Source organism: Chamaea fasciata, unplaced genomic scaffold (genome assembly GCF_029207755.1).
Source record: "Chamaea fasciata isolate MVZ Bird 193981 ecotype frontalis unplaced genomic scaffold, bChaFas1.0.hap1 SCAF_2, whole genome shotgun sequence".
NCBI lineage: Eukaryota > Metazoa > Chordata > Aves > Passeriformes > Sylviidae > Chamaea > Chamaea fasciata.
In genome coordinates this window covers 29,904,924-29,972,967 of record NW_027094087.1, presented here as the reverse complement: position 1 = coordinate 29,972,967, position 68,044 = coordinate 29,904,924, and the positions used below count along the sequence as shown (strand labels likewise).

General features: G+C 45.4%; 1 protein-coding gene across 3 annotated transcripts; it reads right to left on the bottom strand.

Annotated features, from left to right (window-relative positions):
• Positions 1-12,913: 12,913 nt before the first annotated feature.
• On the bottom strand, positions 12,914-28,912 carry TSKU (tsukushi, small leucine rich proteoglycan). 3 transcript variants are annotated; one of them, XM_066175557.1, is made up of 3 exons: positions 27,368-28,912; positions 26,725-26,806; positions 12,914-13,997 (listed from the first exon to the last, which is right to left on the bottom strand). In XM_066175557.1, the coding sequence occupies exon 3, from the start codon at positions 13,988-13,990 to the stop codon at positions 12,932-12,934; it is 1,059 nt and encodes a 352-aa protein (XP_066031654.1). In that variant the 5' UTR covers positions 13,991-13,997; positions 26,725-26,806; positions 27,368-28,912; the 3' UTR covers positions 12,914-12,931. The 3 variants fall into 3 exon arrangements, with proteins under 3 accessions (XP_066031654.1, XP_066031653.1, XP_066031655.1); XM_066175556.1 differs by lacking the exon at positions 27,368-28,912 and adding an exon at positions 27,191-27,208; XM_066175558.1 differs by lacking the exons at positions 26,725-26,806; positions 27,368-28,912 and adding an exon at positions 21,166-21,184.
• Between the last annotated feature and the right edge of the window lie 39,132 nt (positions 28,913-68,044).

Genomic DNA, 68,044 nt, shown 5'->3' with positions numbered 1-68,044 from the left:
GGTGAAGAGGGGCCTCTGCACCACCAGTGCCCAGGGCTGTCTCAGAGACCTGAACTAAAATTGGATTTTGTGCTTCACTGACTGATATCAAAAAGATGAAAAAAAAAAATCCTTCTGTTTGAAGCAAGAGGGGTCTTCCAAGGGGGTTTTGGTGATATGATTTAAAAATCTACCAAATAATGGAAACCACTGAAAGTGACTTCATTGTGGCTTAATGCTTGGTATTTACTTTCTGTCCATAATCAAACATTTGGCTTTAATTTGCACTGTTTAGCATGTCTTATCTTTATCTCCTCCCCCACCCCCCTCCATTTTTATTTTATTTTTTTTTTTTAATTTTTAATTTTCCTCTCTGAAATATATCATTAAAAGAAACAAACAAAAAAAGGGGAAAATGCCTGTCTGGATTTCTGGCTACCACACTTCATCTGTGACTATGAAACTGGGGTTTTTAAGGATCCTCTTCAGTCAGACAGTGTAGACAACCACACAGCAATCCGATTTTGCAGGCATTTTCACTCTCTCTGAAATTTTTTTGCCTTAGAAAAATATCTGTCTTCTCTGACTGCTTCAGTCTGGGCCTCCTCTGCCTCTTTGGGGTTCATCTCACCTGACTTCCAACATCTCACATATTAATGTCACCCTGTGTGGCAAGCACTCCTGACTCCCTTCAAAATTAGCCAGAAGAAACATGCACACTTTGAGGAGTTCCTTCCTCTGCCACACTTTGCCACAGAGTTGTTGGAGAACTATGTTTGGATGCTGGCCCTCACAAGTAACAGGTGAGTCCTTTCTTGCTCATATCCTCAGCAAGATTTTAAATTTTGTTGAGGTAGAGGACCCTTTCGTAATTATCAATTCAGCACAGTCAGACTGCATCTCTTTGTTGCTGTTACAATATATATACCAGGCAAAACCATCCCATTCTGGATAGTTCTGCAATTCATATGAGATTTGAAGAAATGTGGGGAGGCTTTTCTGTCTTCCAGTAGGATAATGGGAAAAGAGCCAGGAATTTCTGAGCTCTCTTCCCAGCATTGGCTGTATGCTCTTGGCTTTATGTGCTGGGATCTCAGCCTGTGTTATGTATTTCCCCTTGATTGGCCTGACACATCATGTACCAGATGAAGATGCCTCCTTAAACAGGGGAATTTATGCTTCCTGAATTCACAGACTGCACTGTCAAAAGGCACCACAAGGATCATCTTATCTGACCTTATGTATACAGAAAATAGACTTTTCCCAGAAAATGGATTAGAGCATCTCCTATTGTAGATATCTAATCTTTATTTCAGCATAGGAAGCCCTGGTGACTTGGCAGCCTCCCTGATAAGGTTTTCCAATATTTAATTACCTTCATAGCAGTGAGTTGGTGTCCACTTCAAAGACTAATTAATCTAGTTCTATCTTCTACCTATCATGTCTTGTTCCCATTATCAGCACGGCTGAAGAACCTCCCCTTCTCTGCCTCACTATCAGACAGCTTTTCCCTAAGTAAATATCCATACGTAGTGATCCCTTTCAGCTTTCTCTTTGATGAATAAGGTTATGTTCCTAAACCTTTATGTTGACGTGTGCAGCTAATCTCTGGCCCTCTGTGACTTCCCCAGCCTCTGGTGTGTGGCCAGCAGAACTGACCCTTCTCCTCCCAGCAGCCCTTGCCTGCTGTCTACTAAGGCAAGAAGGAGTCCTTTCTGTGAGACCTTTCTTTGTTTTGGATGCCCCAAGATCTTTGTCACCCTCTTTGGCGAGTCGGCTTGGCTGGCACTCATCCATCCCCAACTCGCTGCAGTTCAAGGCAGCCTCTTGCTCTTCAGGGGTGAAATAACTTCTGTCAGGGTATTTGTCTTCCAGGTTGACACTCCTTTCACTCTCTCTCCTTCCCTGGTTGTACCTATATGTCAGCCCAGTACATTTCCCATCCCACAGACCTTTGAACTGCTCCTGCAAACTCAGTCTGCTTCTTAGTCCCCTTAAAGTCCTTCTGCACCCCCTTCCCATGCCTCCTTCCCAGCCCATCTTCCTGAGCCTGCCTCTGGGCTTTGAATCCTTTAATCTTCCATGCCTGGACTTGCTTCTGTCTGCTTCTCCATGGCTGTCCACAGTTAGCCTTCTCTATAAAGAAAAGGTTTACAACCCCATCCCCTTACAAACACGTTTCAAGATCTGTCAAGGGGCCAGTTCTGACACCATTTAATGCATGTTTTGTTAATCTTATCTAAAGCAGTTTAGAAGAGAAAATGAGAATACCTTGGAGGAATAGCACGGTATGACATTGCCACAGCTGCCTTTATCAGCAGAGGCTCAGGGGCTGAAGTGTGATGAATGCTGATGAAGGTTTCTTGCTCTGCCATCTGACTGTTTATAGACATATGTCCAGGTTGCAGGCTTCTTGATGAAATCCCAAACTAACCACGCTATTTTGCTAAGAACTGATGGTGCTTACCATTCTGGTTGTCCCCTTCTACTCTGCCAATGCTGCCATGACCTAAGCCCTGTGCCAGCCCTTTCCTTTTCCCTGTGGTTCCCCAAAGCTTGTTAGATTCCATGTTGATGGCTCTTTGGGTCATCTCTTGATGGCTCCTGGCAGTGAGCTATCCAGGCCTATTGATCTGACAGATGCCATTACAGCAGACACTTCCCCGTTGCTGCAGATTGTTAGCTCTCACCTCCATCCACCTTGTCATGCTGCCTTCTTCAAAACGGACTAGAGAGGTCTGTCAGGGATTTCCAAGTGACTGCCTGTGATCTGGCTGAGGGTACCCAGTGATCAGCCTAATCCTGACCTTATGCTCCCTCAGTATGTATGAAAGGTTTAAAAAGATGCTTCTGGACCTCAGGCCTGGAGTTTTCAGAGCCTGAGCTGGACAGTCTTGCCCCATCAAGGATCTACTGAATGAGCTTGGGTTTAAAGCAATTTACACCCATGCTCACCTAAGCTTTTCTGCCAGAAAGAAGTTAACCTGAGGCAAAGGCTGAATCTTCATTGCAATCATTCCCTGTCCCCAGCAAAGTCAGTCCTCCTTGGACTGGTAGATCAGAAGGAAAGGGCTTTTGCCTGTTGTTGAGGTGGAAAGGGAGTGGATGATCCCCTTCATTTCCCAGTGCCACTGACTTTAGCTCTGATAGGTATGTTCTTCTCTGGTGCAGTGCCATATCTTTGCATAGATGAATTTGGTGATTGTACTAGTTCTCTGGAGGTCTGCCTGACTCATGTCCATACAGATATTGAAGGAAATTGACAGGCACTGCCTGGCCAAGTGATATGCAAATACTCATATGAGACCTCCAGGCTTTTGCTCTGGGAATGCCCAGAGATTTGCCATGCTTTGTATTTTGCAATGACTTGCATCCCTGCTGATGCTAACATTGCACCCTCCTCCTGGCAGCAAATGAGGATGTGCAGTGTCATGGTTTCCTAACAGTCATCTTAAGGACAGAAGAAGTCTCACTTTTTACGAAAAGAAGTGATATCTAATAATTTCTTTTCCTCCTTAAATGCATGCAACTTCTGAGCAAACAGTGGCAACTTGTGTTACCCTGACGTCCCTCTTAGCAGTTCATGGAGTGGCAGCACCACTTCTGCTGTGAAGGGAATCAATCCAGATGCTGCCACCCTAACCAGACTCTAATTCCCTCCAGAATCTCACTTCTGCTTGTCCCAGTACAGGGAGATCAGCAGAAGCTCTGTCTCTTGCCAGCACAATTTACCTGGTGATGGGGCTACTTGTGACCTAGGTCACCATCATGGAGCAATTTCTGTTCTTATCTCTTCCCAACAGAACATCCCCTTTCTTTTCTGTGCATGCTGTCTGCTCCATGTTTTACCTGCATCATGTAGCAGGTGCCTGGGAGAAGAGCAGATCCCCCAGTTAATTTCTGCAAAGCTGATAAAAAATGCTATCTGCTGCATCCCAGGCTGTGCCTGGTGCTGGAAGGTGGTTAATGAGGGAACCAGCCTTCAGCAGGGGCTCAGCAGTTCACACATAGCTGAAACTCAGCATCGTTCCATGTCAGTCATTAATTTTGTGACCTTGTTACCACATCTGCAGGGGTACAGGTGAGGAGTTGCCTGCTCAGGCTGAGGCTAGGGAAGATTCAGATTAGAGGCTGGGGAGTAGATTTAGTTTAGACATAGGGAAACTTTTTTTTTGTTATAAGGGTGTTGAGGTGCCCAGAGAAGCTGTGGATGCCCCATCCCTGGCAGTGTTCAAGGTCAGGCTGGATGGGGCTCTGAGCAACCTGGTCTAGTGAGAGGTGTCCCTGCCCATGGTAGGGGGGTTGAAACTAGATGATCTCTAAAGTCCATTCTAGACCATTCTATCATACTATGATTCAGCTTTGAGTGTAGAGTTTCATGATCATCAGGGAAGATCTAGTATGTAGTGGATCTCCAGAGTCTGTCAGCTTCAGGGATTTTGACCTTTCTTCCAACTAACTGCTTCTGAGATTACCTCAATCCCTGGGAAGAGCCATGCAGCTTTTATTTAGGCTTTCAATCGTATCTTGAGAGTTTGAAGGAGGGAAGATAAGCGATAACAGCAAATATAACAAATTCATCCCTGCTTGTGCCCCGTATCACCCTTGTAAGATGGAGGGAAAATCTCTGTTCTTGAAAAAGCAAATATTTTCCTCTGAAGTGTTGGAACCTCAGGGATCTTTGGATATACAAGAGGTTTGGAGTCTGAACAGCATCTCTAATCCCAAGTCTGTAGCCATCCCCATTGCTCAGGTGGCCAGGAACACGGTCTTGTACTTCCCAAGCTGAACCAAGAGCGTAGGGAGGTGTGATGAGGAGAGATCCAAGCTTGTGGGACAGAAGCCAGGAGAGTCCAGCTGCAGCCAGAATGCCTTGGCTGGGTGTCAGAGGAGCTCAGTGCCAAGGCTAATAAGCCTGCCAGGAGCCAGGACTTCCTTGCTTGGCTGAAAAACTAGGCTAATGGTGCTTGGCTGACTCCAGAGCTCTGCTGGAAGCTGCATAGCTGCTCTGCCATGTGAAACTGCTGCTTCAGACTGGGCTACTAATTTCTTCTCTGCAGCAGGTAATACAGGAGTCTGTGGCACTGAAATGGACACAAGGACACAAGGATTGTGTCCTGGAGACTTCCTTCTCTGCTGTGGCTTGCAGAGAGAAAAGAAAGAAATTGCCACTTCATTTCCATTATGCTGTTCCATTGGGGCTGTTACTGTAATTTCCATATCACTTTGGTGACTCTCGGATGGGATCCCTGCCAGCTGTGGGGCTTCCACTCTGCTTTGGGATACTGGAAAAATGCATACTTTATAGCTCTGACTTTTAGCTTCAGGGAGCGGGAAGATGTAAGGGTGTGAGGTACTGGCACAGGTTGCCCTGAGAAGTTGTGGACATCTCTTGGAAATGTTCAGAACCAGCCTGGATGGGGCTCTGAGTACCCTGCTCTAATGGAAGTTGTCTCTGCCCATGGCAGGGGAGTTGGAATTAGTTGATCTTTAAGGGCCTTCCAACTCTAACCATTCTATGATTTTAAGACTCTACCACTGCTTTTCTGGGGTGCTGAAACCCAGCAAACTGTATTTGCAGAGTCACCTCAGAAAAGTACTATTTTTCCCACAAAACAATGAACCCCAAACCCATTGTGAGCTTGGTAGTGTTCTGTTCCAGAACAGCATCTCTGTCCCTGGCATCACTAAGTGTCTGCACTTTTTCTGTGGAGCAGGGATTTGCATGTGAATGTAGATTCCTACGTGCTGAGGAGCTGAGGAGCAGAAGTAGAGACAAGAATATTCTTATGGGGAATGTTTTAGGCTGAAAACCTGTCTCACTGGGGAATTCAAACCCAGCTGGGAAATAAATTCCTAAGGCAGAAGCACTTGTCAAAAGGCTTGGCACACCATTAGGGCAGTCTTAAGGCATGTAGATATGGACCTGATGGAATCATTGTGGGTTCCTAAAATGACCAAGGGAAATGTACAACACTGTGTTGAGTTTTGGGGAAAACTAACTGAAACACAGTATTAATAGTCTCATATTTTCTGTGACAATATCCTTTTTGGGTATTGTTTGCAAGATCCCTGGGGCAGGATCCTTTCCAATTTAGACTTGGTGTAGCATTTGCCTTGGGAGGTTGAGGATGCTGCCACAGGACATTTAACAAACTGCGATAGAAATAGCATTGTGACATGATTGCCACCATGGATTATCCAGGCATTTTTCATGGGATATCATAGGTATATGTTCCATGCCCTCCCCCTTTCATGTTTATTCAAGGGAATTTTCACCTCTGCAGTCTCTGGCATGCAGGTCCCAGATGGCACTCTGACAAACAGGCAGCTGTTGGGTGGGGGGTGGGTTTTGAAGGCAAACAATCACTTCATTAAAAATTTAAATGAGAAAAATGCCATGGATGAATATTTCTGGGGAAAATGAAGAGTTTTCACACTAGTGGTTAGGATTAGGAGCAAAATAGGGGAAAACCTTGCCCTTGTGTTCCTGCGAAGGAGGCTGCAGGTGAGCATCAAACCAGAAGCTGTTTTCTGCAGTGAATCTCACAGGAAAAGCTATGCCCTTTTCAAAAGTTTCTTACTTTTGATGCAGACAGCAGATAAACAGGTCTGAGAATTACCACAGGCCTAAGGATGACCCCTGTGGTCAGTGGAGAGCTACCAGTGCAGGTGACAAGTCTGGTGACGCAGAGCTTGTCTTTCAGGACAGTCCAACAGCTCACAGTCCTACACACATTTATCTTCACAGCAGACCAGCCAGGGCCAAGTTTTAGGTTATAAGTAGGCAAGATGCTGAGAGGTACTTGGGAGCCTTCGGAACACCTGTTTTGAACCTAAGATGGGTGCAGCCATCACTCTTTGAGTCCAGTTACTATTGGGAAGAGTGACTATTGGGAAGAGGGAAGAGTACTCATTTTGCAGACAACCATCCTCTTCTGGCTGTGCATTTTTTTAGTGACTGCATGGTCTGATGGGATTAATTCACTGATCTGCCTGGAAACTGGTGGACTTTGATCTTTTTTTGATACTTTGAAGGGCTACACAAATTCTAGCTTTTGTGTAATGTAGAGGAAGGTCAGGACAACCTCTTTCTACTGCCCTGCAGTCACAGGGTAACTTAAACCACCCGTTCAAACACACCTCATAAAAATTGTCATTTGTGTATCCACGCCCATCCAGAAAGCCCAGCATGACAGAGGGGCTTGAACCTAGTTTCTGGATGAGCAACCCATAACCTGTAGCCTTTCCTAGGTTCTCCACTGGCTCTATGTCATGTCAGGACAGAGATGTCACATACTTCTGCCAGTCCCTTGCTCACCTCTGGACCATTTCTTTGTGCTTAATCCCCTCTGAATTCAAGGGGCAGCTTGATTGCCCCCAAATGTGTCATCACATGCCACTTAGCAGCACCATGCTACCAACATTATTTCTGGTAAAAACCCACCAGTTCTGATGTGCCAAGCTCTCATCAAAAGAGGCTGTGAGAGGAATAAGCCGTGTGTTTCCTTTAACCTACAATAAAGCAAAGCAGTTCAAAGAGCTGGAAAAAGAGGTTAACAATCTCTTTGAAATGTAGGTTCAAATTCCCAGCACTACCCCAGTCAATTATCAGTAAGTGCTGTGACACTTCTACTGCTAACGAGGAAGAGGGAGGGAGGGGAGTGTGTGGCGCAGAGGTCCAGACAGGCAGCAGCAGGGGTTAAAGAACATCACCAGGGTGGTGGGAAAGTTACCAGGATTTTTTTCAGGCTGATTAACCCTTCTGCGGTGCACCCAGAGTACAGTCCAGACCACTGGAATGGGTGGAGCTGGGCAGGGTGGCAGCACATTCCCCTGCCCAAACCCCTCAGTGTCTGGCAGGGCTTTTTCAAGGGATGCACAGTGCCTGGCGCAGCGGGCTGCTGCTTTCTCCGGGGTGTTCCTCTGTGGCAGCATGAACCATTTTTATTTTAATCTCATTAATGAAAGGCGGTGAGTGCAGGGGTGGGGATGGGGCAGGAGGGGGTGGGTTTGTTTTGGCAGTGAGGATGGGTTCACACAGGCATACAAATGCTGGGAGACAAAGGCTGTGATTAAGGGCTGGTACTCCAACTCCCTGCTTATTACAGGAAAAGATTTATCTGATGGCCTAGTTTAAGCTCCAATTTTCCACCTTTTAATCGGGTTCCCGGGTCTGCTTGTCCACTCATAAAGGAAAGGAAGAGGAAATCTCAGGGTGATGAAGCAGGAATAATACTCTATAAACATGCATGGGTCAGAGGGTTTCTCTGCCCCAAAACTTTCCTAGGAGGCAGATCCCAGGACAGGTAGAAGGATTATGCCCAGCCATGCAGCATTATTTTCTGGCACAGCAGGAGTGCATCCGTGCTTTCCCGCCTGACCAAGCCAGGGTTGTGTGAAACAAACGTGCTGGAAATAAAAACCTTCTGCAAAATGGAAAATGTACAGAAGAGCAGCTATTTTAAAAAGGGACAGCACCTACTGCTGTTATGAAGTCAGCCACATAATCAGTCAACAAGGGACTTCTGTGGGCTGACAGCTGACTGCCAGGAGAAATGGTTCCAGCAGACTGATGAGAAGAAAATGTGAGGTTTTGGGTACTGAGAGGTGCATGTTCTCTAATAAAGAGAAGAATTTCTCCTGTGCTGCCCTGGGCACAAGGCAGATGGGAGGAGGTGACCCTCACAGTCTTTCCCCACATGCTGGAAAGGAGGGATGAGATGCTAATAACTCTCCAGCAGACAGAACACCACAAGCAAATGCAAGCTCACTCACTTCTTCCTCCTCTCTTACACAGCCTAGCCTTATTGCCGAGCCTCTGCTGAGGTTTTCCTGCTTCTAAAAATGTTGAGCCTGTAATTAAAACGCCCATCTTGCTTGCCAGGGCAAACATATCTGGCTGCAGAGCTGAGCTGGTTGTGGATTCAGCCAAAGCTTGCAGCTAACCAACCTGGCTGGCCTTACAGGCAGGGTTGGTTTTCCTGACATGGATGGATTTTCTGGCATGGGTGGCTTTCCTGGCATGGGTGGCTGTTGGTGCCTGACACCAGGTATCCATCACACCGTGGTATCAAGCTGACAGGAAGCTTGGATGAGGGCCTCCTCAACTCATCCAAGCCTGAAGCCCCGATGTGCCCTGCCTTCTCTGTGGCGACATCAGAGCTGTTTCAGGTGGCTTTGTCCTGCCGGTGCAGAGGAGGCATACCTGGGCAATGTGGGGGCTCATGTTGCTGGTAAAAGGTTTGCCTGTTCCTTCCCATTCAGGGGACTTTGGAAAGGCTATTTAAATAAGAAGTAATAATTGAAGAGATATTTTAATTAACGATAATTAAAATAATAAATTGTCATTAATTAAATAATGAATAAAAAGCAGTTGCAACATAAGATGTTAGGGCAAGGGGGCACAGGAATACAGGGAGGGACAAGATCTAACACGCTGCTGGAGCATCACATATGTGAGGCATTCACAAGGTCCCAGGAGGTTGTCCTTCCCATGGAGAGGAGGACATTCTCCACCACTTTGACTGAGCCCACACCCCAGGGCAGAAGTGACTCCACCCCAAAGGCGTGTGGTGGTGTAACCTCATGGTCACAACCTTGTGGTGGATACCAGAGGAACAGGCATGTCCAATGGTTGGTGGTGGTCCTTCAGGCCCTAACAGATCTATGAGCAAGATTTGGCCTTGCCTGGTGATGTCATACCCCAGGCTGTCATCTCACCACCTTGTACACCAGCCTGAAGGACAGGGCATTTTGGGAAAATGATGAAGAACCAACAGCCTCTTCCAGGCAGCCTGCAAGTCTGCCTGCCTGGGTGGAAGATGCAGTTGTTCCTTTAGGCTTGGGAGGAGCCGGAACATTGCAACTTCCCGGAGGCAGTTTCCTCAGTGGGTCTCTGCACCCCTTTTATACACAGCACCAAGAAGACTTTAAAATTAAATTTTCTATTTAAGAGCAGGAAGACTGCTCCAGAGAGGTTTCTACTTATTCTTTAGGTGCAATGGCTCTGCACGGTCTTAGCCCTCTGTGCAGCAGCCCCAGTTCTGCAGAGGAGGGTGCTGAGACTGGATTACGTGAAGCTCTGTGGTCTGGCAGTGTTCAGCTTTCTGTGCTGTGGCATCTTCTACACCCCTTTGCTCCCTTCCACCCTCACAGAATCAAAGAACACTTAGCGATGGAAAAGACCTCTAAGATCATCAAGTTTAACCCTTAACCCAGCACTGCCAAGTCCACCCTTAAACCGTCTCCCTAAGCACCACATCTACGTGCTCTTGAACACTTCCATGGTCTTGTGGTGTCTCTCCACATCATCTTCTGCAAATCCAGTCTAGCAAACCATGCCCCAGATTGGTCAAATCCATGAAGAGATCTCCACTTGCTCCACAAGCTTTGGAGCAGGTCTTTAGCAGGGAATTTGCACCACGTGCTCTCTGCTTCTTCACAGCCATGTGTTCCTAATTTCCTTCAAGTAAACCAGAGAAGCTCTCAAGCTTTTCCATCACTGAAGAGCACAGTGAGCCAAGCACTGTGGGACAAATCCTGCCCCAAGCTTGGAGATGCAACACCCACGAGGGTGGTGGGGATCAGCAGAGCAAGGAGAGAGGCTATGTTGCACTTCAGACCCAGTGACAGCTGCCACCCGCTCAACACTAAAGCAATAAATCTGGGGGATCTGGGTTTATTCTCCTCCAAATCATTTTATTATATTGTGAGTAATCACAAAGCCTTACAATGCTGCAGAGGTTCTTTAAAAAAACAGACTAACACAGCAACAGTATTTGCCAGCTTTTGCTAAGACTAGTTTAGCTAGCAGCTAGCGTGAGATTACACAAGGAAATCTTGCAGTCTTCAATTGGATTGTCACATTGGGTTTTAAATTTACCACAGTGCTGCAGACAGTAACTTTGACAGTAGGTGATAACCGTAATGTTTCATCTATGTATAGGCTTAAAAAAGTAAACAGCTTTCTTTAAAAAATAATACATTTTCTGCCAGCAGAAAATAATTCTCTTAAAAAGGCAAGATCCAGTAAAACCCCCATGCCTTTCCTCACAAACTGCCCCTGTCTTGCACTGCAGTTTGTTTCTGTTCCCCTCCAAATTTCTGCCCATAGGCAGCCCCATTGCCTTTTTAAGAAAATCAGTGTGTTTCCTGTGATTGTGAAGGCCAGTCAAACATCACAAAGGCTCAGTAGAGGGGAAAATCCCCAAAACTGAAGGAAGGGGTAAAAATCCCACCCTAAGCTACCCAAACAAATTATTGAAATGGAGATAGATGGAAATGTGGGAGTATTTCAGTACCAAATTTCAGTATCCAAAGTTAGGTGTTGTCTCTGACTTTTATGGAGTCAGTGGATTTGGGCAATGGGGTTCAGGGTTTCCACTTTCCAAGACTTCTGGGGGTATGAGGACAAAACCTGAGCTTCTTCCATCATTCCCATGGACAGCTGTGAGATGAGTTTATATCTGCATCACCTTTACATGGATCTCCCTAACTCAAACATTGAAAGTGGCCCTGATGTAGGGCTGGGTTTAGAGACTGAACCACAGATCAGCTTGGGCAGGACCCCCCATCCACAACATCCCATCCCCCCAGACAGAGCATGCCAGATGTGGACCAGACCTCAGCAGTCACCTCCATTGCTCCTATAAGCAAGTTGAAAGCTTCACACACGGCATTGAGTCATGTTGTGCTGCCTTCTCCTACTTCCTCCTACACTGGAGAAAAAGAGGGTCCATAGGAGTTCCCCTTTGCCAGCATTTCAGAAGTGGAGGGGAAAAAAAAATGAGTAAAATGTTGAAGACTAGGCTTTTCATCAGATTTCAGTTTATCAGATTCACTTGGCAACCAAGGAGCTGTGTGAGAGAAAGAAAAGCCACAACTCTGGAAAAAAACCCAAAGATCTTTTCTCCGATAAGCAAAGTGCTCCAGGGCCACAGGCACCAGTGTTAATTCTTCCCCTGGCATGTTCTCAGAAGTGTTTTGGCACTGCAAGTTGCCTCCCATATGCCCAGATAAGCTGCAGATGTTGTGTTCAGATGGGGAATGTCAGCCTGGAAACAACTTACTCTCATATCCTCTAGGACTGCATCTTGGTTTGATAAGGTCATCAAGAAAGAATCCCTGTCAAAGTTTCCTTTTGCAGCCTCCTTCACTGAAGGCTAGTTCCTGGGTGGGGTGTGGCTGTTAGCAGACCCCTCTGCTTCCCTTCCTCTGCTGCACACCATCTCTGGCCAATGGCTCACTGAGGTTAAAAAGACTGGAGGTTGCCAAAGCTGGACCTAAGTTAATTAGACATGGAAAGGATCAGGGTGGGAAAAGAAGGAGGAATTGGTGGGAAAATGTCTCAACTTACTCAGTGTTTGTTGCACACCTATGCAAATAACATGTAAAACCCAGCACATTAGGTGCACCCTGTATTCAGGTTTGTCTGGAAATATTTCTTCAAGACTGAAAGTGCATGGCAGAAAACAGGGTGCTGCTAATGAAGGCAACATCCAGAAGGCACATTTTGGGGAGTAATAATTAAAAGAAGGATGATGCATGGGTTTGTAAGCAAGCAGCTACAGAGCTGGTACATTTTGGTGTGTGCTCTCCAGAGATGTAGCTTTGCTCCTACAAACGTGTCTGAGACATGAAGGGTTTGAACTGACTGTTCTGCCCTGGGACCTGCAGAGCAACTTGTCCCCGAATCATCCAGCATCCCTGCTCTTGAGCCAACAGGATGAGGGAGGACCTCAATGCACCAGAGAAAATCTGGAGCCTGCAGATAATGCAGGCTGAGATTTGAGAGTTTATAAAATCCACAATCAACTATTGGCAAATACAAATATATAAATTATTGACAGTTTTACAAAAGGCACACTGCAAGCCATCTCAGTCCGACACCTGTACAAGTCCCATGGCCCCCCACCCTCCCTGCCCCACCCCTTCTTCTCCCCAGCTTTCATCATGAGACATAAGGTGCTGCTGCTACGGATCCATGGCTGTCGTGGCAACTGAGGACTTCTTTTTTGGTCAGCCCAATTTGTCGGTGGTACTGTCCTTCTTTGATGGTCTTAAGACACTGTATGTCCTTCCCTAAGGTGATGCTTTTGATGGAAGGCAGGTATTTCAGCACAGTCTTTGGCAAGGATGATATGCCTGTCCCAGAGAGATTGAGTTCTTGTAGGGAGTTCAGACCAAAGATAACTTCAGCAGTCAGTGACTTCAAGTTGGGATTGTTGGATAAATCCAGAACCTGGAGGGCTTGGAGTTCCTTGAAGCTGTGAGGAGATAACTCTGTAAAGCCTTGCAGGCCACTGAGGGATAAATGAATCAAGTCTTTCAGTCCCGTGAAGCCTCTTTTCTCAACCTTAACCAGAGGGTTTCCATCAAGATTTAAATATCGGAGAGGAATGCCTTGAAGGTTTGGTACAAATGTTAGCCTGTTTCCAGAAAGATTTAAATTCTGGATGTTGGGAATGCTCTTTTCATGGTGCCTTGTAATTGTGCTGAGCATATTATTGGATAGATCCACATTCAAGGATTTGCCTTGTCCTTTTGAAGCAAAAATGTCTATAGCTATATCCAAAAGTCTGTTATTGCTCAAATCTATGTCACTTAGAGGAGAACTGGAGAAACAGTCCTCTGGAAGGACTTCCAGAGAGTTATGACTCAGATCCAAGGACTCCAGGTACCGAAGTCTGGAGAATGTTGTGGAGGAAATCTTGGAAATTTTGTTGTAGCTCAGGTCAAGACTCACCAGGGTTGTGTACCCAGGGCCAGTAAGCATCGATTCATTTATTGTTTCCAGTTTGTTTGATGATAGATCCAAGTAGGAGGTATCCAGAGGGATTGGGACAGGAACAATGTGTGAGCCTATTCCACTGCAGTCCACCTTGGTCAAGCTAAAGCTGTCAAAGAGACCAAAGGTTTCCACTTCGCAGTGGCAGCCAGGGAAGCAGGTTTTTGTGGTGCCAAAACAAGGAAGGAGAAGCAGCAAACTGAACCAGGCCAGGAAATGCATTGTTCTCCTAGAAAACAAGACAATAGAAAAGCAGATTTAATTGCTGTAGAAATTACTTTATAAAGAATGTGTAACTATTTGACTTATAAAGTCTTGTCCTTTCTCTTTACAAAGGAAGAGATACCCTTAAATACCATTGGTATCCCAAAGACTTTTCTCTTGTTATGAACCCCAGTGGGAATTTATTGGTGAAAAAAAATTGGGTCGGCAGTTTTTACACACATAACCAAATTAAGACAAAATTGGAAATGATATGTTAGAACAGTAGGCTGTCTTAAAGCGTGATATGTCAAACACATATGTTTTTGACTGGACCATGGAAGAAGCTAAGTGACAGCTCACTGAGTCATTTTGCAACCTGGCAAACTTCAGTACACAGAGATCCTTCATGTCAGGGCATCCCTGTGAGATTTTGGAGCACTGACTTCAAGACCCTGCACTGACAGGTTGCAGAAATCATTGAGGCTGGGGAACCTTAGGTGTCTAAAGGCCTTATTGGATGACAAGAAACTAAAATTCCATTCAGATTTCCTACAGGCAACGGCATCCTCAAAACAACATCCAGGATTAACAGCTGAAAAGGCCAGCTCCTTACTGCCCAAATGGACATCACATCTCCCTTTCTTGGACTTCAGATGCAAATTTTAAAAGTTTGGATTTGTATCAGGTGGCTAAAAACAATCCTCCTTGGCCTGGTGGCAGCTCCTACCAGAGCACAGGAACCAAGGCTTGTTCAGTCTAACCGAGCCTTTGATGTGGTGGGCCCAGCCCCCTGCACAGTGGAGAGAGACAATTTGCTTCATATAGAGTCTTTAGGGAGCCTCAAATTAAGTATTCTCTCTGATTAACAATGCCAGTAAGCAAGGAGTTCTCTCTACTGCTTTGGTTTTGACCCTTCTCCCTCCAAGACATTTCTGTCTCTCCATCATCTCACACAAGAGAGGCAGAGAACTGATCTGCACCTTCCAGCTTAGCTGAACCTCTTCAGATGACATCCTAACACCTCACCCACACAACAGAGGGCAACAACAACTGCACGATTTCAAGGGAAACCCAAAAGAACCTTTAGCTCTGCATCTCTGGAGAGGTTTCATAGGAGCATGTCAGCATCCTGCAGGTCAGCAGAGGCAGAAAGGACTGTCCTCACTGGTTCCTATTGCAGTCATGGGTGATGACTCCTCATGCCTTACAAACAAGGTCTCCAGAAGGCTGGAAGCAAAAAGTCTCACCAAACCAGACAAGTGGATCTATCAGCACTGGTCTTTGGCTATGCTGCTGGCCATAAACAGACACTGACGTGCCAACTGCTCATTTAACAAGAAGAAAGTAAAAGAAATCCCTTTAAATGAGTGTTCCCATCCCCACCTCAGCTTTCCTGGTCTCTTACCTTTCCCATCACTGTTTAAAAGTAATTCATTTATTTCCTTGCAGTATCATCTTTCCCACACACCCTTTGATCTGGCTAAGATTCCTTCCTCACAGCCCTTGCTCCTTCTCAAGACCATTTCTTAGAAATTCACACTTCATCTCCCCTCACCCACCCTTTGTCATCAGTTTCTCTCACTTTTCAGCATGGTCTTCTTGGCCCTGCTCTCATTCCCAGGAGACTGACTGGGGACCACTTGCTGAAGTACAAAAAAGCGCAAAGGGGGAAAAATGTTGTAAAAACACTGTCCTGATCACTGATATGAGTTGTATGGCAGTGTCTCCCAGACCTCCTGCAAATAAAGAACAGAGATTGGGACTCTGGCCAAGGTGCCTGCAGGTTAACTATTGCTAAAGGCTGGCTTGTAATCCTTTGGGGTCCATTATTCTATAGAAACAACAACAAAAAAATTGGTATGATGACCCCTAGCCTCATCCCATCTCAACTGTTTCTTGAGAAAACACATTTGTGTGCAGAGGGGACATAGGGAGTTGGGCTCTTCTCTTCAGGCACTTTTCCAGATATCCCTTTCCTAATGACATCAAGGCTGATCCCCTCTGGTTCTGTGCAGACAGACATAGCTTGCTGCCTTCTGCAGTCCCTCCTAAAATAAATACTACTATTTTTATTTTTTTCGTGAATCTGCATTTGGATTGCACTGAAATTTTTTATTACCAGGGGAAGCTGGAGCAGTGGGGAACTCCTTGTAAACTAAAACTGCAAACCCTCAAATGTTAAATATCTCACGTACAGGGAAGTACCTACATGGGTCTCATCCCAACCTACTGGTATTTCTTCTCCTAAATTCCACCCAATGGCTATTCCCACTTGGTGTCTCTATATACGAAGAACCTCCCAACTTCTCCTTCAAAAGTGCAGCTAGTTTCCTCACAGAATTGTCTTCGCTCTGGTGGGAGCTGGATCATACACCAGGAAGTCCAAGGACACACAGTGTGAAATTTTTGCTTTCTGAGCACTGCTAAAACCTTCATTGGCTCCTTCTGGGGCAGCTGAACAAAAGTAAGAGGTCAAAGTTCAAAGCCCTAATTTAACTGGGAAGAGACTTTTAATGGGACCTGAAGTGGTAGGACAGACAAGCGGTAATGGTTTTAAACTAAAACATGGGGGATTCAGACTAGATGTAAGGAAGAATTCTTCTATGATGAAGGTGGTAAAACACCAGCAAAGGTTGCCCTGAGAGGTGGTAGATGCCCTATCCTTGGAAACATTCAAGTCCAAGTCACATGGGGCTCTGAGCAATCTGGACTAGTTGAAGATACTCCTGATTATTGTGGGGAGTTTGACTGGGTGGCCTTTAGAGGGTCTATTCCAACCCAAGCTATTCTATGATTCTATGACTTGAGAGGAGATTGAAAACTGGTGCTGGGCTTTGATTTGCAGCTGCTCAAACCCTTTCAACATGGGAATTTCCCTCCTGATCAACCTCAAAAATGATTGCCAGAAGTGGGTAGATACAGTGACTCTCACAGCAACATCCATCACTTCAGCCAGCAGTAAAGACAAAACATTACGCTGCTGAAATGCAGTACACAAAGCTCAGCTGAAGTATTTGCACATCATCTATTGCCTCTTCCGCCCTCACAGCACTGCCACAAATTCTCCCTTACTGGCTCTGCAATTGCTTTGCAGATGCGATAACAATCCATTAGCACCAGTTAGAAACTCCCTTATCAAGCAGCATGGAGCATCATAGGCTAACATGCCACTTGGTTAATAGCTCTGATAAAAGATGGGAGAAATAACGTTACCAGTCACCTTCCAGTCCAAGAAAGAGACTCCTGCATTGCCAGATAATCAGCAAAGAGCTTAGTTAGGTCCAGGCATGTTTTATCATTGTGTGGAACAAGCGATAGCTCTTTGAAATGGGGAAAGAAACACACCGCAGGCATTTACAGTTCTGTGTACAGTGTGTGTTTGATACTGCACCAAAATGCCTTTGGATCGCAGCCCACAAGCTGCTTTGTTGATAAAGGCAGGAAGCCAAGGTATCCTCTTGTAAAAGGAAGAGGAGTTATTCTCTTGCAGCACTGGGGAATTTCACCTAGGGAAACACCATGGACAAGAAGCCACTGGCACCATCATCTAGGATAGTGAGGGGAAAGTCACCAGGAGAAAGCAGCCCACCCTGAGGCTGGTTTAGCCATATCCTCTTCATTTCTATGGCTATTGAGGAATGGAGAGATCCCAGTGATAAGTTTTGGTCATCTGGCTGTTCTAGGGCATCTTTTTATACCCTCTGATTACAATAGGAGCTGCAATTGTAATTTGGGGGTGCAGTATCTTCTCCCATATTTCAGGTGCCTGTAGTGACTCCAGGACTCTGGTCTTTTTATCTTGCTCATACTTTCTGCAGGGCAAATATTCTGAGACAACCCTAAGGAGAGCCTGGGGTGGTTAATGGACCCAGTGTTGGACCAAGCTCCTAGCAGGATGCCAGCCTTCTCCTCAGATCTCACATCTCTCCTTCAGCCTTAATCCTTATGCCTTCTCCCCGCCATGCTTATCCATTGCAATGCTGTGTGGCAGGACTCACACAGAAAACTCACACTGATATTTCCCAGCCAAAAAGCCCCAACATTAAAAGCAGATTGCAGAGGAATGCCAGGCCTCAGATGATGGTCAGGGAGTGAGGTGGGAGAGAGGAAAGCTTTTTTATGGTGTTGTTGCAAATTCACACTTCTCACTGCACTTGATTTCCTCCTTCTCCACTCCCTTAAAGGCTTTTCTCATTAGGGAGATCAGCTGACACATCCCTCCCTGGATGAAAGCCCATTGCCTGGGGACTGGTCCCCCTCTTTGGGAATGCGGATATTAAGAGGATGCTACCTAGGCTACCTCCAGTTGCCCTGACAACCACCAAGCTGGAATTCCCCATAGCAAAAAATCAATGACTAATTAAAGAAATAATACAAGGGGAGGTGTTTTAAAGTTTGCTGTTTGATGGAGTCAGGAAACAGCTGCCCCATTCTTCATTCTTCATACCCTCAGCCTCCCTCAACGTGCCTCTGAACAAAGCATTGCCTGAAATGCAGCTGCGATTGGGGCTAAAGGCCCAAATTCACCCAAGGAAGCTTGACGTACATGGGTAAGAAGTGCAAAAAACCTCCCGAAACACCAGGTTGTCTCTACAGTGGGGTGAAGAGAAAGAAATTGCTTCAGAAGGGGATGAAACCAACCTAAGACCATACACATGCCTGGAGATGTCCCCCTCTCCCTCATCCATCATGGAGTAGGATGCCCAGTCTCCCTGGTTACTGCTTCCCACCCCATTCTTGGCTGCATCTTCAAAACCCTAGTCCCTCCCAATAACCAGGTGCACTTGGATAAACTGGTTTGGCACACTGATCTAATAAAAACCCCTCTGATCTTCCTCTTTCCTGAGCGAGTTCTCCAACAAATTCAGGTGACCATCCACAGGATTACCAGCTCTCACGCAGGAGTGGGGAAAACAGAATCTGTCTTTTCCACAGCAGCCCACAAGACCTGATCAGATATGAATGAATCTGTAAGGCATGGTGGAGAGATCCTGGTAATTTCCATGTTTCTTGACAATCTTAATTCTGGATTAGTAGCAAATAGAGCAAGTTTCAAAGAAAAAAAGGCAAAAAGAAAGAGCTGAGAGTCCACCTGTCCCAAATAGAGTTGTTGTTCTAGCAAAGGACAGAGGAGGTGGATTAGCCACAATATTTCAGGAGGAAAATTTTGCGATTGTCTTCTGCCTCTTATATCAGCCAAGTAAAGAAACAAACAAAGTCTTCATAGCAAAGCTCACCAGGCCCACTTGGCTGCCAGCACTAATTGGGGTCAGGGGAAAAGGAACGTTATTGGAAAGTCAAACAAGTGCATAGGTTATGATAGAGGCCATAAATCCTCCAGACTGCAAACTGAAGGGGGAAAAAAAAAAAAAAAAAAAAAAAAAAAAAAAAGAAAAGAAAAAAAAAAAAAAGAGTTGGCTCTGGCTCTTTTTCTTTTTAAATATCTTGGAGGCTAAGTGACAGCTGGGACAGCAGCTCCAGAGCACCAGAATGCTCCAGAGCTGCTTCTTGACAACAAAATTGCATGAGAGACCTTTCCCCCTCCTCTCCACCCATTAATTACTCTGTAAAATTAGAATAATTACCGACTAAAGTGCAGCACTAGCAGCAGCTACACTTTTCCAGTGTGGACTCTCCTGGCTGAGCCCAAATGACGCCACAGATGCAATCGCGGTCAGGTCTCCAGATCCCATATGCCAATTTGAGCAGGCAGCAAAACTAGCTCAAACCAGCCTACAGCCAGAGACCATTAAACCCTTGCTGCAGACACCCACCCCTCCCATGATAAAGAGACTGCTGCTGACAAGGTTACTCTTTTTTTTTTTTTTTTTTTTTGTGTGTGTGTGTGTGAATCTATTGAAAGTAAAGGTCGTTCAGGCTTTTGCTTCGCCTGCTTCAGACTGGCTCTCCCTGCAGAAGGGTTCCTCACACAAATGCTGCAAAGAGCTCTCAATAAATATTATTAAACCTCACAAAAAATGTTGTTGCAAATTGGAACAGTGTTTTCTGACCCGCTTGTTGCATTTTGTTGTTTGCTGGTTTGGGAAGCACTTTGCAAACAGTCCTGGTTTTATACTCAGTGTTTGAGGCTTCTGGGGTTTAGTGAGAGGAGATCTAATGGAAATCCAAGAAATATCTGGTTTTTATGCTTGATCCTACATTTGTTAGATGGGTTTGAGAGAGTTCAGTGGAGTTACTCTAGGTGTCAGTGACAGCAGGATGAGAATCAGTCCGTTGGGTCTTCCAAATGGCACTTGATTTCATGGAGGCCTACATCAGGTGACATTGCACAAGTCACTTTTAGGAGATTTGTTATCACCCTTCACTTCACACTGATGGTTTTATCTGTGGGACTGCAAAGCTGCTTAGAACAGCAGAACTATCCCAAATTTTCCAATAGGATATAAAGACTGGGATCTGCAACCCTATTTCCTTCACCAGTGCATGCAAGCGTTAGGGTGACAGGAAGCTCAGCCACTGCGTGATGACTTCAGCCCTTATGGTTTAATATAAAGAGACACCAAGGGCTTGAGCAGGAGTAAAAATCCATCCTGCAGGTGCCTGAGCTTTTTTTGCTCCATGCTCCTGCTCCCTGGGAAAAATCAGAATGAAATGCAAGGAATGCAAAAAGAAAAAAAGAAGAGATTTTGCTATGAATTCCTTTATGCTTTAATTATTTTGCCTGGCAACATCATGGAGCAGATCCTCATGGAAACTTTGCTAAGGCACACAGAAAATAAGGAGGTGGTTGGTGATAGCCAGCATGACCTCACTAAGGGCACATCCTGCTGGACAAATTTCATGGCTTTCTATGACACAGTTACAGTGTCAGTAGATAAGGGCAGAGCGACTAACATTATCTACCTGGACTTGTGCAAAGCATTTGACACTGATCCACACAACATCCTAATCTCTATGGAGAAACATGGATTTGATGGTTGGATGACTCAGTGGATAAGGAATTAGCTGGACAGTCACAATCAGTGAGTTAAAGTCAGCAGCTTGATGTTGAAATGGAAACCAGTGAGGACTGGAGAAACTGCATAAACAGAGACAAGATACCACTTCCTGATCTGGACAACAACCCCACTACTCTGCATCAAGTCTGTCTTTGCAAGACTTGAATCTCACCAAACCCCATGGAATAAAGCTTGTGGACAGCCAGAATGGGCAAAGAACAAAAAACAAGATACCATTCCACATTTTTCCATCTTGGTTATTTCCATTTGCTTTTCTCCTCTCTGGACAGAAATTGCTGAGCCAAAACCACAATGACTTTCCGGCATGCAACCATGTTTTCCGTCCTTTAGGGAGATTTTTGTAGATGTTACAGGGGATGGGATAGATAAGATTAGCAAAGGCAAAGCTAAATTAAGCATCAAAAACATCAAAAGCATTTCACGACCCCAAAGGCAAAGCCAAACAGCTCCTCAACCCACCACGCAGGCTGCACAGAAGACGTGTGGGATTGATCTAGAGGGAACCCAGCACCTCCAAATTGTACAGCTCCACACTATGGATCTGTTTTCAAATATAGAACCTTTTAGGTTGGGAAAGACCTTGAATATCATTGAATCCAGCTGTTAACCCAGCACTGCCAAACCCACCACTAAACCATGTCCCCAAGTGCCACATCTGCACATCTTTTAAATATCTCCAGGGATGGTGACTCAAGCACTTCTCTGGGCAGCCTGTTCCAATGTTTGACAACCCTTTCGGGGAAGAAATTTTCCCTAATTTGCAATATAAACAACCCCTAGTGCAACTTGAAGCTGTTTCCTCTTGCCCTATTCCTTGTTACTTGGGAAAAGACACTGAAATGCTTGCTTGGCTGAAAGTCTAAGCTCTACTTTTTTAATGTAAAAAGAAAATCTTTTTTTTTAATAAAGAAATGGAAAGACCTATTAAAATAAACTTTGTTACAGCTGTTAATGTCACAATTCCCATCTGCTTTGCAAGAGACCACAGATAATTTACCATCCTAGTGCTTAAACAGCTAGTAGTTTATACCACTTGTGCAATATTCCCCCTCAGGCATCCCTCATTCCCCCTGGAGGAGGATATCAAGGTGCAGGGTGGTGTATTTTGGGATCTGGCAAAAGGAAAACATGTGCAGGCAGGTCTGGCAGCCCATACAGTAACATCCAGCACATTTACATTCGTGGCTGAAATACAATTTCTGCTACACTAAAAGCTTTGTGCCTTGAAAAGGTGCATTTTGTTGGGGAAGAGCAGAACAACTCCAGGGAATTTTTCCTCAAGTGGGAAAATGTTGGTGCCACATCCAGCACAGGAAAATTTGGAATTAAATCACCATGCATCGGGATTTGCACAAAATTCCCGCTTCTCTGCTCAGCCTAGAAAGCTGTCAGCTTAATAGCAGTTTATTTCCAGGTGGAGGAATTAGTCTCCTGTGGCTTTTGAAAGCAATTTTGTTCTCCAGCCTCAAGGCAAACTGTGCTTGTGCCCAGAGGGGGCATTCCCAAAGGAAATTGTTTGCCAGGCCTCCTGAGTGGCTGGGGGCAGGGGAAGGCAGGTGTTCGAGTGGTGCAGCACCAGGAGGGATTCACAGGGTTTTCTGGGAGCGGACAGGATGTGAGAATCCCAGCCCCACCATTGCCTCCTGGCTATTCCAGCTGCAGAACCACTCAAACTGGGAGTTTTGACAGCCACAACTGGTTCCCAGCAGCCCAGGATACGTGGAATCAGTCAAACAGGTGCCTGCATGGGATGTAAGAGCTCAGGATTTTCTCCTGCTCTAGAATCACTTCCAGCATGACCACCCTGAATTCTTTTACCCCTAACAACTCCTATTTCTCATCCTCCCTGCTCTGCTTATTAACTGTGTGCATTTCCAGGAGCAGGAGGCCTCACTATCCTGGCACTCACTGAGTATAAGAGAGACTTCATCTCTGCCAGGAACACAAATATTTTCTTAACCATCTCAAACTCAGCCCGAACAAAATTTTTATCATAGCGACATGTCCCAGGACAGGAGATCTCCGTTATTTTGGCACAAACTCGGGAACAGACCAGCCCTTCAACATAGTGCTTCATAGACAAAGGAGAGGTTTACACAGAGTTTTATGCCAGTCCTAGTGCATTTTTCTGTAGAAAGACCTCGTGAAGCTACCTGTCCCATCATCTCCTGTGCCCAAGAACCCACTGTGAGGCACAAAGGGAGCCTGTGGGTACCCAGGCTTTACCCAAATCACAGCCCCTTGAGAGGATTAAACTCCCCTTCTTCTCTAACTAGTCAACTATTGAAAGCAAAAATGATCCCAGCCAGCTTCTCTGGGAGCCTCAACCCTTGGCAATGCACACCTGACAGCCAACCCCAGACAGATCCTGCGCTGGCTCCTGCTATGATGATACTTTTTCACTGCACTCCAGCTCTCAGAGACATGATATAATTCCAGAGGAATGCACTCCAGGATGAACACCATATGCCAACAAGGAATGTTAAGAGGTGCAGCATGGGGAGAGGAAACCTCCTACCCACAATGGATACTTCTTGGTTTTAACTGTTAGAACAGCTGATCAGCCATGTCACTGTGCCCAGCTGGGAAATGCCACATGCCATGCACATCCCTGGGATGGCATGTATAATGTCCCATGCCAGGGAAGTGCAGGTTGCAGGGACGGACCAGCAGCTCTCTGGTCAATGAGGGAAAGGTATGATGCCTATGGATGTACCCCACATCCCTGATCTAGATTGCTTCCAATCACCCGAGAGGGCTGGCCTGAGCTGCAGAGAGAGCATGTTGCGTGGGTAGGCATGGATGGGTTCCCCCAGAAAAGATGAGCTAGGCAGGGGGAAAGAAACAAGAGAGAGAAGGGAGGAGAAGGTGATACATCCCAGGGTGGTGCCTCCTCTTCCTGGTGAGACACATCCCACTAAAAGCAAACAACGCATCACAGCCTCATCACCCTGTATCTCTAATGGCTTTCCATCTCTTTCTCCTTGAATCATAGAATCATTAAGGTTGAAAAAGACGTCTAGGAGAATTGAAACCATTACAACAGGAGAGGCTGCAGATCAGGTCCACGTACTGCCTCCAACAGCATACCTTTGTCATGGTGCAGCCAGCACTGGAAAAAATCATGAGAAAGCAGAGAGAAAAGAAATTCAACCTGGCTGGGCAACACCTTCAGCCCTGGCAGAAGGATTTTAAGAGGACCTCATGCAGCTTTAGCTCTCTGAAAGGCAGCAGCTGCCAATCTCCCTTCTAAGAGCCCTGCGGGGCTGCTGACTTCAGTGAGGAAGGGCAAAAAGAGGAGACTGGGAGTTAAGCTGGGTGCCCGCTGGCACTGATCCAGCTGGCCCAGGGATTCTTTGTGGGCTTTTTATTTATTTTTGTGGTTGGGCTTTTTTCCATGCACAATAGTCTCCAGGCCCCTTTGCTGTCTGTGGCTCTCAGCATGCAGCTGCGGACCCTCCACTGAGGAGATAATAAATACAATCCTGTCCATTATTGTTGCAAACAGCACAGCTGGAGGCTCCCATCTCATTCCCCTCATGGCCTTTCTTTGCTTGCCCTCTCCAATAATTCTTGCAACGTGATGCTGCAAACAATGAATGCCAGTGAAACTGCTTGGTAGGGCATCAGCTGGGACTTCAGGAGCTGCCCCCACCCCACTGAAGCATGCGAGACATTTACTAGACCCAGTGGGTCTCCTACAAGGTTTGGAAACCGGGGATTTGGGGAGGGGAAGAGGTGTAGGTACAGCTGATAAAGGGTTTACAAGTAGTGTGTCATCCCCACCATGATTCCCACTGCAGATGATGCTTAATTGCCCCCATGATGTGCAGTATTTCCTCGGCTCTTTTCCTCCCCTCCTTGGCCTGGGATTCTCCAGTCCCTTTTGGCTGTGGAGGATTTTGGAGAAAGATCATCTGTAGTAGGTTGGAAGAGCCATATCCCCAGAAGGACCAATTTCTCACCACTGATGCTACCCTGAGTCCCTATTTAAGTGCCTTTTTTTCCCTCTTGACACTTTAAGGATAGCTAGCACTAGGTCCAAGAGGTGTTCACTCCTGTGTGGGGATGGGGGTACCACGCCCAGGTTTAATTCCCACCAGTCTAACAAGGAGGGAAGCACAAGGCCTGTGGGTCTCACCCCATACAGAAGTCCCCAGCCAACACTGCCACTGTCGTAAACTGGTCCGGCCAAATGTTACCACTGTCCTTGGGCACCATGTCCAGATCCTGCCTTCTTGGACACTCTTGGGAGATCAACCCTGCTTCGCCCTCTGCAAAATGGGCAGCCAGGCCAGGAGAGAGGGAAGGGGATGGATGAGACAGGTCCAGTTACCCTGTGATCCTGTAATTCTTTGAATTGGAGATTGCTCGCAAGAGGTTGCAATGCTTTGGTCCTGGACAGATACAAACTGAACTTTTGCAGTAGGATTAAAGTGTTTTGGAGAAATGATCTCTCCTGTCCTGCTCTGTGAAGTTTGGCCTCACCATGCCAACTGCTGCAGACATATTGTTCTCAAGGATGGGAGGAAAACAGGCACCTTTGGCATCAGGGACATGTCCGTCCCCACTTGAAGACAGGTGACACAAGCCCCATTGCGCATGTGTCACCTCACACACGATGTGGTTGAGGAATCACATCTGGTTTGACCCATCAGTCATAATAGGAGTTTGAGACTCAATTTTTCCAGAGGAAGACTATCTTATTTGAAGGAAAAAATAAAAAACAAACTTCCTTGAAAATATAGTCCCCATCCCTGAAAATGTTCAAGGCCAGGTTGGATGGGGCTTTAAATAAGCTGGTCTAGTGGAAGGTGTCCCTGCCCACAGCCAGGGTGTTGAAACTGGATGATCTTTAAGGTCCAACCCAAACCACTCTGTGATTTCTCTCCCCACCCCTGGGTTTGAGCTGCTGGCAAGAAGCAGGGAAAAAGGAGAAGAGTCACCATCACAGAGACAGAGACTGTTAAAAAGAATCAGGAAGGGAGAAAGGGGAAGGAAAAGAAACCCTGCAGACACTGGCACCGAGACATTACACACAGCACATGGCCCTCTGTCTGCTATGGTGAAGATAAAGTGCTTTTTTCCAGTTTGCTGCTGCTCTGACAGGAGATTTCCAGCCTGGTTAATGCAACTCAGGAATGTCCCATGCTAAGGCAGCCAGAATGGTTTAATCTCTTGCAATGTCTGCAAGAAGAAGGGAAGGCTGGGGTGATTCCCAGAGCACATATTTCCTTCCCCCCTGCTGCACACCATGAATACGATAGAAAGTCCCAGGAAATTAAAAAAAAACCCCAAAAAACAAAACCAAAAAAAAAAAACAAACAAAAAAACCCCAAAAAACAAACCCCCAAATTTTATAAAAACTGCAATAAAAATTTAAACCTCAAGATTTCTTTGTAATGAATGGCTGAGCCATTCATATATTTGCTTCGATATGTCCAGATGCCAAGTTCTAAGACAAGAAACAGCTTGCTCAAGCCAGCCTTTATCTCTTCCCAGCCCTCAGCATGTCTGTGTTGGGAAGTTTCTTTTGATAGCCTGCCAAGGTGGCCAGTGCTTCGGCTACCGTGCAGAGCCCGGGGGTGCCAGGGGTCAGAAGGGCTGCCGGACAAGGATGCCTTGTCTCATCCCACCCTCCAGCTTCTCCCCACCAACCAGCTAACAAAAAAGGAGAAGGAGGAGGAGGAAAGACGAGAGACTGAAAGAGGATTAAAAAAAGCAGTTAGGGATGGAGGGAAAACTCTAAATCTCCGTAAGACGGTGGCTCACCTTTTATTCCCAGCTCGGTCTTGCGCAGGGATGACACGCACTGCTGTTCACTGTGTGGCTGGGGGAGCACAGGATGCTTTTCCTTATATAAAAAACAAAAATCCATTAAAAACCCTAAAAACTTTTGCATGTTCTTTTTTACTTTTCTCCCAATTTCCTCTTCTCCAGTCAACGCTGGTGTATTCCTTGCACTTAGTTGTAAAGAATAAGGGTGCAGGAGACCCTCAACCCAACCCTGCGGCCTTTCCTGCCAGTCCAGCTTGTAATCAGAAATTAATGTCCCCTGGGATGTCTGTTACGTCCTCGTTCCCTCCAGGCATCTTGTTACTGCCTCTGACAGCAGCTGCTCAAATTCATTCACAAACCAGCAACGTCTGCCTGCCCTGCTCCAGGATGCCGCAAGGGAAAATCCGTCTGAGTGCTGCCACCCAGCCTCCTGCCTACCCCACTATCAAGCACCGCTCACCCCGCGCATCCACCGCCTCCGGAGGAGGGAAGCGGCAGCTCCTCCTCGGGCCATTTATAACCCGCGTGTGAGCAGGCACCTCCCACGCCCTCCCCAGGACAGGGGCTGGGTCTGGCTCCCCTGGATCACGATGGGACGGGAGCCATGCCCGGCACCAGGGCGATGGCACACACTGACCCGCTTTGCCTGTGAGCGCCTGGCCGCCGACAGCGAGCCGCCAGCCAAGTTTAGCCTGCAAATCCTCAAAGGGACGTGCCAGCTTCCTCCGGTCCTTTCAGCAGCTAACGCATCCAGCGTGCTTCTTATTCCCGGAGAGATCGGCGAGGGATGATCCAACCCTGCCTTTCCCCGGCGCCTTCTCTCCCGGTGTTCGCCCTGCTCCTCGCCGCTGCAGTAGCCCGGTGCTGCCGGCCGGGCTTTGGAGCGGCAGTCAATGCGATATTGCAGCGCAACGCCGGCTACCGGCACCGGCTGCTCTCCGCAGAGCAATGGCACGGTGTCCGCCCAGACAAGTTTCCTACTGTAACTTCAGTGAATGCTGTTATTCAGGCGAACGGCAGCTGATTTATCATGGCAGGCACACAGGGAAAGCTTTCCATTCGGGAGACCGGGGGCTGCTCGTCCCGCTGCCGCGACGAGCGCCGTGAGCTCAGCAGGGTTCGCTGTGCTTTCCTTGCAGCCGTGCTCCAATGTCTCCGCTGCCACGGAATTGTATTCACGGACCGTGCTGGCGAGCGCCGGGTAACGGAGGCGATGCCACTTCCCCGCGACAAAAACCACCAGCTCCGTCCCCACCGCTCTCCTCCCAGCCTTCCCAAATCCCAAGCGAGAAGAGTAAAGTTGACAGACCCTTTTGTTTCCAGAGAGCTTGGCACGTGTTGTGGTTTACTGAGCTAATAAATCTGCCGTGGGCTGCGCCTTTTTATGACTGCAGCATTAATAACAAGTTTCCTGGGAACTGCTTAAAAGTTTACAGGGTGTGTGCATTATCACGGGAACCCTGGACTTTCTGACCTCCTGCTTCAGAAGTCACACCCAGCAGCTTATTTCATTCTTTCTTTCTTCCTTTTTTTTTTTTTTTTTTTTTTTTTTTTTTTTTTTTTTTTTTTCCCAATGAGAGTATGAATAAATCTTGCTCGGTTTCCTCTCCCCCTTTCCCAAACACACCTTCCCCCGTCAGCTTTCACAGATGATCCATTCACAGATGGGAAATTCCCAGGCAGGAATGCCTTTGCCATGCCTTTATCAATGCAACCCGGGGGGAAAGGACTCCCCCTCTGCGCCTTCTAGCTTCTTCACCCCGTCCAGCCGACCCCCCTAAGCTTTCCTTTCCTTGTCCTTTCTCTCCTTACCTTTAGTAAACTGCAAAACCCTGCGAGCTTCCCAGCACCAGAAACCCACCAAAAAGCCTCTTTTCGCTCCCGAGAATTGAGGGGAGGCCCCGGAGAGGAGGAGGAGGAGAAGGAGGAGGGAGAGGAGGGGAGACAGGGAGCCCTGTGTGAAATCAAAGCCCCGAAGCCAGGCACGGGAGGCGGTGCGGAGCCTCCAGCTGCTGCTCGGATTACTCTGCAGCCGTGGCAATCCCGAGACCTCCAGAAACCACCATTCCACTGGGGGAAGGAGAAGAGACAGGATTCCAGCTGGAGACTTCATCCCGGGAGGGGAGCGGGGCTGGGGGCTCGTACGCACCCACCTCATCCCAAAATTCCCTCTCTGGAAAAACCAGAGGTGGGGAGAAAAGTAGTTTGCCCCCACCCGAGACCTCTGTCCTTCCCCCCACTCGAGACCTCTGTCCTTCCCCCTGCCCTGCACTCCTGGCCGCTGAACCCCCTCGAGAGGAAAAACTCATCACACCCAAAAAAGTTTCCGCACTCTGAGGCTGGGGAGGGCTCCGCAGCAGCGACCCCCGGGGCTGGCCCCGCGCATCCCCGGGGAGGAGGCAGGGAGGGCTCGGCCCATCACGGAACGGCTTCCCCCCTCCCCAAAAACGAGCCCCACGGTTCTGCACACCCGGGGAAGTTTGGAGGGGGGTGCAGAGAGGGTACGCAGGGGCCAGGGAGGGGATGGAGGGCGCAAGGAAGGGATGGAGGTCAGGGAGGGGATGCGGGGGTCAGAGAGGAGGTGGGGGCACGGGGAGGGGCTCACCGGGCCGGGGTCGGTTCCCACGGCGGGGCGGCCGCGCAGCGCCGGTTCCCACGGGCGCCGCCGGGAGCCGGCAGGAGCAGGGCTTGGGGCCGGCTGTCCCCTTCTTCTCTCCTCCTTCTGCCTCCTCCTTCCCGTGCAAGGCGTGCAGCTGGCCGGGCAAGCTGGCTGCCCCCTTCCCCGCAGGAGGAGGGAGGAGGGAGCTCAACAGATGGCTGCACACAAGGGAACATCTGGGAGGAGGAGGAGAAGGAGGAGGAGGAAGGAGGCAGGAGGCAGGACTTGCGCTAGACTGTGCCACTCCTGAGCTGGCAGACCCCCCTTAACAGGGGAAAAAGCGGGGGGAGGTGTCGAGCCGGCTTTGCACATACACAGAGTCCCCCTTCCTGCTGCTTTGCATCCCCCGTGGCTAAAATTCCTTGTCGTTCCTTTGCTTTCTTGGGGATCACACCAGAGTTGCCCTTTCAGTATAACCTTGTTTCCAGCCCTGACCTCTGCAGAGCTGTATTTGCAGACCTGATTTCTATTCCTGAGCACTGCCTTAATTTAGTTTCCAGGCGTTTAGTGCCAAGGTCAGCTCCGGCACCCCAAGGTGCAGGTAGGACAAGGCAGCACCAACGTTTGAGCAGTGCCAGCAGGCTTACAAAGCCCCCCAGACTGGGGCTTACAAAATGTATAGTGCAGCCCTTGAAAGAGAATAAAGAAAAAAAAACACCAAAAAAAACCCCAAACAAAACCAGATATTAATCCACAGTGTGGGGAACAGAGATTCTGAACCCCATCACTGGAGGATAGGCAGTGCCTGGGGCTGTGAATGAGCAGCCCTGGATCAGAATTTCTTGGCTAGTAGATGTAGCGGCCTGGTGGTGGCTTTAGGCATGATGATGGTACTGGAAAGATAATCAGAAGTCACAGATTCACAGAATATTCTGAGTTGGAAGGAGCTCACAGCAGTCTTCAAGTCCAGCTCTAAGGTGAATTGCCCATACAGGGATTGAACTCACAACCTTGGCATTTTTAGCACCAGGTTCAAACCAACTGAGCTTATCGCAGGGTGTCAAGTGCCTCATGTCATAATGCCATGACCTTGGAAAAGGAAAAAGGGATTGCAAGGGTCCATGAGTCACAGAGGACATATCCCATGACTGGCTGCAGCTTCTCATATTCAGCACCTTGCATCCCTTGTGTATTACTGGCCTGTGCCAGGTCTCAAGGTGTGTCATTGCTTGTTTCTTAAAAAGTTTAGGTTAAGAAAGTACAGTCAGGCTTCCTGTTGTTTACTTTTAGTAGCACCAAAATACCCCACTTGCCCCATATCAATGATCAGGGTTTGCTCACACCACAACCTTCAAGCAAGTCTGGTGCTGAGATTTGTATTTAGTATCTCTTTGTGATGAAAAAGTGGTGAAAAGGCTTTGGTTTGTTTTTGTTCTGCTCAGCTGCTTTCTCCAAGAACATCACTGCATGAAGGTTTGCTGGGTGACCTCCCTGCCCAGCAAACACAGCTCTGGTCAGAGGGGCTGAGGCTCGAGGCGGGAGGTACTGGGGGCACCAGGAAGATGTCATAGTTGTTCCTCTCCACCCTCTGCATTTTCGAGTGTGGATTATCCAGGATGTGTGCTCACTCTCCCCTGTCTCAGGGGATGATTTTCGGGAATCACCATCTGACTGTGAGAGCTCTGCCAAGGAGCAGCCCCAGGGAGCCACGAAGAGGAAATGTTTGCTCAGGACTCAGCTGAGCTAAACGCTTTTTGGGGAAAACCATGGGAAAACCCCCTAGACTGGACCATGATTTTCCATGTAAATGTCATGGTGATATCTCCAGACATGAACAGTGTCTTGCAAGGATCCATTCAATAGGGTCATTACACTGTTCAGTTTTTATAGCTCAGAGTAGGGGAAGTTGTCAAGCTGGAAACTCTTGTTTAATTTTCCATTTTTTTCGTTTTTTCCATACCTCATTCTAGGCCTTTGCCATGTCAAAGTTTGCCTTAGTAAAGCAAAATGCCAGTTCAAAGGTGAAGAAATTGGGAATTAACTCCTTTGGTTGTGATCCAGCTACTATATAATATCTATGTATTATATATATGTAGATATATTACACTTATGTATACACTTTATATATATATATATATGTACATAAATTGCCCAGTTTGATGTAGTTGACCAAAGTCACGACAAGGAGAGGGCTGGCAGTACTGGGTGATCTGGGGATAGGGATTAGAGCTGATGTGATGCTAACACAAAATTAGTTATACATCCATCTGATTCTTAGCTTCTTCAAACAACTGTACCAGGGTCTTGCCACCCTCACAACAATTTCTTCCTAAATTCTAATCTAAACATGCCCCCTGTCAGACAGTTTGAAGGCATTCCCCCTTGTCCTATTACTGCAAGTCCTTGTCAAAAGTCCCTCTCCAACTGTCTTGTAGCCCCTTTCTGCACTGGGAAGTGCTCTAAGGTCTACTTGTAATCTTCTCCAGGTTGAGCAAGCCGTGCTCCCTCAGCCTGTCTCCACAGCAGAGGTGCTCCAGCCCTCTGAGCATCTTTGTGGTCCTCCAGCACTCTCCAGCAGACCAAAGAGTTAACTACCATGATAACACCATTTTTAGAGGACGTTTAGTCTTAAGGTCATATTTTCCACCATCACTATTTCTATTTCTTTGCCACATGAGAGTATATTTTTCTAAAGATAAAACAAGGTTTCCCCAGAATTGTGTAGCCCCATGGAGTGAACCTTCCCACGCAAAGCCAGCCATACTGTGTTTGGACAATTTTCCCATCTGTCTCAAACAGTTCACTGCCTGGGCCACCAGGGGAGGGTGAAGGATGGAAATGGAACTTCAGCTTTCTCTCTCCAAATAGCCCTCCTGTATTGCTGGTGCAGAAACCCTAGCAGGTCTGGGAACCATAGGACATCTTCTCCCAGTTAGGTTCTTCCAGGGTCATGCTGAGCTTTCCTCAGATCTTCTGTTCTCAGAAGACACCAGCTCAGTTCTTTGTTTCTCAGTGTCTGATAACATCAGGGTTGGTTGGACTTGTTAAAATCCAGAGAATTCTTAAGCTAAAGGAAAGATGTCTGAGTCACTCTGACTTTCTCCTGAATGAATCCTAATAGATGTTTCAGGGAAAATAAGTTAAAATGAGAATGAGAATAAGGATGACGTAAACTGGATTAGTAAGAAGAGCTAGAGTTGGAGTTTTGCCCTATGATCTCTGAGCCCCTCCCTGAGACCTCATTTCCCTTCCTCTATGCAATCCCAGGAAGGGAGGTTTTTCATGCACCAAACTGTTGGGAAAAGCCACACAGCCAGATCAGTGGCTGGCAATCCCCAACTCTGATCTTCTCCCCCACAGGAGAGTGCTCCTGCAGAGGAGGAAGACTTTCCTTGCTGCTGTGCAAGGGATTACCCATGAACTCTCTCCTTTGTGGTGGAGATGGAAGAAATGGCTTGGGAGGCTGTCCAAGCTCGATTGCCATTGGTGGGATTTCTCAGAAGGAAGAACTCACAGCATCAGCCAGCAGGATTATTTGTGAAAGAGTTCAGTTATTGCAAGTTTAAACAAAACACTGACAACAACAGCAGCAAACAATATCACCAGTTCCCAGTGGGAAAATATGAATCAGGCAGGTCTACCTCTCTGCTCTGGGAATGTTTCCCATCCTTGTAGGTGTCTTGTAGTAACTCAGAATTAGAAGCAAAGATTTTTTTTTTTTAACTCCTGTAACAAGTACTACTTAAACAAACAACCATTTGCAGCTGTGGTTTTTATTTCATTCAGAGGAGCATGGCAATCTTGGATACACATTACACTCAAGTGTATACACCCTTGGACAAAAATATAGGTTTTTCTGTAAGTCCATCCTCCCCCTTAGCCACTGGACCATATCCTGTGGATGTGAGCCCCTCATCAGTGATTAACTGCAGTCACCTTGCTTGGTCTGTATTGACCAATGGACTGGTATGGAAAACAGTCACCTCTTTGCTCACCACATTGATTATATCTGTATTGAATGAGATCCAGTAGGAAAAATACACATATTTGGGAAAAGAGACAGAAGCCAGCTCCTCTTGGAGGAAGCTCCATGGCTTTTGGCAAGTGTCAAGGTTCCTCTTACTCATTCTTCCTGCCTGGACTCATGAATTTTGCTCCCCTTAGTGCCTGGTGACTCAGCTTGACCAAGATGTACAGAAGAGACCCTCTTCCTCTCTATTTATCCCAGAAGAGACCCTCTTCCTCTCTATTTATCCCTTGTCCCCTCACCCCAGTTGCTCCATAGGCCTGGTGTATTTGACTGTTTTGCCTAGTGGGGTCTATGGATTTCAACTCCCTTGAGCTGAGGAGACCTTCTTTTATGCATTTTCATTGAAATTCAGCATCAGAAGGGCAGATCAGCCCTCTCCCTCTCCCTAAACACTTTCAGGCATGGGACAGTTACAGATTCTCTGGGCAAACTGTGCCACTTCCTCACCATAGTAAAGATTTTCTTCCTAATATCTACTCTAAACCAACCCTCTCTCAGTTTAAAACCATTCCCTCCCGTCCTGTCACTGCATGCCCTTGTACTAGATTTCTTTCTCCTTGGACAGTGGAGGAGGCTTGGGCCCTTATGATAGTTTTATTCCCACACGGGGTCAAGCATCTTCTTTTCAGGTATTGTGGAGCCTAAATAGCCCACCCAAGAGAAGTGTGGGCTTTTGTCCATCTGCTTGTATTAGCTGCTCCTGGAAGTGGGTGGTTGTTTCCTAGCAAGCTGCTCACTGGAATTTTTGTTTCTTTTTTATAAGTGTTGAGACGCTCATTGCAGATATGTACTTCACTTTGACATGAAGTCAATATTTAGCTCTTTAATTAATAAATATTTAGGTTTGCTTGGTTCAAATCAATGTATCCTGAGATTTTTCTACTATGATCCATGGTTAAGCTCTGGGGCCAACAAGTGGAGAACCCTGTCATGCTTTCAAGACCTGTTTCTGCAATGGTATTGGTAGATTGAGTTCATTCTGCTACTGAAAGGTCACATCCTCAACTGTGTCGAATGCTACCTGGAGTCATGAAGGCTCATAAGGTCACACAAGGAAGGAAAGAAAGGAAGCACAGGGATTTTTCTATTTTGTTTTTCTTCTCAGTTTTTGGGAATGCTTCAATTTGGTATCCAGAAATCAACCTTTAACTGTAAATAGAAAGGGTGTTTCCATCTTTCTAACACCCTGTTGGGATTTTCACTCAGTTCCATGTCTTTAGATCCTAAATACTCAGGTTTCTTTGTCTGTATTTCCCATTAAAAATGGATAGAATCAGAATCCCTTTGAGAAGGTGGAAATTTTTGAAGTCAAAGCCAGACTGCCTGGCCCATATTTAATCCACCAATCCACACTGAAAGACTCTGAGTAGTGCATTCAGGGTATTCACACCCTACTTGATACTGCAAGATGCTTTGGACATCTCATCCCCAAAGATGGTATTGCTGCATGGGTTGAGGCCCTTTATCCAAAAAAACCCAGAGACTTGAAAATTCCCTGAAATTCTGGTCTTTAAAATAAGGCTAATTTACACTGACAAGGTAAGATCCAAGGAGGAGTAAGGTAAGAGCTCTGTGCAATTCTTACAGACTACAGACACAGACCTTAAGATTCAAACTTAAAGAAAACTTCAGGCTGGAAGAGACCTTTGGAGTTCTTTGCTTCAAGACTCCAAAGTCCAGCTTTCATCCCAGAAACCTCTTAAACTCACATAATATTCTGATTTTGTTAAAGCTCCCTTGACTTCACATTGATAGAGGATCATGGGTTTCACTAAACAGCCATGGCCTTTGTTAAACGTGTAGGTACAATCCATTGCTGAAACAAGCCCTGCAGCAACATGTACTGTGGATAAAAAGGAAGCAATAGAGGAGATTTAGATGATTTTATTTTTTAAATGCTGTTGTTGGAGAGACCTGTTGACATACTTGTGTTGCTGCGCGGGCAATGAAATTTGGTTTCCTGGTCCCATGAACATTTGCATCCCGCAGTTCTCCTGGTGTCCCCTACAGTTTTGGTCAGGAAAGGGCAACCTACAGCCATGCTGGTAGGGCCCTGGGTACTGGCTGGTGGACCAGTAGGGATTTTCTGGCTAATTACTTGGCTGCTGCCTTGCAGGGTGAAGAAAAAATTGCCTTTTCATTAAGGGACCCATTAGATAGATTAATTTGCATTTAATTCTCCTTTAATTTGCCTTGAATTCTCCTTTTCCCTGGTTGATGATATTAATGAAGCTTGTAGGAATTTCCAACCCCCAGAGAGTGGCAAAGACCATTTTCAGAGAGTGGGTGATAACGGCCAACATGCTTAAAAATGTTGATGTTTAAATGCTAGGTAAAAGACCACATAGGCATCATTTTGTTCACAAACCAGGCTAAAGGACCAAAATAACTCCATTCCAAATAAAAGGCAGCATTTTTTGTATTCTTCTACTTTTCTCTAGTCTCAGCTAAAATGATGAGGATTTTTTTTTCTTTTAATTTGAAAAGAAAAATTCACCTGTGCACCGAAGCCTTCGAAGCAAGTTTTTAGCCCAAAGCACAAAATCATTACTCAATGAAGTTAGCCTTTGAACAGTCCAATTTCAAAAGAAAATATTGATTTGGCACGCTTCAGCTTGTCAATTGAGAAGATTAAGCACTATAGAGTGGGAAATAAAGACAACAGGAGGCCAGATACTGTGAAAATCTTTCATCTGGTGGAATTGCCTGCTGAGAGAAGCAAGGGATGCCCTTGTCACTGATACTTTTAAAGGTAGATTAGGACAAGAATGCAAACACCTACTGTCTAATATCTAGATCCTGCTTCTTGTAATCCTAATGAAAATACTCTGACTAGAGAGGGCACAGCTTAGTCTTCCCCCTTATCTGTCTGCTAATCACTCTTTCCCTCCCTTGAAGCTACCTATGATGTCCATTGCCATGGTAACCGAGCATGGTATGTATCTCAGACAAGATGACATATGCATCTTTTCCTGCTTTAATAGATACTCTGTTTAGGCTGCAGTCTCCTCTCATTGCCCAGTTCCCCAAAGGACAAACAAATGCTGACTCCACGAGCTGGCATCTCCACGAGGGAAGAAGCTGCTGCGGGAAACTGTCATTCAAACCTCAGACCTTGAATGTGTGATGTATTCCACTGAGGTTTAATTACAGGTACTTTTAACTGAGTGGCAAGGAAATGCTTTTAAAGAAACAATGTTCATTGAGCTTAAAGTGTAATTACCCAATAGCTAGACTTGCTAGAGAAATGGGAGTTATTGCATTCTTGGCTTTGCCAGGCAGGTCAGTCATTAAAGTTTAACAAATGAAGCCAATCTTTCATCTCAGCAAGTTTGTCCCAGCAAACATTGATCCATTGGCTGTTTGTTCATGCTCCAAAATGTATGCTCATCAATACCAGAAACCTTGTGATCCTAAGGATGGGGTCGTAATGAAACCAGCAGACAGTTGTCAGCAATGCTTAGAAGATTTACGTCATCCTTAAACTGAACGAGGATGGGTTTAGATTAGATATTCGTTATATAAGAAATTTGTTATGGTGGGGGTGGTGAGGCGCTGGCACAGGCTGCCCAGAGAAGATGTGGATACCCCATCCCCTGAAAATGTTTATGGCAAAAATGCCATGGGGATTGGAGCAACCTGGTGCAGTGGAAGGTGTCCCCACATGGCAGGTGGGTTGAAGCAAGATGGTCTTAAAGGTGCCTTCCAACCCACCCCATTTTATGATTCTAAGATATTACAAAGAGTGAGCTTCAGAGAATGCCCAAGATTTAATGATAAATTCAGAAGCTGGTCTCCCTCACAGAAGGATGTGTGGGGTGGCATTAGCTGCTACCAGAGCCCTTTCTCCAGCCTTGCAGTCCCTTATCAACAAGTAGACTTTATTTCTACTGCAAGAGATAAGAAGCCTCCACTGAGATGATAGCTGGATTAATAAGTAATGGTGCCTTCTGTGAAGAGCAGGAACAGGTACACACATCTTTGGATTTGAAGAGGATGCAGAGAGGGGAAGAGTTTGCTGAAGCCCCTGACGTCATCCTGGCTTAACACGAACCTTGACAAGTGCAATCTGAGGAAGTCCAGCAATGAGAAGCTGGTTTCAAACAATGGTACTCTTGTTTTCCCTCCCTGAGCTTAGTGTGTTGCCTCCCTTTTATTCATCCACTCCCTCTCAAGAGGTAAATGTGTAGGTCAAAGGTGTGAATCTTGCTTGACTTTTCTTGCCAGACAGAAGCTGAATGAAGACACAGCTGCTCTGCCTAAACACATGGGGATGTAAACACTGGCAATGGAAGGATGAAAGCTGCCTCTGTAACACAAGACATAGTTACACACGACTGGATATGATGGGGCAGAAAGGTTTCGCAGCTGGAAATGTGATGTTTTATGTCTCAAGGTGTGGGATTAAGCTAGCAAGGTATAGATATAATGGCCCAGAAGGTTTTGCTGTTTTTTTGAGGATTACTGTATTTCATATCTGTGGGCAAAAGCCTACCTTTTTGGTCAGTTTCATCTCCACCCTTCACTTCCTTTTACTCTTTCTCTGCCCTCCTGCCTGCAGCAAAGCTCCCCAGATCACTCTCTACCCAAATCTCAAATCCCAAATTCCAAACCCGAAGCCCCCTGGTTTCCTCTGAAACATACTGATGACTCAGAATGTTCCAGGGAGCTGTACAGCGAAGAGTGGACTCCACGGGAGAGAAAAGCTGCTTTTCCCTTCTGGCAGTAGTGGAAGTGTCTGACTTATCCCAAGATAAAAGCCAAGGAATATAAGGCAGTTCTGTTTTACTGGGAGGCACATTTCCAGGAAGCAGCACTCTGGATAACTTATAAACACCTGAAGTGCCACTTTGCTGTGCAGGTGGGGCTTGTGATTATTATTCCTTCTAATCTAAAACCACGTTTATCTGTGCCAGCTGTGACAAGGATGTATTGCCAACAAAGCTGGGTGTCTTGACAGATTATCTTTTCCCCTGAATAATACAGTGATTTTCTGTGGAGTCTGCCTACAACCTTCTGCCACTGAGTGCTTTGGTGAGGCTACTGGACTCTGTTGTCCAAATTGTTGATTTTTTAGGCATTATTTGGATGAATGAGTGTTTAGGCGAGACCAAGGTTTCTTAAAGCTGTTCCAATTTTCTCCTTGGTCCTTCTCTTCTTTTGACCTGAGTCTTCTCCCTTTTTTCCTTTGTTAATCTTAAAATGGCTCTGCTCTGCATCTGCTTTTGCCCAAAGAGATCCATGGTTCCTCCTGTTTGATACATGCTTATCTGAGGGCAGGTGATCCAGCTGCCCAGGGCAGTGCTGTACATGTCTCAGACTGATATATCTCCATGAAGACACCTTAGTCTCTGAGCCTGTGATTTTCTGCATAGCAGCATTACCAAAGAAACATGTCTTTAAAAACCTATTCTGGAGGAAGATCTCAGGCTTGCATGTACTGCCTGAGAAATTCAAGTTAATCTTTTCGTTTTCTTCCTACATTTTCCTGTCTCCAACTGCTGTCCTTATTCCTGCAGCAGTCACTTCAGCGATTATTGCAAACTTGTGTAATTGCTTGGTGTCACTTGCATCAGATAAGGATCTTAATGGTATAACACCCATTGTCATGAGATTCATCTCAGTTCGGGTTGTTGCTACACAGTGTGGGAAGATGAGGAAACGTTAGCAGCCTTCTGACTTGAGGCCGTTACTTAACTTCCTCCCTACTCTTACTGTTCCACAGAGCAACTGTAGTTACAATGCTTTTAGCTGGAAAATGGCTGATTTTCTTACTTTCCATGGTGCATCTCTCAAAATAAAGATCGTCAAAAGCACCTTTAATCACCACCCTTTACTCTTTTTGTACTCATAGTCAGAGAATGGATATTTAATCTAATCCTTTCCCACACTCCAGCGTTTTTCACTGCTTGCTCCCTATGCAATTTTCTTTAACCATTCCTCAATTGCTTCCATTGGATTTTCCTCACTGTGCTTTAATGTATGTCTTTATAATTTCACTGGTGGCAGTAACATGCATTAGTTTTGAACCCTCCTCTTTTCCTTAGTTGTGGGGTGATCTCTAACAGTTCTGTGGCAACATATGTTGCTAAAAGGATGGAAGGGCTGCTGTACAGTCCTTTCTATGTCATCGGCTCAGAATTGATGCCTTTTTTTGTCTTACAAGCCAAAATCTTGATCTTGGTCAGGGGTGGCTGTATCCAGGTAGATCATAGAATCCTTCAGCTGGAAAAGAGCTCTAAGATGATTGAGGCCAACTTAACCCAACACTGCCAAGCTTACCACTAAACCATATCCCTAAAAGCCACATATACACATCTTTTAAATCCCTCCAGGGCTGATGATAAGATTGTTTAGCCAATTGCTCTTTCCATGGCTCCACCTTCTCTCTTACATGTTTTCTTGGGCCATCAGGATTCCTCTTGGTGCTCTTAGCACAGGCACACTGTTCACATCAAACACAAACTTCTTCCATCCCATTTTCACACCTTGTTTTCCTGGTGCTCCTCTATAACCTAAAGAGATTTACTTCCCTTTGGAAATTTTCCTCTTCTTTGTTTTGTGCTTTTGTTTCCACTCTCCCATAATCCTTGGCTCTGTTTGCATTTTCCCTCTAATGCTTTTGTTTTGATGTTTGTCCAGCTCCTCCTTGTTTGCTTAGGCCTCCCAATAAGTTCCCTACTGTGTTCTCTATTGCTTCCTTAAATATTTCCCATCTGGTCTCTACTGAGAATTTTTTATCGTTCTGCAGTAATGGCCTGAAATGCTCCCCAAGCATTTCCTCCTCTGTCTCTCTCAAAGACTTGCCTTTTAACTTCTCAGGATCAAATTTAACTCCAGTGTCACCCATATTTCCCTTGGGCTTTAGTGCATTAGTCATCTTTTCAATAAGTAATTCATGATCGCTGCTGCCCTTCCGCATTGCTATAGACTTTCACATCCAGCAGTGACTCTGTTGTGCCTTTTCTAGATAATCACGTGGTCCATCTGCTTCAGTGTGTAACCAGCTGGTGACCCTGTGCAAATCCATGAGGGACCCAAATGCCACCAGTGATCAGACTACGCACCCCACATCAACTGCTTCAACTTCTTACCAATCCAACTCCTCCCATATGGCCCAGTGTGTTCTTTTGCTTATTTCTGTTTCCCTCCTCTATGTTTCCAGCTTTCACCTTCATAACTGCTTCAGAAGCTGAGGCCTCGTTACAGACACCATATTGGCAAAATTTATATTTTCCCTTCCCTGCAACTCATTTTGGTGCATAATAGAAAATCACAGCCAGGCAGAGATCACTGCAGGCTGCAGTAAATGTTGCTGTGATGATCCTCTCAGGCATGAGTTTCCTGTTGTTCACAGAAATCCTTACACTTTCTGCTCACAGAGGCAATATTGCTCATCTGGGAAAAACAGACAAAAAACCAAGGAAACCCAGAAATAGGTATGATATCCAAATTATCTGTGTTTCCAGGGTGTCTGGTTTGGCAGCTATGGATGTATAGCTCAGCTGTGGTGCTTCCTGCTCTGGAGTGAAAGGGAGGTCCAGGTGCCCAACTCAGAAGCCATACAGTGTCTTCAGCCATTCTCCAACCTCCATGACTGTTTCCATGTGTTTGGGTCATCAGTCAGACTGAATTGCAAAATTCTTCCTGCAACAAGCTATGGATATAATACCTGGTTATGCCCGTCTGGTGTATGTGAAAGCCTCATGATCCTTAGCAGGACTTGTTGGCATGGGTATCAATGCCACCACCTTCATATCTTGCCTTTAAAAACTGAAGTTTGGATTGTTTTGACTTAAAAAAATGACTTTTCCTCTACTTACATACACTGTTCAGATATGTTAAAGTGAAATTCTTTTGCAGATGATATGACTGTTTCAATTTGTTTTGCTTTGTTTTGTTTGTTAGAGCTTTTTTTGCTTAAATAAATATGTTACATTTTATTTAGTAATACTTGATGTGACATTTTTGGGTCATTGCCGTCCATCACCTAAATATGGAGATTCTAAGGAGCACAGGAACAACCTGTCTTCCTCGAATTTTTTAAGATATGTAGCAAAATGTTTATTAAAATATCCTGAGGTAGAAAACACACTGAAGAAAAGGCTATAAAATGGTTGGATTGAGTCTGAAATTAAGGTACCTACATTTAGGTTGTCTGCATTAGGTGTTTGCGTGTGAGAGGTACATCTCAGCTCCCAAAGCAGGGAACAGAAATACAGTTGCTGCCCTGGTACAACCATCCAGTGCTATGTGAGACGCTGGATGGGCTTTCCTGCTGTCCTATAGCTGCCACTCCCTTAGGGCACAGGAGTGAACAGGTCTTGTGTCATGTCACCCGGCACCACACGGATTTGTGAGACACCTGATACCACCTCAAAAGGCTGTTGTTGTTTTCATTTGCTCTAGTTCAGCCTCTAAATAACACCATCAATGTAGTCCAGATCCAGCTAAGCAAACAAAGGTGCTGGAATTTAGAGGCAACTGAATCCCCTCGCAGCCCTATCAACTGTGCAGACCAAACCTCCTCAGGCTGTGGTGCACCCTCATGTGCCCTCAGAGACATTTATGTGCCTCACCAAGGAGCAACAGGGAGGTCAGCTGCCTCAAAGAATGATGTCATCAGCTTAAATTAACCTTCCTCTGTTACCATCCCAAAACATCAAGAGTTTTGATTAAAAATGGACACTCAATAAAAATTTTTAGTAGGTCATTGTAGTATTCCCCCAGAAACAACCAAACCCAAATCACCATTGAATTACTCCTAGTTTTGTCACTTAAACCACTGCAAAACCATAGGAGATGTGGCCAGAATGGTGGTCTTTAGTACTTCTTTTGTATGGTGCAAATGAATAAGTTCAGGGCATTTCCCACATTCCAGGAGATGTTCAAGTCCAGGCTGGATGGGGCTCTGGGCAACCTGTGCTAGTGGAAGGTGTCCCTGCCTGTGGTAGGGGGGATGAAACTACGTAGTCTTTAAGCTCTGTTTCGGAGTCAAGCCGTTCTATGATTTTATAAATTCCCAAAGAATTTCACGGGGAATTTCCTACTAGCCCCAACTGGTATCCCTGCAGACAGATACTCCTTGGGATCCCAGACTGTAGGGTTCAATGTGCGCAGCAAACCACAAAGACCAGAGATCCCTGATGGCATTTCTGAACATCTGAAGCACACCTGAAAGCACTGTATGGAGGAAAGAGCTGAAATGTGACAAGCAGAGCATCCTTGCCCATCTTTCATCACATTCTGTGTAGAAAAATCAATGTGCAACTGGTGTTTCTCAAGAGAAGTACATCACAAGCAAGTGGTGCAAATGTAGACCAGCTCTGATCTTTCTGCGATTAGAGTTAGTTCTCTTTTGTGAACTGTTAATGCCAATGCGTGTATTGATTGCAAATCACCTTCCCTCCTTAACAGCTAAAATATTCCTGCCCTGGGACTAACCAGGGCTGAAATAGGACAACAAAAGATGAAACCGTCTGTAGCTAATAATTTTTCTTAACCAACCATAGCCAAAGTTCCAATGATTCGGCGATCCCAGAGCTGAAAGGATGTACCATGATGTTTAAGTTTACCTGCAGCATCAGTAAAGCAATAAAATTTCACTCATTATGAAGTTCACAAATACGGGACTGACTATAGCAGAGCATTTCTTCTAAGGCACTTCCACTCTTGACTCAGAGCCTCTTACAGTAACAGTCAATACCTAAATAGAAATACTCTTAGTTATGAGAGAAACTGATAGAATGTTCTCAAAGATACTTTGCTTGGAGTCTGCATTTAGGAAAATCAATGACATTTATCAAAATGCCAAAGCTGCTCTACAGGCCACAACAATCAGGAAAACCACGGTCAGACCAGGGAGATGCCAGCATATGACTTCTTCTGGTGATTTTCTTGAGTCTTCTTTTCAGCTTATAACTTCGAGAGACTTGTGCTTCTGAGCCATGTCTTGCAAAGCCAAGATACAGATGCTTTTTTTGGCATGGACTGCAAGATGGTACAGATCAGACCATGGTTTGCTTAGACCAGCTCTTCCCCAGGCCAAGTCTTCTCTGATAAAACTGATTTTTTCTTCTATATGGATTTACATCTTGTGTCAGTGTTTTTAACAGACGCTTCCATTTTCCAGAGCTGCAGTTCACAGATGTTAAACTGAGCTGTCCCAACAGATGCAGGAGAGAACTGAAGGCCCTGATGGCATCCTGACTCCCAAAATTGGAATCCAAAATTCAAAGCACTGGTAGCTCAGCACTACTTGATGCTGATGTGAGATGTCTGGGATGGTGAGTAGAGGAAGATTCATGCATTCCACAGGAAGTGACTTCAGTGACACTTTTCACTTCCCTTTTCCTTCAAAATATATTAAAAGTGATAAAGCTTAGCATCAAAAGTAGAGGGTTTCAAAGAGGTTTGTGGGCATCTGGGTGCCTGTTTCCTAGTAAAACAGATGTCGATATATAAATTTCATGGCTTGGAAAATTCCAGCTCTTTGCAGAGATGCAAGTAATTCATCGAAAATCCAAGAGTTTCTTTCTCTGGGAGTTGAGCATTTAACTCTCCTATATCCATCTCAGACCCCCTAGGACTGATCCAAATTTTTAATTTTCTAAAATTTTTATATCAAACCATGGAGACAAGATTTACGCAAGTTCAGCATATTACAGCTTGGGATTTCACTAGTAGTTAGAAGACTAAAATTAGCTGTATCCTGGGCAGCATCAAAAGAAGTGTGGCCAGCAGGTTGAGGGAGATGATTTCCCCCCTCTACTCCACTCTGGAGTGGTGCATCCAGCTCTGAGTCCCCCCCATGGACCTGCTGGAGCGAGTCCAGAGGAAGCCATGAAGATGTTCACAGAGCTGGAGCACCTCTCCTGGGGAGTCAGAGTGAGAAAGCTGGAGTTGTTTAGCCTGGAGAGGAGATGGCTGTGGGAAGACTTTATAGGCCCTCCCAGTACCTAAACGTGCTACAAGAGAGCTGGAGAGGGACTTTTGGCAAGGGGGAATGGCTTTAACCTCACACAGAGTACATTTAGATTGCATATTAGAAAGAAAATTTTCCTGGTGAGAGTGGTGAGGCACTGGCACAGGTTTCTTGGAGAAACTGTGGCTGCCCAACCTCTGGAAGTGGCCAGATTGGATGGTGCTCTAGTCTGGTGGAAGGTGTCCCTGCTGGGAACCAGATGAACCTTAAGGTCCCTTCCAACCCAAATAGTTCTGTGATTCAATGGAATAACTGTGAAGGCATGTAATGGAGATGCTCTCCCCATGTTATGCTGTTCCCAGTACATCACCCCTCTGTCTACATGGTGCCACCCCCAGCTGCAGCATGAAGAGCACCAGGTGGTGTAACATGAGAGGAGAAGCCTTTGGCATGAAAAGATTGAGAGACCAGAACTTGCTTTTTGTTTGAATTTATTGCAGCCAGAGTTTTTGATCTGTGCAAACTGCAACCCCTGCTCTAATTGCCTCCAGCCTTAGGCGTAGAGGTGGGACGAGGAAGATGGCATACAGTTTTAGAAACAGCGTATCATCTTTCTTGTAGTCACAGATTTTAACCCTGAAGAGACATTAACTATCACCTTTATTGTCTTCCCTCGAGGCCCAGAAGTCCCATGAACTGAGGTGAGCTTGTTACCAGAACCTAGGATGTTGTTGCATACCTGAATAAGTAGACATGGCAATGAAATAAGCATAAAATCTCAGCAGCAACTGAACAACAACTTGTTTCATCTCTCAACCTCCTCCCAAATGCTTATACAATTGAAAATGAAATTGCACCTCTGGGCTGAGCTTGCAGCCGTTCTCCTCAGAGGCCCCTTGGATACAATTGGCAAGGAATAGGGTCTGGCAAGGCTTAGTCAGCTCATGTTTGCAAAACGCTTTGGAAATGAAAACTGCTGCGCAGCACTGAGTCATGCAGTTGTGACTGTGGAAAAGTGGAGTGTGTGGAGCTTAGGAATACATCTGGTTGTGGAGAGCAGCTGGGGCCTGTGGGTTAAGTGTAGAGTTCATATTAACAACCATAACCAGGACTGAGCACTGGGGACCTCAACACTACAGACTGCTCTTGGAAAAGTGAAGTGTTGGGTGGTTTTGCCAGCAGAGCAGCCTGTTAAGGGCTGACAGGCATTATGCTTTGGAGATATATTCTGCTCCCCAGGACAATGGCAGAAGTCTGGCTGTGCCCTGTGGAGGGAAGCACTGTTGGTCTGGATTAATGCTAACCTCACACAGAGAAGGGAATCAATCTCGGCAGTAAAACCAAGAGAAAGACAAACAAGACCAAGTAATGTTTCCATAACCAGGCCTGTTCTCATCCCCCATATTGCCTGACTACCAGAGTAACTGGTGCCCTTCCTATCTCCTGTGCCCACTGCTCTGTTGGTGATGACTCCCATCTGGTAGGTGAGAAACTGGGGCAAAAGGGTCATTTTCAGGCCCCTTTTTCTGATGCTTCAGCTCAATAAGTGAGGAGCCAATTAGCCATTTCAGGACTCACAACAACCCATGAGTGGATGGGTAAATGGATGCTTTAGGTGCCTCCTTTGTGTATCTTCTCCATTTCTTCCAAAGGACCTGACCCAAATATGCTATAAGCCACTGGATTTGAATTTGTACTTTAGGGAACCTGATAGTCTGTCTTTATGCTGCTTTTCTTCCAGTTATATAGTTCTGCACTTATGTTTCTTTTTTTACAAGGTGCTGGAGGGAGCGGGAGAGAGAGAAGGGAGAAAGACCAACCGGAGGAAAAAAGGTAGATGCTTCTGTTGAAACCCCTTTGCTTTCTCTTTGGTATTGTGAGCTGTTCCAAGCAAACTTCCATCTGCAATATCAGTTTGAGTTGATCCTTCCCTCTGTCTGCAGGGAGAGGTCTCTGTTAGCCAGACGATTATTCTTGGAATAATAAAAACTTGCAGCTGCAACCAGGAGCCTGGCTGATGCAGATAATAAATCCAAGGAAGGCATACAGAAAGAAGAGATCATTTTGTCTTACCATGCTCAGAAATCTCCCTGACTGCGTGACTGTGTGCTTTCACCCCTCTGAAGATCAAACCCTTCAAAATTAACCCAGCTGCTGACATGGAATAAAGCCAGAGAATATAGAAGGAAAGATTTACCTGAAAAACTAGGGGTGCCTTTAGCAAGAGAGGAAGGTAGGCAGCCTGCAGCTTGCAGCCCTCGTGTAACAGCTTGTGTAAGGGTTGAAACAGAAATGAACTGAAACAGAAACCAAACCAAAAATACCATCCTGTATTACTCTGCAGATATGGGGATCTCCTAAGTTTTGGCCTGACTAATGCAGAGAATAATATCCCAGCAGATGCTGTTATAGCAGAACTGCATAAAACCAACAAACTGGGATGCCTTCAGAATGCATTCAAGCCTAGAATTCCCTTGCATGTGGGCTTAAATCCATTCCCTGCTCAGCAAGCTGACATATGCAATGTGTGTGATCACCTGATCCCAAAATCCTTTTTATTCCCAAGGATCTCAAGACCTCAGAAAGCATTAACGTGACAAAAGATGACACATCAATACATATATAAAGTACAATACAGCATCTGTCAGAATCCCTTTCAGATCCCTTCAGCTTTGCAGCATTAGGATGTGGCCAGGAAAGAAGCCTGGTTGGGGTCTAGGAAATGATAGGTGAGCCTAAGAGAATTAGGTGTCTGATGTGTTTGACTGAGCTTAGACTCTGACCTTCATAAAGAGAGCAGGGAGAGAGTCTTCTGTTAAATTTAGTGATGCCCAAAGTCAGAATATATGCTGGTTAAGATTTTGACCCAGAGATGCTGTGAATCCTCATCATTAAAGGGTCCAACTCACCAGGAAAGTGCCACTACTCAACATTTTCCAAACTGGCAGGGGCAAGATGCTGCTTCCCTCTCCACATTCTCTTTGGAACCAGATGCCCCTGGATGGTTAAACATTTTGAGCACAGGGATGCTCACTGCCATGCTGAGGCAGCTAGTCTGCTTCAGGGCCTGGCAGAGGAGCCAAATTCCTTGGCCTGGCCCTCGACGACAAGTTCAAGTTCACATACCAGGAGCAGGAACACTGCTCCCAACTTTTCACAGAGCCGGAGCTGCCACTAGACACCAAATCAAGAATAAATGACAAACAGTTACACATATTTTGTTTTTGGAGCTAATGCAAACACAGATATTTTGCTTTTGCAACCACAAAATTCTGCTGTTTACAAAGAATTCCTTGCATCTCCTCTAACACTCACTCTCCTCTCCTCTCCTCTCCTCTCCTCTCCTCTCCTCTCCTCTCCTCTCCTCTCCTCTCCTCTCCTCTCCTCTCCTCTCCTCTCCTCTCCTCTCCTCTCCTCTCCTCTCCTCTCCTCTCCTCTCCTCTCCTCTCCTCTCCTCTCCTCTCCTCTCCTCTCCTCTCCTCTCCTCTCCTCTCCTCTCCTCTCCTCTCCTCTCCTCTCCTCTCCTCTCCTCTCCTCTCCTCTCCTCTCCTCTCCTCTCCTCTCCTCTCCTCTCCTCTCCTCTCCTCTCCTCTCCTCTCCTCTCCTCTCCTCTCCTCTCCTCTCCTCTCCTCTCCTCTCCTCTCCTCTCCTCTCCTCTCCTCTCCTCTCCTCTTCTTACCCCCCTCCTGTGCTTCATGTTCTTACTGACCTTCTCTCATCACGTCCCAGAAAAAAAAAGCAGGAACAAAGCATATCCATACCAAGTCCCTGGCACCCTGGAGGCAAGTCAGATGGGCATATTGGTATTTTGGGGACATGCATGAAGAAAAGCCCAGACAGACAGGGGTTGTATCTGATTCAGTCTGAACACTCCTGTCAAGTCCAGAGCTACCAGTGATGTAAAGCATCTCCTAAGACATTGTGTGCTAGAAGGGAAAAGGAGCTTTAGCTGTTCAACATTCCTCCCTCCCTACTGCATCCCAATACTGACACAATTCCCACCATTGTTCTCCTCTGCCTTCTTGCTCCCTTGCTCATATTTAGGAAGATCTGAAATGCGAAAAGCTGTAGTGCCAAAAGGACAGCAATAGAGGAGAGATTAGCTGGAATAGGTGGGCAGCTGTTAGAAGGTCTCTCTGTTGGTTCCCATCCCTTCTTGCAGCCCTAAGGGAAAGCTGGATCCCACTGTAAAACCAAGCTCCAGAGCCAAGCAGTGGTTACCAACAGAGCCCGGCCAGCGCGCATCTCTACCAGATTTGGGCATCTCAGAGCCTCCTCAGCGCTATTTCCAAGTTTGGTGCAACTCTCTGCAGACACATTGTGGGTCACATCACTTCTCACTGGTTTCTTCAAGTGCTATTTCTCAGTAAGAGAAAGAAAAACAAACTGATGTTCATCTTTCCTTACTACACCCTGCCCTCACCCCTCTTATACACCAGTCTTTGTTGTTTCCAGTACTCAAACATTGTGTGTTTTTTACCCTGTCACCTCTGTGTAAACTGACACCAATTCCAGGAAGCTCTTTCTCTTGTTAAGGGGTTTAGTTTGCCAAACTGAAATTTGAGAAATTCAGAGCAGAAGGAAATAGGAAGAGCAGTGGGAATTCCCCAGGGAACAAGATCAAAGAGAGAAGTGGGAGGTCCTCAAACACAAGACTGGGGAACTTCCCACCAGACACAGTTTCATCTGACCAGCAGCAAGGAGTTTGCTTTAGGATCATAGATAAAAACTGCCTGGAATCTGTATGAATCTAAGAAGTGATACATATTATCTGTAAAACATGAATGTATTCGGTAGGCTGATTTTAGAAAAAAAACTATCAAGAAAGGAACAAAACTCTGAACCTGACCATAGGAGGTATTGTAATCCTATCAATCCAGTTGGTCCAGTAACTCTAGGACACACACTGGGAACTTCTCCATTGCCACTGAAGTTATGGGAAAGGATTCAGTTGCCGCAAGAACAGCACAAATGATAGGTAGATACAGAGGTAGATGGATGAAGGCAGGGAGGGAGGAAAAGAGAGAGAGTACAAGCAATAGTGATTTTATTTCTTCTGACTGCATCACCAAGACTCTGAGTAAAACATGATCAAACCCCTTTACTAACTTGTACTGCTCCACATGTGTAGAAGTGTTAAGACAAACACTGGAAAATTCTTACACCAGGGTCTTGCTTTTCTTCATACAAAATATTTGCACATCTCAAGTTCTTAAATCTGAGAGGAGACATAGCTCCCTTCCCTTCCAAAAGGAAAGCTACCTTGTTTGGGTGGTGAAACACTCAAGTACCCAAGTTGAAAATACAAACAACTAATTCTAGAGCAGGTGTAGGGACTATGCAGCCCATAGTCTCTGTCTGAAATAAGGAGATAAATAGGTTAAATATGCCTCTTTGGTAAAACATTGCAAAGAAAGTATACAGTTCTCACTTGCCTCCTGTATTTTGATTGCTTTTTGCTTTTCACTGTCAAGTCATGAAATCACAGAGTCTTAAATATTTAGTGAAACAAGGAGGGCCATCTAATAAACTTCCACACTGGACTTCTAGAGGGCAGACTTTGGCCTGTTTAAGAGACTTTTGTGGAGAATACTTTGGGAAGCAGCCCTTAAAAGCAAAGGAGTCCAAGGAAAGGTGGGCATGTTTCAAAACAGAGATGTGAAGGCACCTGAACACATTGTCCCTGTGTGCCAAAAGATGAGCTGTCGAGGAAAACCACTGGCCTGGATGGGCAAGGAGCTTTTGAAGGAACTAAGGGAAAAAAGAGGGTGTATCACCTTTGGAAGGAGCATCACGTATCTCAGGAAATGCTTATGGGAGTTGCTAGGTCATGTAGGAAAAAAAAAATTAGATAGGCAAAATCCCAGTTGGAACTCAATCTGGCCACTTCTGTAAAAGACAATAAAAAATATTTTTGTAAATACATTAATAGCAAAAGGAAGGGCAAGGACAATCTTCATTCTCTATTAGATGCGTGAGGGAATTTAGTAACTAAACATGAGGAAAAGGCAGAGGTACTTAACACCTTCTTTGCATCAAGTTTCAACAGAAAAACGGGTTGTCCTCAGGACAGCTGTCCTCCTGGGTTGGTAGATGATGTCAGTGAGCAGAATGTTGTCTCTTATCCTGTTATCCAGGTGGAGGCAGTGAAAGAACTGCTGGGCAGCTTGGATGTTCATAGATCTATGGGCCCAGATGGGATCCATCCCAGGGTGATGAGGGAGCAGGCAGATGAGCTTGTGAAGTTGCTCTCCATCATTTACCAACAGTCCTAGCTCACTGGTGAGGCTCCAGATGATTGGAAGCTGGCCACTGTGACACCCATACACAAGGAGGGCCAGAAGGAGGGAAAGTACAGGCCAGTCAGCCTGACCTTGGTGCCCAAAAAGATTATGGAACAGATCATCTTGAGTGCCATCAAATGGCTCCTACAGGGTGGTGGGGGAATCAGACCCAGCAAGCATGGCTTTAGGAGGGACGGGTCCTGCCTGACCAACCTGATCTCCTTTTATGACCAGGTGACCTGCTGATAGATGCAGGAAAGGCTGTGGATGTTGTCTATTTGGACTTCAGCAAGGCCTTTGACACTGTCTCCCACAGCACACTCCTGGAAAAACTGGCAGCCAGCAGCTTGGACAGGAGCACTCTTTTCTGGGTTAAGAACTGGCTGCATGTCTGGGCCCAGTGAGTGGTGGTGAATGGTGCTGCATCCAGCTGGTGGCCAGGCATCAGTGGTGTCCCTCAGGGTTCTGTGCTGGGGTCAGCTCTGTTCAATATTTTTACTGATGACATGGATGATGGGATCGAGTCCACCATCAGGATAGTTGCAGATGACACCAAGCCAAAGCCTGCCTGTTCTCAGGCAGTGGGACACAGGTGTTGAAGCCAGAGATGGGAAACATGGTCACCTTTGGATGGTTTGGGTGGCAGTAGGTCAGTGTGTAAGCTCTCATGTCATGGAATCATAGAATCATAGAATCATAGAATCATAGAATCATAGAATCATAGAATCACAGGATCACAGAATCATAGAATGGCCTGAGTTGGAAGGGACCCTCAAGATCTTTTAGTTCTGAACCCCCTGCCATTGCCAGGGACACATTCCAATAGACAAGGTTACTCAAAGTCCCATCCATTTGAGCACTATTTGGCGCCAAACTGCTCTGCTGGGTGGGTAGGTGCCCCCTTCAACTACAGCAGTCTCCTGTCATAAACAGTTGTGGAAGTTTTGGGGCTTGGGGTAGCAAGCACCTCACCAGGGATGCTCTGGCTGTTCTGAACTGGTAAGTAGACACCTCTCTTTCTGCTGGGGAGACAACCACTGCTCTGAGTTAACCAAGCAAAGACACAATGCACACGATAGGAAAACATTCAGTTTGGTGGTTTTGGCTCAAGCAGAGAGCGTTCATCCCATGCCAATAGCCTTTCAGGGCTGACTTCAGCAGGCACCTCGTGGCTGTACCTTAACAGGAACTTCAGCTCAGGGAGCAAGATCTCTAGAGGAATGAAGAGGGCATTCAGCCCCACCAGCAGCTGCTAAATATGAACTTGTGTGTCTAATTCAGTTTTGAAAACATTTACACCTCCTTTTTGTGCCTCTTTGTACAGGAGAAACCTGGCTATATGCTGACCACACTGGACGTCCTGCAAAGGTCTTCCCAAAAAAACACCCCTTCTGTCTCTCCTGAAATTTTATCTGTGCAGGAGAGCTTCTGCTTTGATCAGAGAAGAGCAGAACAGGTTGAGTCCAGGTTTAGAGTGACTGTCAGAAAAAATACTGTCTTTCTACAAGGCTGGTATTCTCTCATTATTCTCTCTGCCCCTTCCCGCCCTTCATTGAACAGTTCAATATTACAGCTTCCTGTTAATTATTCATCGCAGTCTGTATTTGCTTAGGTAAAGTTCACATCACAATCTTCCTGAACCCTCCTGATCTGGCCTCCCTGGGCTGTGAGTTGGCAAGAGCTAAGGCAGTTGTGACGAACGATGACCACAGTGGACAGGCACTTACTTTCTTATGTAAGCGGCTCCAGGACATTTTGTAACTGTTTCAAGCACTCATGAACTTTACTTCCCATTTTTGCCTTCGCAGTGCCTGGCTGTGGCATCACCGTGTTCCAGAGGAGTTCATTAGGTCTAGTCTTAAATTATGGGTGTGTTATGAGTGAAATAAAACACGAGTTAGTGAGGTAATGATTAAAGAACAGTCTCAGGTACTGCAGGTCCCATTCTTCCTTGTAGGATGGTGGGAGGTGTGGTGAGATGAGGCGCAGGAGAAATTAAGGATACATGGAAAGGGTGTGACTGGAGAGGTCCCTTGGACCTTTCATGAAGTCCTCTCCTGGGGTATCCCAGACAGGGAATGGCAGAGTCACAGGAAGGGGGTACCAGGGCATGCAAATGAGGTTCAGTGTGGGTTTTGAGAGGTTGTGAGCTGAGCTCGAATTATCCCGGTACTTTACACTGGGATGTTAAAGCTGATTTAATTTCATAGGAGTCACATAAACCTTACTTGTTTGAACACTTTTAAAAGGAGTAACATCACTGGTTTCAAGAGATGCACATCAACAGAAAGCCAGCACAAACAAAATTAATGAATCCAGCCCCTGAAACATCTGGGACTAATGCACTGGAGTGGGAAACATCTGCATTACATGAAGAAAGTCAAAAGGAAAGGAATTTGCAATCACAGTAAAAATATCCCTGAAATGTCTAAACAGGCCTTAGTTAGGAGCAGAAGAGACAGCAGAGATGAAGCTGTATTGCATTCTGAGGGCAACCGAGTGCACATTAGATGCTTGGTGCTAACTGCTCTAAATAGTGTTCTATCCTACTTGGAGGAGCAATTTGACATTCCAGGCACTTTGGTGTGATTACACCATAGGTGATGACAGGAGTTCATCATTGTCTGAGCTTGAAGGTAGAAGGGAATGGAGTGTCAGGACTGTGGGAAAGAGCAACCTCTGGAATTATACATGGTCAACATCCTGTTACTGCTGTAACCAGCACTGCTGGGGTGGAGGGGAGATTAGGTTTCTGTAAACTTCACCTCCCTGAAGGAAGGTTGTAGCCAGGTGGGGGTTGGTCTCTTCTCCCAAGTAATAGGTGACAGGACCAGAGAAGTGGCTTCAAGTTGCACCAGGCCAGTTTACATTGGATATTAGGAAAAAATTTCTCCCCAGGATGTTGTCAAGCATAGGAACAGGCTACCCAGAGAAGTGGGGGAGTCACCATACCTGAAAGTGTTCAAATGCATGTAGATGTGGCACTTGGGGACATCGTTCAGTGGTGGGCTTGGCAGTGCTGGTTAATGATTGAACTTGATTCTCTTGGAGGACTTTTCCTTCCTAAATGATTCTAAGAATCTAACCTGAAGGTTGCTCAGTTGCAGCTCCAGCCAACAGGTTAAATAACTCCTGTGTGCAAATCTTGGGATGGTACTGTACAGGAGATGAAGGCATGATGATGCAAGGTTCCCTGACTCCTGGCCCACTCAGCATCCTTTATCTTATTTGTTCACCTCTGGCTTTTTCCACTCAGGAGGAATTTCCCTAAACAGAGGAGTGATTGTGATGCTGGTGGTGGGCAATCGTTGCCTTTGTCCCCTCCCTTAAAAGGGTCGCACCTATTTAATGAGGCAGGTAAATAAGTCAAGGGGTTTATTACCAATATAGTGGGCAAATATGTTGCTATTAAGCATCTCTGTACAACACAGCATTTTGGTTAAGTGGCCTAATTTCTAATGTGAAATACCTGACAACTTACTGCATTAAATAAATACCTGGCAGAAAAAACCCAGGGCTGACACCTAGCATTGCTCTGCTTCCATCTTTTGGGGTGGATGGGTGGGTGTCCTATTCGTTCATGCTCTCTCTTACAGAGGCAGTTTTTTGAGCTGGGATAACCTCTAACTGGATTACATCAGGATATGGTCCAGAAATGCTCCTGTAAGACAATAGCTGTTGAAGGGCAGGAGTGCCTGTAGCCCTCCTGGGCATTCTCAGGGAAATGGGAGAATGAGCTCGGCCCCAGGGTTAGATTACCCAGTGTGGTACCCAGATGGATTCATGAGTACCCCAAGAGCATCACTCTGTGCTTCTACTTTTGGCCCAAAATGACTTCCTTGCTCCTTTCCCCACATTGCCTTTTGGTTCCAGACTTTAGCCATGGTACAGTGCCATATGTGGGGTACCACCTTCTGCTGAGATGAAGCCTTGTCTGTCAGAAGGACAGGGTCTTTCTCCCACCTCCTCACCCTAATTACAGGGGAAGGAGTTACCCTGTATTGTCATAGCTGAGGAAAATGTATTTTGGAGAGGACTCAACTCTTTCCTCTTTCTGCAAGATACGAAAGAAGTCCAGAATTTTAAGTGTTCTGCTCTCAGCCCTGTGACTCTTCCAAAAACCTGCCTTCTTTCTCTGGAAGCTGTCCCGGCTCCAGACTCAGCAAACACTCCACATGTGTCAGTGAAAAGAGAAAAGAACCAACATGAACCAACAAGTGCAGAAGCATCCAAGCCCCATATGAAAAAAAGGGGCTTTACAAAGCCTAACAAAGGCTCATATTCCCTCACAAAAGTTATTATTTAGATTTTTTTTTTCTTCAACTTTTGTTTCCTAACTTCCTCAGACATTTTGTGGGATTTTATGGGAGTTGGGGTTGATGCATTGCTCTCTGTTGCTCTCTGCCCTGATGAAAAAACCAGCTCTGGTCCTGCAGTCCCTGTCCCAGCAAAGCCCCTGCTGTCTCAAGAACACTTCAGGGAAAGTTTGCTGCAACTGCTTGGCCTGGCGCATGGCCAGCAAAGCCAGCCCCTCTGGGCTCATCAGGAGAGACCTTGTATTACATTTTCCACTATGCTTATCTAATCTTGGCTTGTGTCCATCCAGTGTTTGTGCAGTAATTACCTCACTAGGCAAAACAGTTCCACTGCCTAATTGTCTTCACTCTCAGGAAATTGTTCCTAATAGCCAGCTAAATTTAATCTCCCCTTCCTTGCTCGATCCACCGCGGCTAAACCTGCACAGCCCTTCTCCCTCTGCTTACAGTCCCATACATGAAGTGATTGTATGGTGTTATCTGCCCTTATTTCTCTAGGCCAAACAGGCAAAATAATTTTCGAGAATTCATGTGAGTCACAACCATTGTTCTTAACTCATTTTCCCTGGGCTGTTTCAAATTTCTTTCTGCAATCTTGCAGACTATGTCCAAACCTGAAGTGTGTTCAGCTCCCAAGTGTATTGAGCTTAAGAATCAGGTGACCACAAAACAGCTTTTCCTTACAAAAACAGGAATGTGAAAAGAAGATAATTTTTTTTTAACTTTACCAAAATCTTTAACCATAGAATCATGTCATCAATCAGGTTGGAAAAGCCCTCTAAGGTCATTGAGTCCAACCACTAACCCAGCACTGCCAAATTCACCACTAAACCATGTCCCCAAGTGCCACACCTACACCTCCAGACATGGTGATTCCATCAACACCTCTGGTAGTTGGCAACCCTTTTGCAGAAGATTTTTTCCTAGTAGCCAATCTAATCCTCCCCTGGTGCAACTTAAGGGCATTTCCTCTTGTCCTGTCACTTGTAACTTGGAAAAAAAGACTGACCTCCATCTGGCTACACCCTTTTTTCAGGCAGTTGTAGAGAGCAATAAGGTTCTCCTGAGCCTCCTTTTCTCCAGGCTAAACACCCCAGCTCCCTCAGCTTTTTCTTATTAGACTTGAACTCCCAACCCTTCCTCAGCTCTGCTGCCCTTCTCTGGAAACACTTCAACACCTCAATGTCTTTCTTTTCATAGGGAACTTCAAAATTTTTCTTTAAACTTTTTTTCAATGGCTTTTTGAAGGTTGATATATCCTTCATTTTCCAAGTGTAAGGTAAATGTTTGCAGATGATCAAGAAGCTGGATCTTTAAACAAGATATCATGTAGTTTAGTAAATGAGTTGGCACTTCCGATCTCCCACTGGCTTGAATTTACAAATATTTTTGGTGAGGTAGCACATGTCAAGGACACTTCTATGTAGCTTTTCACCTTGAAGGTTTTCCCAAGAACCTTGAAAACAGCAGCAGAGAAAATCCTAAATCACTAAGTTCCTATTTTGGGCTGAAGAAGTTCATGATATTTTAGATCTGTGTGCTAGAGATCAGTGTCAGAGAGGAGAAAAGCTGAGGGCTAGGTGAAGCGAGAATCAAATGAGGTTCTCCTATGGTGTGTGCTGTGTAGGTATTTAAAAGGTGTGTATTGAGGGAAGTTATCAGGGGCATCAGGGAGATTCATATTTGACAGCCATGGAATGAAGAGAGAATGGTGCATGGGGCTTGCAGGAGAACTGCCACATGAGAAAGGACAGAACCTGTTTTCCTAGCCCCTGTCCCCTGAGAGAGAAGATGGCCTTTCCTTGCACCCCTTTGCCAGTACAGAGGACTAAGGAACCCCATCTTGAATTGTATCCATCTACTATTCAAAAGAGCAGCAGCAGGGTCAGGATATGGAGCCAGCCAAATATCTCAGTGGGACTGCTTGGGAGTCAAGTTTCTGTTGCCTGTCCATCCTGTCTGCTCTGGTGTGACCTTCCAAATATGTCTTTTGCCACAGCTCTGTGATGGAAAATCCACATTCCACACATACACAGGCAGCCTGCTTCCTAGAAGCTCTATGTACCTGCATTGATTTCTCCACCAGCTCTTTTTCAAGAAGTTTCTGATTGCTATTTTCCAGTTCACAGACATGGGCAACTGGCCTAGTGGAGCCTTGTGGTGGGAACAGGTGGGAGGAAAAAGGGTTGTGTGTGACTAAGGGGATTGCACCATCCTGGTAGAGCCAGTTTCCCCAATGAGCCGCGTCCTGCTGGGCTGTTAACACCTCTGTGCTGCCACCTTCTCATGTCTCTCACATCTCTGTTATCTCCAAACCCTGTTGGGAAGGGGGATTTTTCCTCTCCCTGGGAAAGCTTGTATCTTATGGGGGAGCTGGGATCTCCCCATGCACCTTCTCCTGCTTGGGGCCTCAGAAATGGCAAATCTGCTTTAGCCATGCACAGGCTTCTATGGAGGACTTTACTCTTACCCTTACTGCTAGGGGCTGCTTACAGTGCAGACACAGCTGGCATGTGCTGACAGCCAAGCTAAGAAGTGTTTTTCCCCCACTCTCCCTTTAGGTCACCAAGTATCTGGCTTAGGGATTTCACCCTGTTTCTGCAAGACCCAGTACAACAACTTCCCTCATTAAAAGTGCTCCATAGCCGTAAAGAAGAGGATCGTGGCCATGAAGGGGGGGTTGCCACTAACCCTGAAGTGTTTTGAGAGATGATTGTAGATGAAAAAGGAAAGTGCCTGTGTAAACTCCTCCAACCCACAATGAGTCTTTGGTCTCAACAGCTGATGGAAAGACCATTTACCCTCGTGAGAGCTAACAATGTGTATGTCATATTGAAACTAGGGGAGGCAGGAAGCACAGAGCCCCATGGTGCTGTTGTTGAATAAAGCCATTTTTCAGAGGCAGGTCTGGGCTTTAAAACAGAGCCCTGAGCCCTGGCTTGTGAGAAAACTGACTCAGTGTGTGCTGAGGTCTGTAGGGTCCCAGGGAGGAAGCCAGCACTGGTAGGATATTTTGTTATAGTAGGAACCTCTAGTTAGTTTTCTGTAGCAAAACCATTCACAATGACAGACACAGACAGACACACACACACACATGCACATGCACATAATCACACACACAAATCCTCATGACTTTTCCCTAATGAGCAGAAATTTAGTGATCAACTTTTTGGCTCTTTTAAAACCCCTTTGAAGTCAGAAGCCGAGGTTTTGTAGTTGTTTTTTCTGAAGCTCTCTGTAACTGCTGGCATATGCTGCACATAAGGTTTTAATGTGATTAGACTTCCGATCTGGGGTTTTTTTCCCTTTCAGACGTGACAAAGTACCTACTCACCAGTCACATATCCACGAGGAAGGGACTTTTAATAAGTTTCCCAGAAAGAAATGTACTGCTGCAGATTCATTAAACAAATGTTCTCTCCTTTTGATTTCTTTTTACTCCCTTTGAAATATGTGGGAATTTGCCGAAAGCAGGGAAACTTTAGGAACTTCATTCCTTCCCTGAATGCCCTCAGGAAATATTACTCAGGGGTAATTACATATGTTTGCAGGTGAACTGGAAATTCACACATCACTTGGTCTAGTACTACAGCTTGTATCTGCAGACATGGAGCTGTGTCATTATTTGTAGCATGGAAAATGTCTGGAGGCCTTGGTGGCAAAAGAGATGCCCATGGGCAAGATGAGACTTGTGGCAGGGCTGGGAATTCAGCCCCATCTCCCAAAGAAATTGTGTGGTCCACTGCAGTCATGGAGATCAATGCAGATAGTATAGATCCTCTCTGGGGATTCCTCTTAAATACCATTTTTGGGGTTAGGGGTATGTCGTGAATGCCTTCAAGGTAGCAGTGGCAGGTCAGGACCCCCACATCTTGGAGACTACTGAAATCTGCATGAATCAATAGCCACAGGTAAAGATCCTCCTCACACTTTTGGCTATTCTGAAGATCTCAGCTGGAGTGTCATGCCAGAACAGTCTACCCACAGAACAGATCCTGCAGCATAGAGGCTGCTACTGGTGCCCAAAATGTATCAACATCTATGGCGCTTATGAAATTTTGGCCATCTCTTTTTTTTTCTGCACACCTCTGATCTCACACTTTCATAAAATCATAGAATGGTTCAGTGTCTCACCACCCTTATAATAAAGAATTTGTTCCTAATATATAATCTAATATAATCTAATATAAATTTAATATCTAAATAATACCTTTTCATTTTGCCCTATTAAAATCTTGTAGTTCTGTCATTTCTCATTCCCCTTAAAATGCCTAATCCTACTTTGAACGCTGCTAGTCTTATCCATGTAGTAGTTATCCTTGAGTGATTCCTGTGGCTATGAAACCTACAGGCTCATTAGACACAGGTTAAAATCAGAAGAGCTGGTGTGAAAATGCTTCCTACTCTTTCCATTCCCTTCTGTAGCCAAACAGTCCTGAAGGAACCTGTTTCAGGAGTCTTGTTTTATCGTATCTGCTCTATTTCAGTGCTGGGTTCTTTTTTTTTTTCAGTAGTGAACTTTGCATTTACCCACATTGCTAAAAATGGTTGTGAACTTTCCTGACCCTTTGCCTGTACATTATGAAGTTCATGAGATGTATGATTAACCCTGGGCTGCGAAATTTCTAGACTGAAGTCAGCTGATAAAAGCAGAATGTGAAATCACTGGTGTGCTCACTTTGCCAAGATAAAATTTTACTATCAGTGAGTTTGTAAACACTTTCAAAGTACTTATATAAGAGAAGAATAAAGGTCATGCAGATACCTGGGTAGTCATGGAGGAAGGGAAACAAAATGTAGGTACAGAGATATACTAGGTTATGAAACTCTCTGATAAGAAAGTGCTGGCGTCACACCCTCGGCTCTCTGGAAAACAAGTTTTTTATGACAGAAATAAAGTAATGAGTAAGCAAGATTTAGTCTTGAGATTTCCACTGAAAATATGTCTTGTACAGTCATGCTACTTTATGCAACACCAGCTACTCTACCAGTCAAACAGGCATTTTTAAACTGGCTTGCCAGCACAATCTCAGCTTTCCTCTCCATGTACCCTTTCTATCTCTTGGAAATAAGTCCCTTTTTTCCCTTCATTAATTTCACCTCTACCCTACGGGTGTCTACAGGTAGGAGGAGGTGGTCTAATTTGCACAGTCTGATTAAATGCAGAACACTTTTTCTCCTAGTTCGCTGCTCTCACTTTAGCCATAGAGAAGCTGGTGCACACAACATCTTGCTGTGTCAGCTGTATCAGCTGGGTAATACAGCAACGCTTGTGTTGCAAACCTGTTCCAGCTCAGCTGATCTGGTGTTTCATGTCGTTTGCGTGCCTTGAACTCTGTTAAGACAACCTAGGTTAACCTCTGTCAATCTTCACCCCTTGCCTTTTGACCTCAATTGTCAGGATGCCAAGTGGGATTTTAGATGACAAGTCACCAAAGTGTCCTACTCTGTGTGAAAAGAGCAAAGAGATAGGCTTTAAAGCATGAACTGTGGCACACTGGGGCTTGACGGGATGAGAGACTCATGTCCTGTGAAGACAGGCTGAGGACGTTGGGGTTATTCAGCCTGGAGAAGAGGAGGTTCAAGGGTTACATTCTAGAACCTTCCAGTACCTAACGGGGGGCTTATATAAAAGATGGAGAGTGACTTTTACATGTCCAGAAAGTGAGAGGAGAAGGGGAATGGTTTTAAACTGAAAAAGTGGAGATTTAGACTGGATGTTAAGAGGAAATTCCTCAGTGTGAGGTTGGTGAGGCACTGGCACAGGTTGCCCAGCCAGCTTGTGGCTGCCCCAAGGGTTCAAGCTCAGGTTGGAGGGGGTCCTGGTCTACCTGATCTTGTGGGTGGCAAGCCTGCCCATGGCAGGGAGATTAGAACTAGATGGTCCCTTCCAACCCAAACCATTCTATCATTCTATGACTCTATGATTTCCAAGTATTCCCTTCCAGTTCCAGGTTGGGTGACCCAGCTTGGGGCTCACATGCTCTCACTGACATTCCTATTCATTTTGCATTTAGCTCTTGGTGACATCTAGGCACATAGTGCCTTGGTGAGATCTGAGAAAATTACAGGTTAATTTGTGATAGTCTCACTGATCAACAACCTAATCCTCACCTGAGAAGAGGTCAAGAAGCAGAGGTTTTGGGGTAATAAAAAGAGTTATCTCTGAACTAATAGCAAAATTCAGTTTTATCAGCTGCCTGTCACGTACAGTAGCCAGTTCCCTTTGCTGAGAACCACCCATTAGTTTCTACTGACTACAAAGTAATAAATTGCCAGGTCAGTGACATGTCTGAGCATCAAACAATTTTATTGCAGAGATTCAGATGACAATAAAGTGGTTGTAAATATAGCATTTTGCTCAAGGCTACAAAGCTCCAAGTGGTCCGAGCATGCTGGGTTTTTTCTGCTAGACAGCTCTGCTAATGAAGTGATGGGACAAGGACTTTTTCCTCTGCAAAGGTCACTCTGGGAAGTCCTATCTATTTAACCATCAGTTGCCCTGTCAGGACAGTTCACCAAAAATGTATCACCAGTGTTCTGCTCCTTTGGAAGGCCAGGGGGAAATTAAGACAAAACTTCAATTTAAAAATTAGTAGCACATTTGCAATTCTCGGTGACAATAGAGAGAGCTCTTTAACCACCAGGAATGAACTTGTGGACCTGCAGAGTATCTTTTGCTCTAAAACACTTGGGTTTTTTGTAGGAAAATGAGACATATCAGAAGGAATGCTTAACAAAATAACTGCATCCTGTTTTGAAGATAGTTAAGCCAAGATGTATCAAAAGGGTAACCTAAATGAAAGATCAGATGATGTCCACACATGTCCTGATCCTTCAGGAGTCCACATCTGTGGACTCAGCAGCCTGAGGAGCACAGAAGGGATTTGCCCTGACGTCTGTAAAAGGCAGATGTACAGTACAGGACCCAAACTCCCTTGGGGACTGTGAAGAGCTGTCATCTCATGCCTTTCGGTAGCCACCAGCAGCAATAAGCTCCTGTGCAGGTTTGCTGCCTCACTGTATAAAGCTGATACTGACACCCTTTCTGGTGTCTTCAGGACATGCCTAAATCCAGCTGTGGGAAGGGGAGAAATTCAACTTGAGGGTCTCACCTTTCTCAGTATTATAGGAGAATTTGGGCTGCAAGGAACCTCAGGAGGTGCCAGTCCAACCTGATGCTCCAAGCAGGAGTGGGTACAAGCCTGTAGAAATACACTATGAATGCCTTTTCAGGTGCTCATGGCTGGTATTAGCTTCACCCCAGCTGGCAGACAGAGCTGGTCTGGTCTGAATCATCCCTGGCTGTCAAGAATATTCGGTTTCCAAAATATGTGTCCTGAATATGGCCCCAATGCATTCATGCCCTCAGGTCTTAAATGTCCTCAGCTTCCAGTTAGGAGTCAGTGGGAATGTAACCACGGGCAGCCCCCACCTTTCCCTTTTCTTAAGCATCAGTCACATAGCAGACAGGCTGCCCATGGCGCTGTGAAATGCGGAGATCCCAATCTGATTTATTACCAGGGATCTACTCATTAAAAACGCATACTTTCCAGAAGTCCTCATGCAAACAAAGAACAGCTTCCACAGGCTCTTAGAGGAAAAAATCATAATTTCCACAGCCCATGCAGTATTTCTCTGACAATATGCTCACAGTGTCTTTCAGCCCAGCAGCCAAGGTTACAGCAAATACCTTATTTCAGCCTTGCAAAATAACACCCCTGGTTTATATTGCTTTAATGAAATCTCAGTGAGCACTCAGAGGGGGGAAAAAGAGAAATGGAAAGGGACAAATACACACTATCTGTCTGACGAAGTTGTTAATTTTACACTGACGACAGCAAAGCCCTGAGGTGTCAGAGTGCTCTTTGCTGATGGTTGACAGAGACTTCATTCACGGCGTTAAAATTGTGGCCCTCTTGCAGCATTCAAGGTCCCTTGGTCTTCCTATGCAGAAATGCCCTTGAGGGCAGCATTTGCTTTCCCATGCTTTTGGCAGGTCAGGGGCTGAGGCATCAAAAATTGCCGGGCCACACGTCATCAAGCCCAGTGAGGTCAAAGGATTCATTGTGTGTGAAAGCTTTGGTTAGAGAAGGATTTGCAAAATCAAACCCCAACTGACTGTGAATTGTGCTGGCTCAGAGTAGGCACATCCCTGGGATGTGAAAGAGTTACTTGTTATAAGTACAGTGGGAAGAACTTGGAGCTCTATTAGGTTTCAACCCTGATGTCTGCTTGGCATGGTCAGATGAAATTTATGTTAAAGGATTGACAGCTTAACTGCCTTATTTCCTAAAAAAAAAATAAAAAAATTAAAAAAAAAATTAAAAAAAAAGAAGAAAGAAAAAAGCAGTAAAACCAGCATGGATCCTGTATTTTCTGCAAGAAAGAACTGACTGTGGTGCTCCTTTATCCTCATGATCATCTTCACTCATGATCATCTAGATCCATTCCCATCCTCTGGCATTTCCTATCCTTTGGGGGAGTGAGATCGGGCACTTCCCTAGTTCTTTATTGTGAAACACCAGGGAAAAGAAATCAAACCCTGGTTTCCTACCTGTTCTTGGAAACACAGAGCCATTAATGTTGGAAAATACTCCTAAGATCATGGAATCCAACATTAATTGAACACTGCTAAGCTCACCACTAAACTATGTCCCCAGGTGTTACATCTGCATGGCTTTTAAATGCCCCCAGGAAAAGTGACTCCACCACTGTCCTGGGCTGCCTGTTCCGGGGCTGTTCATCTCAGAGGAATTCCTTAGGCAATGGTATATCCTGCCTTAGTTATGAACTGAGCCCAGTAAATTGTAGTTGGCCTAAGCAGATTTTCAGAGAAAATATCAGCTTTAAATTTCCAAAAGAAAAAGTTCATGTGTTCCAATGGTTAACCACTTCTTTGTTATTTCTGTCTCTACCTTCAGGTTAGTGCATCCATTCCTACTAGGTTAGCAGACCTTGCTTGTGCATTCATATGTCTTTCTCAAATACAACTTCCAAGGATATGTCCTTGAGGAAAAATGGTAGCCAAGTGCATCTGGAGATGCTGGATGGGCAATATTACACCCTTGGCTCCCTTGCTTTGTAGCTAAGTGCCTGCTCACTGGGGTTCACTAGACTGTATTTCAACTTGAGTCTCACACCTTTGATTTCCTGGCAAAAAGCTGTTGTTGTTCCAGCATCACTCTTTGAGGCACCTTTCCTAATTGCTCTACCTCTGTTCAAGTCATTAGCTGGAAATCTGGACTCAAGCCTATAAATGTGTGACCCTCCCTGCCATTGATTGCTGCCCTCGGAGTGAGAGATTAAAAAACACGGGAAGGAGAATGTGACTGTGAGAACATTGTGGGAATGGTGGGAGTTCAGGAAGTGTTATATCCCTGTAAAGAAAAGCCTGCACTCATGGGGAAAACTGAGCAAAAAAAAAGCATGGCCCAACTTCAGAAAGGTCTTGAAAAAGCCACCAGAAAAGCTTATTTTTCATGCTAAACCCTTCCTTGTTGGTTTTAACCAACACCGATAACAAAATAAATACCAAATAAAACAAATTCTCTGCTTTTGTAACAGGGGTCTTACAATTGCACAACCTCTTCATGCCTTTAAACAGAGAGTTTCTTTGACATATTCCTGCTGGCAGTAAGCACTTTCCTTCCATGTGAATGGCTCGTATTTCCCTTCCTTTTCCTCAGCCTCACTTGCACCATCAGTTCATGCCCAATATTTAACCCAGCCAATCTCCTTTTGGTACATCTATTTCCCATATTCAGAAAATTTCCCATTCTTTCTGAGGGTCCAGAGTTCTTTGACTTGGATTGCTTTTAGAACCAGTCTGTGGAATGGGGCAGGGGGACGAAGGGAAGAGTTACTTCAAATCAGCAATGTTGGCACAACTGTCCCTGTAGAGCAACTGATAAAAACACTATGGTCAGGGAAATGGGCTGGTTCAGCCTGAATGACAGGGAGGGGAAAAGTCCCAATTTGCTTGGCTCAGCACAATATTTTGGGCCAGTGCCCTGGATGATTATTACTGTAATATCCTTCCAGATCAAGCTCAGATATCAACAGGAGCCCATCTTCCTGTTTACTGTGCAGCTGAAAAAGGCCAGGGACCAATATGCAAGTATCTAAGGCATTTCAAAGCATTTAAGGAATTTCATGAATGTCAGTTACACTGGCAAAAGGCTTCCTCTCCTGTGATCCAGTGCAGTTGTCCAAGGATACCGCTGTAGGACATGTATTGTCTAAGGAGTCTGGGCTGACTGAATCAGGCTGTTATGTCCTAACCTCCTGGAGGTCCACAGAGTAGCTGTAGCCTCCTGCAGAAGGAAGTGGTGGGAACCATTCCTGCAAGGGTTCAAGAATCATGGTAGATGTTGTGCTTGGGGATATGGCTTAGTGGTGGGATTTGCAGCCTTAGGTTAATAGTTTGACTCAGTGATCTTAGAGGTCTTTTCCAACCTAAATGATTCTATGAATGTTGGCATTCTCTCAGTGGGTAAGGTTGTTGAGAAAGTTGTTGGTGATAAAGGAAAGGCTTGGCTAGCAGCGACATGTTCAGCTTTCCTGGCAGATATGCTGGAAAAAGAACCAAAGATTTTTGGCTGCACTGGGTACATTGGTGCCCAAGGAGCTGCACCAACCTCTCTACACCAAATACACCAAGATCTCCAGAGCATCATGTCCTGCATCCAGCCTAGATTCATCAGGTAGCTTGAGGGGCATCACAGGTCCTAGCCTCATGGAGGAGTGTCCTCATTCTTCTGGTGTTTGTCATCAGTGTCTGAAAGTCCCACTGGGTGGCTGGATTGGCTGATCTGATTATGCAACTTTCACCTTAAGCACGAAATTCAACATGTTGCACTTACTTCTTCCCATGAGCTTCCCATGTTCTGGGAAAGCCATCAGGTTGTCCTGACAGTGGAAATTTCCTTTGCAAAAAGGCTCTCAGAGAGAGTGGAACATTTGAGGAGCTCTTTCTCACTTTCTCTTCCTTTTTAAGTTAGGTTCGTGAAGTGACACTCAACTCCTGCTGTGGAAAAAAAAAAATACAAAAAAGAAGTACCAGAACTTGGCTGAGAGCTGCTTGTGGCCACAGGATGGAATATGTATGTGAGTCAACTAAAAAAATCCTAGAGGCCAAAAAAAAACTTTAAAAATGTTGTAATATTCTTGGAAAGCATAGTATTTGCATGGCCAGGGTCCAGTGAAGAGAGGAGAGGAAAGGTATGGATTAATAAGGAGCAGAAGGCTGTGCACTGGCACAGAAAAAGATACCATGAACTTCTGTCAAAGAAGGAGGCAGCAGCTCCCATCAAGTCACCTCTTCGTTGTGCTGCTTTTTCTCACCAATAAGGGCTTCATGGTATGGTGTCTTCTTGTGAAGATGTTCTTCCCATAGCTAAGAGGTTTTGGCTTTGCTCTCTGTTTTGTTGTGGCCTGTTTTTAGAGATTTTATAGAGGTGGGAGGTGGGTGTACAGAGGGCGTGGGGAGCCCCTACTCCACATGTAACCCCTCACTCTCATTAACTTGGCTGAACTGTAGATTCAAAGGCACTGTGGAGCCAAACCCGGCTTCAACAGCTGTCACCCTTCCCCTGGATTCCATTCTTTTCCATGGGCTGCCTCTCACTCTCCTAAAATGCTGCTTTGTTGTTGTTGTTGTTGTTTTTTTGTTTTGTTTTTGTTTTTGTGGGTTTTTTTTTTGTTGTTTTTGTTTTTGTTTTTTTTTTTTTTTTGTTTGTTTGTTTTTTTGTTTGTTTTTTTTTTTTTTTTGTTTTTTTTTTTGGCAAGACTATTTTTAACTCGGATCAATTCACGGGTTTAACATAAGACCCCCAGACTGTCACATGGGAACGACTCAAAGTAGGACCATGCAGCCAACTGGGGAAAGTCAATTTGGATGGGGAAGAAGTGGAGACAGAGGAGTTGCATCTGCTTTATCAATAAAAACAAAGCTGAGGGAATGTGTTGCCTGTTGACAGAAGTCCTTGTCCCCTCTTGGTCCCCTCTTGGTGAGGAGCAAGGAAGATGAGGGATAGGAGATGATGGAGGGAAGCAATCTCTTTTCAACAGGAATAGATTACAGTCTTGGCTGACTGAATGTGGTAAACCACAGCCCAACGGTGTTTGAGAGGCTGGCTTTGGGAGATGAAGTCCTGATTAGTCATGGCCTGTGGCAGCACCCACAAGCACTTTGTATCCTCTCCTGAAAGTGGCTTTATCCACTTTGTATTCCCCACACACCACCAGGCTGCAGACCAAAGGAAGCTGCAAGAGCCTGTGTTGGGAAATTCCCTTAATTTTGGTAGGAATGCACCATTTATCTCTTTCACCTTTTTAATTTTATACTTCTCTTCCTGATAGTGCAAGCAATCCAGAATAAAGGTGTCTTTGACATTTTGCATATGTTTACTTAAATTCAGTGTTCCTATTTCTTTGGATTAATTCTGTTTGTGTTTTATTTGGTTGGTGATGGAGTGTAGGATCATGCATGTCTGAAAGACTCTGTAATTGCATTGCCTGTCTTCTGATGGTGCAATTAATCAGCCATATTAATCATCTCTGTTTTCCAGTTATTGCCTCCCATGTAGATATATAGGCCTAAAAATTCAAGACTGTATCTAGATCTTTATAGACTTATTCCTATTAGTAACAGTTACAGATGTGGTGACTTCCTCCATACCCTCTGGCCAAGAAGTGGACTTCTGTGATGATTTATTTGTGCTGGCTTTATTTGATATTAAGAATTTGGTCATTTACATGGTTTAATTGATAGAATTGATAAAATTGATGGAAGTTATGATGCTTGAAGTGTTATATTTGATTTACTTCCTGAGAATAACAAGCTGTTTGTAGGTGTTCTGGATGGACAGTGATTTGTGCCAATTCTGTTATTGCTTTTCTTTCTAATAGTCTACCAAAAGGCTGTTAAAAGTATTTAAGTTGCATGTTAAAAGGAGTTTTGAGTAAGATATGGCTAGACTAATGTATGACCTACATGGATGGCAATACATGGGTGGATTATAACCTGTTAAAAAGCACTTTGGCTTTTAGTTATGTTCTTTGGCAAGAAATTAATGCCATTCCTCTACAAGCTTTATTATCTTAAACATACCCATGTCTCATCTGAAGGAATGGGTAAGATTTATTGTCCAGCATTTG

What these genes read in the sequence shown, in the direction of transcription:
- TSKU (XM_066175557.1), bottom strand. Translation starts at nt 13,990, where the DNA reads ATGCATTTCCTGGCCTGGTTCAGTTTGCTGCTTCTCCTTCCTTGTTTT.